Genomic DNA, 72089 nt, shown 5'->3' on the forward strand with positions numbered 1-72089 from the left:
CTTCTTGATTTTGGACCCATTTAGGGCGGCAGTCCGTGGAACACATTGGCGCTTCCAATTGGGTAGTTTTTAGAAAAGTCTTAGAAACTTTTCAGTATACTCATGCAAGTAGTTCCGAGAAGGTTGTCTTTTCGGTTGTTTTTTCTTGACTCGGAAGAGGAGGGGAGAGGGGGTCAGAAAAATATTGAATGTGTCCACCGTTTATTTACAACTCATTAGTTGCGCGGGTCGCAATGCTGATTCCTAAGAATATGAAATAGCCACGCCTCCCGCGAGAAAAGGAAAATTAAGAAATGACAAGTTATTCATAACGTATATACATTGTATAACGAAAGCCATGTCGCCTCGTAATGACCGCCGTTATCAAAACAGTCATGCTCCACCTTGATAAATAATAAATTTTATACCGGCATTGAAAGGGAATCTAAGCGCTCTCGTCGGAGTTTCATGACACGAGAAATGCAGCAGTTGGAACTCATACACAGTGAAACTTGGTGCAAGTGCATAAAAAGGAGCAACTATACTTTGAGTTCATTGAATGTCCACACAAAGTTTCACGGAAGGCTTTGCTCAGGCATTGTAGAGAAGCTAAAGCAATGCCCCTGACGTTGCCCAGGATGAGCGCAGCCGAGCTTTCTGGTTGTTGCTTTTTCTTACTTCCCCCGTACGGCCGCGCATCCACCGCTTCGATTGTTGATGATGATGACCTGTATGATGCTGCTTTGTTCTTTTTTTGGGGGGGAGGAGGGGGTACAGAAATTTTTCACCTTAACGGTTTAACAGCAAAAAAAATTACCGACGATTACGTTACTTCCTAATGCGAAATTTGAGCGCAGCAAATAAGCTGTTTCACCTTTTCGATAGATTGAGGCAAAGAAATCGAGCAACACATGTATGCGCTATCACAGAATTTTTTTTTATTTTTCACACGTATTCCTTTAACAAAGACTCCACTAGGTAAGCTTCTGCTTCGGCGGCACGCACCTCTGGATTCTGACGGCGGCGGCGCTGGGCCTCTGCTCTGGCAGCTCGTTTAGCAGCAGCAGCAGCAGCAGCAGCAGCAGACGGAGGACTTCCATCGGTCGTCTCGCTCATGGCTCAGAAAGAACTGGCAGATAATTTCGCAGTGGCGAACGGCAGCGGCAATTTCGGCTCGGGCGGTGCACATATACAGATCCGCCGCCACCGATCTGGCTCTCTGATTGCCACCGCACAGGGCGAACGGCAGCGGCAATTTCGGCTCGGGCGGTGCACATATACAGATCCGCCGCCACCGATCTGGCTCTCTGATTGCCACCGCACAGGGGTTGCATTGGAGGAGGAGCGAAGAAAGGAATTAAGTTCGAGCCGGCGCTTTGACAACCGGAGACTCGCAGGAAGAGGGGGGAGGGGGGCGGCGTGTACACCCAGCGGCAAACGATGGGGGCAGAAGCGCGCGCAGCAAGCGGACAACACGATAAAGGGAGGAGGGAAGAGATAGCAGCGACTGACTGATGCCGCTGACGCCGATAGTGAGTCAACCCCAGCTGCGGAGTTGGTTTCAGGGACAACGCCGCCGATGCCGACACAAACAATATGATACCTTCGCTTCCGCAGCGCTAAGAACCAGGTCTAGCCGTGGGAAGGTGGTCACGTATTCGTCGACGTGCCGGGGCCTACGTGAAATAACCGGCGCGTCGGCAACTGAAGAGCACCCTATCCGCCACTCAAGAACAGGGGGGGGGGACCCTTTCCTCCTCTTTCTGCATGGCGGCGACGGTGTTCTATGCAGTCACGTTATCTTGACTCTCTAGCGGCGTCAGCGGCATCCAGCGGTATCAGTCGGTCGCTGCTAGCGCTGGGGGGATGAAAGGGGGGCGGAGCTGGTTACGAGGCCGACGACAACGCCGACGACGACGCGAAACCCAGAAACGGACGCCAAAGAGCTGCGCTCTAAAAAAAATAAAGTAAAGGAAAGAAACCCCACAGACTAACAAAGCAGTCCACTGGCTTGCAGGCGACATTCGCGTGACTAACCACCGTTTCACGCGCGGAGGCAAGCGCCATCTGATGTTGGCGCACAGAACCCAGCGGCTCGCTCGCGCGGCAGGCGTACGGTGCTGTGATTGGTTGGCCTATTCGGCCGCAGCCTGGCCACAGCACCCGCGATCATCAAACACGGGAAGGTTCGCAAAGAAAATCGTCGGTCTTAAAATGAGTCTACTTATATCCGGCAATCCTGTGAGTGCTGTGTGGTCATTTCGAATCCCGCGACATGCATTACTATAACATATAGTGAAGAGGGACACAATAGAACGAATGTCCGGTTACGAAATATTTATTTACGTGTTTTTAATTTTATCAATATTACAGAATATAGAATTGTCTGTTGTAATAGTGTTTTCAAATAATGATGCTTTAGATAGTACATGCTTATTTTCATTCATTACATTATTGCCTCGTATATTTAGCCGTAGTCATGGACGCCTGCGTGCGCGACATTCCAGAACGACGATGTTAGAACCATTGAGCAATGATAATACGGAGTGCTACCTATTGCTACCCATCGTGAAACGCGCCCCTCGCGGATTAACCAAGGGAGCTTTTAGGCATGTAAGATTCTCTGGGCTGCACTTCTGCGCGATAAGGTAGCTTCGCCGCCTACGGCATTATCTGACTGAGCTGTCTCGGTTGCCCAGTTGCCGTGGTCTGGAATTCGAATCCTCTTATGTCAAATAAGGCTTCCTTTGGCCACGTAATATTTTCTATATCAACAACGTGACTTTCAAACAGAAGTAACTGGCTGTAGCTTAATAAGCTACAGGCACGGGGATGTGCCACATGCAATACTAGATGAGACGCACAAAGTAAAACATCTCATGTGGCAGAGAAATTTTCTGGAGTATAGAACTCGCCTCAAAGCTCCTTTTACATCATTGAAGCCCGTTAATACGGCTTTCGGAAAAAACCCACCTCCTCATAAACATTGCCTTCAGCATTATCGATGCTGTTATCAGCACATCTCAAACTTCATCACTCCACTGGGGCGCGCAACTGGCCCGAAATAACGCACCTCCATAGAATACTGCGGCCAGTCCGCAAGAGCCCAGGAGAAAAAGCGTGCCGTGCGCAGCACGCGCTGTCGGCGGACGAGGACAATCAAGGAGGAAAGCTCTGCGGGAAAGAGAGTGTCGCTACTTTCAAATTATCAAGGGGTTTTAAGGGAGGGATCCGTGTAGCGCCCTCGCTCGGGCGGCGCCTAGAACCCGGGTAGCGCGCGCCCGTATGAGAAGTAAGGACGGCGCCTGACGGTGCCACGTGAAGCCACGACTCGCAGTTCTATTCTGGCGTCGATTCGGGTGAGCTGTCTCTTTCTTTCGCTGCTGAGACAAAAGCCTACACTTTAATTCACATTAGTTCACTTTATTCCACCAGAAGTAACCCTACTGTAACTTGTTCTTAATTTATTTCACTTTACTGAACGGTTATCACCCTAATTAACCTTTTTTCACACTAAGTCGCATGAATTACCCATAAGCACGATTTATTGAAGTTGTAATATTTACTATCTCCTGTGTTACTACTGACTTCGTACAAGACGGTGATCACGTCGCATTCTCCCCACTGGCTGCACCGTCACGTGCCCAACGACGCACGCACTGGGCCACACGTTTACATAGCCAGATGGTAGCGACCTGACGTCTGCAATGACGCATGCACTAGGCACATCTTTACTCAACCAGAACCGTGGAACCGCAGTGGGGTCGGGAAAGCGTGCTCGTATCGCACCGTGGAGGCCCGGTTTCGATTCACACCACGACGAATGTTTGCCGGATTTTGATTTGAAATGCATTAGTTTACTTCGTTCACACGAGCCTCCTTGAGAAATCTGGCGTCAATTCGAGCATTTCATGACGTGTTGTTACTGTTTGCGCCATCGGCCATTTTTGGTACCAATAATCGGTCACCCCCGTCCATTACAATGGATTTTCGCATAATGGCGTACACGCATAACGCGCTCGCACTGAAAGATAAATTTTTCAGACTGGTTTTTCAAGCACCCATTTGCATTTCGAGCATCAAATTTTGTACTATTGCTTGTTGACGCCAGATTTTCTGCCACATGGGAGGGACGTATAAACCTTTCGCAAGAATAAGTTAGAAAACAACTATTTAATAGAAACAGTAGAGTAAGGAGCACTATAAAGAATGTGGTGGCGAAGCTGAAGAGGCGATGCCGAAGGACTGCTGCGGCATAACAACGGTGGTGTAACAATGAATAAATGACGAATGTATGAAAACGTGGCGTCACAACGTGGCGTCACAACGATTGGAGAATGACAGTCGAATGACAAAGCTGAAATTAGGATAATGGAACAACCACGACGGCATCACGGCCATTAGCGGTTTAGTCATGTTAAGTAACAAAACGCAATGCGAAGAGGAATGTGCGCGTGTGGTCATGGATCGGTGGCTGGGGGTGCCCTATATTAGGAGTGAAGGAACGTGGCTGTGGATTTGAAATTTCAGCTGCTTTCAGGGCACGCAGCGTCTAATATTTTACAGGCATGAGTGCTGGCGCGTCATGAATAAGGCACGCTTGTTTGTTAAAAATGGCTGAACATGGTGAAGGGCCCTATATGTTGAAAGTACCTCCTTACTTTTCCACGACGCTGCCTTGGCCGACCCTGTCGTTTTCATAGCTAGGGTGCTTCTACCTTTGAAATACAACATCGTCTCAAAATAATGAATACTAATAATTGTACCGCAGCTTGAACGATATAAAACGTTCGTGCAAAAGACATTCTAGTTGTTCGAGAAAACAGCTGCTCGTTTTAATGCCTTTAATTATTCCTTTAATATGAGACTTCTGGAATGAAAAATCCATGCTTATAGTTATGCCTGTTCGCCTATAGACGATATTTCCCAGCCTTTAACTTGACGTTTAAATTGGGAATGTCATATGACTTGCATCTTAATTCTAACGTTACTTGTAATTTATCGATACCTATTTGGCAGACTTGAAATTGCCAAACATGATGAAAGTTATAGTGCGTAAACTTCAAATACTGTCGACTTTCCAATGGGAGGTCTTAAAGGCGGCCTAGACCATCTTTATCGAAATCGAGAAGTGCATTTGAAGTTTGAATATATCATTTCAGAAATATTATGCCTCAAGAAGCACTTCCATGCGTTCAGAAAAACCGGATTTAGTGGCAGTTAAAGGCCGCGTGTGATGCCATTCTCTGTGCTCCCGTTGCTTATTTAATACCTTCCACGGCGAAGGCTACAACAGAGCGAGGCTCGCCCACAACGCTCCGCCTACTGAGCGTCCGCGTGGCACGCAGTTGAAGTTTCATTTTCTATGTTGACATAGACGCCATTACTTCGTATTCTGACGTCTACGACGCGCCAAACTCGGTTGTCCTCAGCGAGCCACGCTGCTCTCAGCCAGCGAACTCGTCGCGGCAGCCCGCGGCTGCCGCTCTATATACGCTTCGTAGGAGACCGCAGCTACATGTAACTGTTGTGCATATGCACATCGTTTGCTGTTTGTATGACAGAGCTTGAGTGTGAGCTCGCGGTCGCGTGCTCCAGTCTGGCCTTGCTACGTGGTGCGGATCGGCTTTGGTCCTGCACCAGCTTGACCGACGGATAGTAGCCACGTCCGAATTGCACATTTTGAAGCGCTATCAACAGGTGAATAAGAAGCAAAGTCTGCGAAGGCGTCTAACCAGGAGCAGCTAGGAGTGAGCACTCGCTCGAAAGCACGCTTGTGGTCTGATCTTAAGTATCGCGTGATTCGTGGATAGTTAAGTGTTCAAGACAAGTCGAAATTAGTGAGGCCAGACGTTTATGACACCGATAAGCAGGGTGGCCAAAGTTTAATTGCTACGCAAGTGGCCGAGCTCAATTGAGCACATGACAGTCGACTTCTTCTGGAGGTACGTAATTCTTATTGAAATTGGAAAAAAGAATTGCGCTTACTTCAGCCTGCTTATGAAAATTAAACTGCCTTAATAAATATACGCAGTAACAGTAGGCAGAAGCGCACTGATCCAAGCACCCTTCTTGGTTGGCGTCAGGTATTCGCCAGTAGCAGTCGCGTATGGGAATTTATTATACTATTACGAAATAAAGCGGCCTCAAATCTGTTGAAAAAAGAGCCTTTAGAAAGAGGTGAATTCGAGGTGCGCTTTCGAGCTCCACGCACCGCGTACAACTTCAAAATGTTGCTGCGCTGTTCACAACAGCGTACGCCATCCTGGCAGGGTGTTTTTTCACCAAGCCCTACGGATGGCCAGGACCCCTTTCAGAGAAGTAACTTTTGCATAGCTACACTGGTTTAGCCACAGCGTAGACTTATGCAGCGGGCTTATCTTACCGACTGATCGCATTGCCGCAATCAGCGAGACAGCTGCCGTCTGCCCGGTTGTCCTCGATAACTTACAACGTTTTTTATTCGTACTTCATTTCATGTTCGCTATGGCATAGTCCTACAGCGAAGCTGTTAAGCTTTTGCATAAGTCCGTTTTCTACAGACGTAAAACTTGGCCCAGCTGTTCGTCGCCGAGCCATGCGACCTCCTCGCAGCACACACGTGCATAGGACCGCGGCATGCGTGCTCTTCACCTTCCCTCTCCCCAGCCGAGGAGAAACAAGTCATCGCGCAGCCATGACGTCACTGATATGCTAGAAAGCTCCTAGCAGTCGGCGCGCAGATCGACGTGTCGCCTCTCCCGTTTAGTGAACACGCGTGCTTAGCTGTCATGGGGCGACTGAAGAAAGGCAAGACTTCCGAGGAAGAAGCCGCCTACAAGAAAGCGCGGCGCGTCTAGCTAGTTTGGGATGGCCTGACTAGCGCAAAAGCGTGGCTGCTACCCCGCGACAATTCGCGGGACTTCCTTAGACTTGATCCTTGCTAGCTTTGATACGCAGTGCCTGGCCGAGCTCTGTAGGCGACTTGCGCTTTACCACAGTGATCTCAAGGCCGTGTTGGTCATGTTGAGTAAGAAGCCGGCTTGGGACGAGACTGTCGTGCGGCGGGGTCACTCGCTAAATGCAATCATGTAGAATTGGGTGCATGGCTACAAGTGCGCCACGTTTTGCCTCGTTAATCTACAGGCGCAGGCCGGGTGGCCGGTTGAGCAGCGGGACTACGAGATTGTGGAAGCCTACAATGGCGAAGATGCGCTTGCCGAAGACCTGCCGTTTGCTTATACCCGGTAGGACGTCGATGTTGAGGACCGTATCGACAATGACGACTGGTACTGAAGCACTGTACATAATAAATTTTGCTGCACGTACTGTAGCTTGTATGCATGTGACTTGCTGGGGATTGTGTGGCTTGCCGGCCTGGCCGTGTATGACCTCGTCAGAACATGGCGAAACTCAGCAATTCTTGGCGACACTTAGTATAACCATAGTTAAATCATGCATAGCCGCGTAAGACTTAGCAAAACCTAGCAACGCTTGGTATGAGCCTAGCCAAGCCATGCATAACATCGCAAAACTTAGCAATACCTAGAAATAGTATGAGCCAAGCCAAGCCAAGAATAAGATCGCAAACTTAGCAAAACCTAGCAACACTTAGTATGAACCTACCCGAGCCATGTATATCCTCGCTAAAGTTAGCGAAACGTAGCAACACTTAGCAAAAGCCTGATCTACCTCCTCTGTGACCCAGCCTTGCACCACTAGTGCAAACTCCCCACGTTTTTTTCTTTTCATGTCAGTGCCAAATTACAACCGATTTGGTTTATTGCAATATGTTTCTTGTCGCTTGCAATCCTCGTGAATCACGAGAATTAAAAGCTTTTTAAGCGTCCACTCGTGTTAGAATGTAGAATGTCTGACTTTGAGCAACATTGTTATAAAGAAACATAAAGAAACAAAGTTAATTAAATCTTGCATTCAGATTGATAAACTTAGGGAATCCATTTATATAAGTGCCATCATACCTATTAGCTTTCCACCTCTTCTAATTTGTGGCTACAGTGGAAATTTGAAGTATGGAGAGTTGCTGAAAGAAGCAATAAACACATTCATCACACCACACATTCAAACACCGAAAGCACTGATTAAGAAAGGACCAAACATGGGCGCTATAATGCAGAGTTACATCATTCTATTTCTATTCCAATTCTGTGAGTAGCCATCCATGATTGGTTGAAACTTTTTTGGGCCGCCCGCTTTCGCTTGTCTGTCAAACAACGTAACGAAAAGCTTGAGAACGTCTAATATAACGTCTAGGCCCTGATTATGCATGATTAAGCCTAAAAGAGGAAAGAAACATTCATGGCTCTACGCCTTTCTTTGCCATGAGCCCAAAGCTATTCGTAAATTTTTTCGGGCTGCTACCACTTAGCATGTTTGTCACTTGACGTCACAAAACATCGCACACTATACCCACGTGTAAGGGACATGTACGCATGAAAGATGCATTAATATACTGAACAATAATTTTTTTCTGAATAGCCATAGACAGCGCCCTTCCAAAAGGAATGAAAAATAATTATCCAGTGATTGCTTCGGCGCTGCCAAGCAAAATGGAGTTTTCTACGTCTAATAATTTTTTGTTGGCAGCATAACGCTTTCAAGCTCTGTGAGCAAGTATACATATAATATCGCTCAGCCAACTATTAGCTGAGGATGCGTTCACGTGGTATTTTTTACCTTATCCTGCACGCCGCCCTGATTTCAGACCAGCCACTGCAACCTCGGCAAGAGAAAGCGCATCAATTGCAGGCGACGGCACCACGCTCCGTCTTTGATTATCTGATTTGTGGTAGTCACTGATAGAAATCTTTCCTGGACCCCTCATGTGAATTATGCGAGAAAAGGCCTGAACAGAAATTGCCATATGTTTATGTTCCTAGCAGTAAAGACCTGAGGAGTGTCAATACACTATATGCTGCAACTCTACAGCGTCCACTTTATTGGATTCCAGCGTTACAGCCTACCGGTCATCTCCAGCACATAACTAACTAAGCTGAATACAATCAAAGGCATCCAAACTCAAGACATGAAGATATGCCTTCGTCAACAGCTGAGTGCGTCAACAACTGAAGTTATTGCAGTCGCTAAAGTTTAAGATATTAGATGCGCATTGCCACTGAAACAATTCGTGCGCACATAAGACATATTCCTGTACTCCTACCCACCACCTCGCAAGTATCTCAGTAGAAAGGCCCCACACGACATTGAGTGCAACTGTATTCGCGCACCATGCCTTTCTCAGGTCAGGTTACGCCCCTGCGTCAACCCTTTGATTCGGCCATGCTGTGTGAACAGCCTTCAAATAAATCTAACATTCCCAGGTCTTCAGAAAAAGTCTGATTTACCGCCATCTACACTCAAGCAACTTAGTTTACTCCTCGTGTTCGAGAAATACATCGACTACTCACACGTCTATACTGATGGCTCAACTACATCAAGCACTTCCGGTGACCCTGTAGTTATACTTTGAAAGGAAATAACCATGCGGTTCAATACTTCCAATATGACTACGTCTACAGCTGCGGAGCTCGTAGCTCTGCTTTGGCCAATTTTACTCTTTCTCTCTTCAGATCGAGGTGCATGCTAGCCTTCACTAACCTATGATCAACGCACTTTAGCCTACCGACCACTTCTACATCCTGCAGTTTGCTGGCATCGGCAAAAAGTATGAAATGAATTACATTTATCGTTTCACCATGAGGGCTTTTCCCGGTCCACTTTTGTTCCAATGGCTCCTGAAGAAAGTGTTCATTATTCGCACATTATTCCGTTCCGCGAATTCTACTAAGATCTCCAGAAGATGTCGGTAGAATTCGTCCATTACTACAGTGTACTGAGTTTGCAATTTTCGCATCGCTAATTCAACATCTTCATGAAACTGTTCTATTTCTTCCTCATCGTAAATGAGGTTAGACTGTATGTTTGTACTGCCTTTATTCTATACCTTCTATTCAGCTTTATTACGACTACTGCCACACTCTCATTAACGGTGTAAAATTCGTCAATGTTACCCACCATATCCTTATGGATTAGGAATCCTACTCCGAATTGCTTCTCATCTGGTAGTCCTTTACAGCAGAGGACGTGGCTATTTGTGAGCACTGCATTATGCTCACGAATTCTAACCTCAATAAGGCCAATGATATCCCCAACAATGCCTGATAGTTCCTCAAGGAGTCCAGCTAGGCTCGCTTCACTGGAGAGGGTTGGGCTGATAAACGTTGCAAGGGTCAGATTCCATTGGCGGTCTGTCCGGGTCCAGAGATTCTTAGCAACCTCTGCCGCGTAAATGGTGTGACTGCCGGATTGGCCAGGTGCTCTGTAACATCTCACTGGCCAGTGGGTAATTGAATGAGTCATTTGAGGACGGAGTGGCCAAATACTGCACCATGGAGGCCAATTGCTGTTCTTGTGAGGGAGATTCTTGTTGAAACTTCGCGGGTCTTCCTAATTTGGTTGTGCCTGGATTAGTTCAGCCCCACTTGCTCTCGGCGTTATTGCCGGTGTCAGGCGCCACTCCAAGCCTGGAGAAGTAGTAGACTTGGGATTCAAACTTCTTTCTGGGGCAACCGAGCATCCCAGCTTCCTCAGTCTGATAACCCTTTGGGTTGTCAGGCAGCTTATGTCACAGAATTCCAGCCCAGACGATCCTACGTGCCTGAAAACATGCTTGAATTAAGCGCGCCATACGTGTTTGCTGACCGCGGTAGGTGACACAACATAGCATTTCTCAATGATTCTAACATCGTCGTTACGGAGTCTTAGGTTCAAAAATGTGTCCATGTATTTAATTATGTCAAATGGGCGGCTCCGTTGTATCACTTGGTAACTACAGTGCATATCCGAGTCTTAAACATTATGATTAATGCATTACGTAACGAAAATGCGTAACAGAATTCAGAAATACCTTGATGAACCCGATGGCTTAACACAATGGACCGCTCATTGCACCCCTCCTTGATGGCGGTTATGATAACTCCAATGTGTGGCATCTCAAGTAAATGTTGCGATAAATCCAAGCTTAACATGTGCATAACCTCGTTAAGAAACACAAAGACGTGGTCAGTAATTAAGAAATAGTTTATTAACCATCTGGCCGCGCATTTCAGCTCCGCAGGTGTAACGTCTGTACGGGGTGCATGCGCGGTAATTATTTTTTCATTTATCCAAATTTTCACTTCTTACATTTTTTGCACTAACGAATTTACGTAGCCATAAGGAGCTCTCATTGATTTTTTAATTAAATATTGATCAAGAACAACAGAACGTAAGTCTACTGTACGTCAGACTACAGACGTCATACTACAACAGAAGTCAGACAACAGACGTCAGACAACTGAACTTCACAAAATGAGACTACTGCACGTCAGTCTACAGACGTCATACTACAACAGAAGTCAGAAAACAGACGTCATGCAACTGAACTTCCCAAAACAAGACAGACCAAAATTTTCTGCTGTGTTTTGCAACTGGGATGCAGCTGCACCTGGTTAACTCAAGCAGGCCAGGTCACTATTTGTCACGACCCCCTTTCAACTTGGATGCCAATGAATCGTGATCATCATTATCTTCATAAGCAACAACAGCATCAAATCGTGCCACGGGTCAAGAGATGTGACATGTACACCGCATAGTCTAAACACCTGTGTTAACTCTTAAGTAGAAGTTATGGCGCCTTCTTGCTAGGTACGAACTGCAGCTGAAGAAGCGACTCGTAGAGTTAGCAGTGCGGCTGCGACAAGGTTATGTCGGACTCAGCAGACCGCAGTACCGAGAGCAGCACAAGCCGCAGCTCACCGTCGACGTAGGACAGACAGTTGAGATGGGTGTTGTGAAAATGACGAGAAACGACTTCGTCGCGAAGGCCCTCTAGCGTGTGCTGCCGAAAATGAACCTGCTACGGAGCCCCTCTTCCAGCTTACGCTGCGACTGTTCTGCATGTGCCGGGCAGGCCTGTGATTTTGTTAAATTATTGGTATTAAATTATTGATATTATTGGTATAACGCGTATACTTAGAATATGCTGAGGTATTTCGTCCAACAATGCTTATGTACACTGTCCATCAGCCGGAGCGCACGAATGTTTCATTTGAACTGCCTGCCATAGTTTGCGAAATCATACACGAAGTTCAAGCTGGGACTCTTCGGCTCGTTTTCTCTTTCTGTCTTCCAGATTTTATGGCATTAGAAGCTGACCTTCCGCCGCGTCTTCCCTTATATTTTTTAATTATATTCAAACGTGGAAGTTAAAGGCTTCGGAACATTATTTACATGATCTCTAGAGTTCGCAGGTCACCCATGCCGAGGTAGAGATAATGTCATCGCTTTGGCGACAATTAGTGCTCAGCGCTCCAAAAGGTTTCGCGAGGCATGATCAGTACGTCTGGGGTAGAAATCCGGAGTAGAATCCTAAGACAACAAAAATATATTACAACTCTCATAATATTGTGGCAACCCCTTTCTCAGTAAATATTGCAAGTGTTGCGCATACGTTGTGTAAAGTTGTACAAACCATTATTTAAGTAATGCGTAATGTCGCAAATGATACGACATTCTCCAGAGGAGACAGCAAGTCGAGTCCTTTCTAATGTCAAGCAGGTGCACATATCGCCTACTGTGGCTGGTGCAAATTGCGTGTAAATTATGTGAGCATTACGTGTAACGACGCGTTCAGCACTATTCATTCAATGAGTTCTTCAAGCCGCAGTAAAGATTTGTGCTTTTAAACAACTATACATAGCAGTAAATTAAATGGCGTAAACGAATAAATTGCGCTAAGGTAAGTTTGCTTTTTCTGGAAAAACATTCCTTAAGCGATCGGTAGCGCCATTCTTTGACTAGTGTTGCTATAGTAAAGTATACTTGAAGCTCCCATGTCACATGAGTGGGAAAAAAAAGACTAGGAAATTGAAAACTTTGGACAGTATGTGTATGGCTCTTTTTACATCAAGCTTCGCACGAGAACATTGTTTGCTAAGAATGGTTAGAAGAAACAGGGATTCACGTGTCATAAAGAAGCAGGTTAATTCAGTGCAACAAAGCTGAATATATTGGACATGCTTTCATTGATTCGAACAATGTCATATTCATTTGGGATATATTACACACGACTTTCTAGATCAACCTGCCCCTCAATCCTCATGTCAATTGTTTTTTTACTACCTGGACACGATTTTAAACAGGTGAACGTTAATTTTTTACTCCGGCTGCGCGCATTGTGGCACAGTTTATTAGCATATACACATAGCGATGTTAAAGGTATGTCTGTGCATCAACATTTTATTGGAAATAGTTGTGAAAATACGCGATGAGTACAATATAATTGACGGAGATGGAGACGTGATGCCAGTGTTGGATATTTTCACACATATAAAACGAGTGGGATCTGTCATCACAAACTCCTACTTAGGCTTGTAGCTAAGCTGGAAATAAATAAAAAAGGCAGCGCTACGCAGTGCTCAAACACTGGGTTCAGAAGCGTTAGGTCGTAAGTACAAATTGCCGGTTGATAAACATATTAAAATTTTTCATTTACATTTAAATTTTCATTTTTTAAATTTTTTGCACTAACAAATTTACATAGTCTTAAAGAGCTCCTCTCGCCTTTTGAATTAAACATTCATAAATAACAACAGAACGTCAGATTAGAGTTTTTCAGATCACAGACGTTAGACAACTGAACATCCTGAAATACGACTGTATGTAATTTTCTGTTGTGGTTTTCAACTGGGATCAAGGAGGAGCCGATTTACTCAAACAGGCTGGGTGACTGTTTTTCACGATTCCGTTTCAAAAGGGACACAAATAAATCGCTATCATCATCATCACAATCAACAACAGCATGGTATCGTGCCCCTGTTGAAGGGATGTGACATGTGCGCCTCATAGTCTGTACACCTGTATTAACCCTTCCGTACATGTTAAGGTGCCTCCTCGAAAGGATCGAACCACTGTTGAAGAAGCGAATTGTATAGTTAAGAGCCCGACTGCGACCAGGTTATGTCGGGCTCAGTCGACCACTGTGCCGAGAGGAGCAGAACCCGCAGGTTGCCGTCGACGTCGGTCGGAAAGTTTTGATTGTTGTTGTGAAAATGAAGCAAAGCGACTTCGTCGCGAAGATCCTCTAGTCCATGCTGCCGAAAAGGGATCTCCTATGGAGTGGCTTCTCCAGTTAACGCTGTGATGGGGCGGCATGTGCCGAGCAGGCCTGCAATTTCGTTAAATTACAGTTTAGCGAACGCTCCAGGCTGATGTAGGTGCGGTTCAGGATTGCTTGCCAAGAACGGGCTTCGAATGCTCGACTACCAAGTCCGAACTCCTAATCTACCAGCACACAAGCAGAGATCGTAAAACCCTGCGCTTCGAGGAACGGGAATACTCCAAAATAGGCATTATATTGGCAGACGGTACTCCCATACAGCACGTAGACAAAATTAGGATCGTGGAGTTACACCTGCAGGCAAATGGCCATAAGGCAGAGATGGTGCGAATGCATCGTCTTTTGGTAGATGACACAATCCGACTCTTGCGTCGCATCATGAATGAACACAATGGTATGCCTGAACACTGGGCGATCCATGTCGTGCAGGCGTACGCGATAAGCTGAATTACGCATGTTGCCCACTACCTGAAGTGGATAGCGTAGAGAAAGAACAAGGTCGAGTGCACGATAGGAAAGGCTTTCCAGACGGCAGTCGGCGTTCCACTCAACGTGAGCACCGACAAGTTTATAGTGCTCGGACTTCAAAACTCACTTGACGAGTTAATCGAGGCGCACTATCGACGTGGCGAAATGAGAAACATTAGCAAAGTCCAATGCGTCGATGCATCCTCGAGTCCCTCGGCATCACGTACCACACTCGGCATAAAGAAAGAATGGCGGTTGCGGCCTCGGTCCACCACCGCCTGATCATTCCGCCGCTTTCCAAGAACGTGTACCCGATGCACCACATAGAGGGATGCAACAAAACAGAAGCGACCTTCAAAAGAAGTGGCCAACCGCAACGAGGCCGTGTACGTAGACGCTGCATGGTACGAAGAAAGGTGAAGCACACAAGCGATCACTGTTGTCGACCGCACGGGTAGGTGCCTCGCGAGCGCCACGGTGACTACGGGACACACGGAAGATGCCGAAGAAGCCACGATAGCCTAGAACTAGCCGTGGTACAGAACGCCGCGATCGAGATCAGCGACTCGCCGGCGGCAATCCGCGGCTTCACGTGCGGCCGCTCACGGACAACTAGGCGGCCCACGCCACGGCTCGAGGTTTCACACGCCGAGCTGCCGCAGATTATGTGGCCGCTGCCTGCGCCCCCGAAAGTGCGCCATGGGATCTGCCGACAGAAATCCAGCAACAAGAATCACAATGGGCGTGGGGCGTACGCGTGACCAGGTTTAGGGACCTCACCCAACGCTACAGACTTGAGAGACACACATTCCCGCCAACCCATTATAAATTAAACAGGAACGAGGCCGCAACCCTACGCTTCCTCCAAACACACACCTACATAAGCCCCGCCATCTGGCATCACTGCAACCAGGGTTTATACCAAACCGATGCGTGTGAAGCATGCGGACAGAAAGCAACACTGCGACACATGCTCTGGGAATGTAACGGCAACAACGGCACTGAAAACACCTCCGTTAGCGACACCTCCATAACCGCGGATGTTAACAGCGTACAGGAAGCTTGAAGCTCGCTTCTTCCCGACGCCGCCCCAGATGCAGGGACCACCGCGGACCTTATCCATAGGCGTGACAGCCACTGCGAGGCAGCAATCAAAGCTTCGGAGTTGGAAGACCAGCTCTGGGCCATTCGGCAAGCTGAAGATGCTGCTCGAGTCCAAGGACTTCAAGCCGCCATATCAGGCCACCGCAAGAAGACTGCCGGACCATTCGTTTTATTCAAGTTTCTCTTAGTCTCCGTAATCTCTCGAAGCCACCATAGTAGCAGCTGTGGCAATGACGCGGGGTTTATTTGTTTTGAGTAGACTCAAAATTACCAGTACATATTACGACAAATTCAGCGAATCAGCACCAGCAGCAGCCTGTTTTATGTCCACTGAAGGACGAAGGCCGCTCCCTGTAAACTCCAAACACCCCTGTCCTGCGCCAACCGATTCCAACTAGCGCCCGCTAATTTCCTAATTTCTAGTGTTCCACCTAGCCTTTGGCCGTCCTCTACTGCACTTCCCTTCTCTTGGTACCCATTCTGTGACCCTAATTGTCGAACGGCTATCTAATCTGCGCATTACATGACCTGCCCAGTGCCATTTTTTTCTCTTCATATGAATTAGAATATCGTATATACCCGTTTGCTCTCTGCTTCAAACCGCTCTCTTTCTGTCTGTTAAAGTTAAACCTTGCAATCTTCATTCGACCGCTGATTGCGCGGTCCTTCACTTTTTCTCAAGCTTCTTTGTCAGCGCCCAACTCTCTGCCCCATATGTCACCACCGGTAAAATGCACCGGTTGTATACCTTCCTTTTCAATGATAACGGTAAGCTTCCAGTCAGGAGCTCGCGATGTTCGTCGTATCCGATCCGACCCATTTTTATTCTTCTATGAATTTACTTCTCACAATCATGACCTAGGTAAGCTTACTCCTTCATCCACTCTAAAGCATGACTGGCGATCCTTAACTCTTGTTGCTTTGCCCGGTTATTCATCATTATCTTTTTCTTCTGCATACAAATCACTAACCCCACTCTTACACTCTTCCTGTTAAGGTCCTCAGTCATTTGCTTCAACTCATCTGCAGTGTTGCTAAATAGAACAATGTGATCAGAAAACCGAAGGTTGCTGAGGTACTCGCCGTCGATCTTTACTCCTAAGCCTTCCCAGTTTAATAGCTTGAATACTTCTGCCAAGCACGCAGTGAATAGCATTGGAGAGATTGTGTCTCCTTGTTTCCTTGTTTTTGTGACCTCTTCCTTTATAGTTATCCTCCTACTTTGCTTTTGGAGAATTAAGGTAGCTATGAAATTTATGTAGGTACTTTTCAAGATATTTAACTAAGTTTCCTGCACTCCTTGATTACGTGATCCTGCTAACTGTCGGTATCTCTACAGAATCGAATGCGTTTGCGTAATCTATGAAAGCGATATAGAGGGGCTGATTGCACTTCTGCGGATTTCTCGATTAGCTGATTGATAACATGGATGGGATCTATCGTAGGGTATCCCTTCCTGAATCCTGCCTGTTCCCTTGGTTGAAAAAAGCCCAATGTTGCCGTTATTCTATTCAGACAGTATCGTGGTGAATATTTTATATAGTCAGGGGAGTAAGCTAATGGGCCTATAATTTTTCAATTCTTTCATGTCGCCCTTGTTGTGGATTCATATAGCATTTGCATTCTACCAGTTTTCAGGTGCCGTTTCAGTCGATACGTACTTCGTATAGAGAACCGCCAGTATTTCAAGCATTATGTCTCCTCCATCTTTGATTAAATTGACGGTTATTCTATCTTCTCCTGTCGCTCTTCCTCGTTTCATGTCTTGCGAGACCCTTCTGATCTTATCGATAGATATAGTAGTTTGTGTGTCCTGTTCACTACTCTTTCTGATGGAGGTATCCTGACACCTCTTGGTATTGTACAGGTCAATATAGAATCCTTCCGCTGCTTCTACTGTACCTTCGAAATTGCTGATTGTATTACACTGCTTATCGCTTAGCGCATACATCTTGGTTTGTCCTATGCCAAGTTGCCTTCTCAACGATATTATGCTGCATCCATTTTTTTTGGCTTCTTCAGTCTGTCTCACGTTATAATTTTGAATAACACTTATTTTCGCCTTGTTGATCAGTTTTGACAGTTCCGCGAATTCTATCTTATCTCTTGAGTTGGACACTTTAATTCATTGTCGTTTCTCTATTAGGCCCTTTGTTACTTGAGGGAGCTTGCCTACTGGTTGCCTTGATGCCTTGCCTCCCACTTCCATAGCTGCGTCTGAAGCCAGTCTACTTACGGCCTCATTCATTATCTCTGTGTCACCATCATCATCTTTCTGTTCTAAGGCTGCATGTTTGTTTGCGAGTACCAGCCTAAATTTCTCGGTTTTTGCCCTTACTGCCTCTAAGTGGACCTGCTTATTCTTGACCAATTTTACTCTTCTTCTATTAAAATTCAGGTGAATATTAGCCTTCACTAACCTATGATAACTGCACATTAACCTACCTATGACTTCTAGATTGTGCACTTTGCTGGAATCGGCAGAAAGTATGAAGTCAGTTTCAGTTCTTGTTTCAGCATTACAACTTTTCCGGGTTCACTTTCTGCTTTTCGCTTCCTGAAGAAGGTGCTCGTTAATCGAAGCTTATTCCTTTCTGTGAATTCTACCAGCATCTCTCCTCTAGCGTTGCTATGACCGACGTCGTAGTTGCCAATTGCTTGTTCACCCGCCAGCTTTTTTCCCACTTTTGCATTGATGCCACCCACTACCACTTTGTACCAAGTCTGCATTTTTATCATCGCTAATTCGACATCTTCATAAAACTTATACACTTCCTCATCGTCGAGACTGGATGTTGGAGCGATGGCTTGTCCTACCTTTATTCTACACATCTTAATAATTATGATTACGACCACTGCTACCCTCTCATTAATGCTGTAGAATTCGTCAATGTTGCCCGCTATGTCCATAAGGATTAGAAATCCTACACCGTATAACTTCTTATAAGGGAGACCTCAATAGCAGAGGATGGCCGCTATTCAGCAATGTATAAACCTCACCAGTTCTTCTAATCTCACTAAGGCCGATAATATCCGAAATAACGTGTTATAGTTCCTCGAAGAGTCCTGCTAAGCTAGCCTCACTCGACAGAGCTCGGCTGTTAAAGGTTGACAGGGTCAGTTTCCATTCAGTTCCGACAAATTAACACACAAAAAAACTGTCTCAGCAGATGGGGAACTTTAGCCTTTCCAAGTCGCCGGAACGCAAGTAGAGTCGACGTCCTTTTGCCTCGTTTGTTAAGCTAAGCGCACCGGCTGAGTTTGAATCAGCATGAAGGGCAAAAATGGGCGTAGAGGTGAAAACTCACGAGTTTCTTCTCTGCGTTCTTTGCTCCGCACAAAACTAGAAGTGCTGCATCTGTACAGCGCATATACGTCAGCAGTGGCCTCTGAGCAACGCCATAGCTGTGTATTTTTCGTTAAGTACTGTGGACGCGCACATGTCTATCAAGAGGATGACCTGAGCGAACGTACATTGAGCGAAGGAATAGAATTTCCACGGAAAAAAAACCTGATTTGATTATTACTTGGATACACTGCCTTCCTAAGTGTTTTATGCCGATAACTATCAGACAGTTTATATAAACATTGCACGCGATTCCCGTTGCTGATGTAGAGTAGCACAGTACTTTTTTTCCAGAAACAAGTATTGATGGAAGGTACCCCGCGTACCTTGATTATGCTTACATATAACATCCAACGTAGCTTACATGTGGCGTCTGTCTTCAGCAGGAGCACGGTAACGTTGCATTTTAACTGTATGCCGTAGTTACCGAAGGCTTCTGTGCCTAGCCTCAAGTTTCTCTGCGAAGAAGGTCGAGCTAAGGCACTAAAGTTCTTTTTCTGTATCCCAAATATTATGGCACCAGAAGCTGACATTCTGGCAACGTGGCGCCGACATAAACGGTCCACCTTTACAGTAGCGGGTTCGTAGTTTTGCACCTCACTGTGCCACTAGCGCAAAATTCCGGCAATAATAACAGCAGTTATTTCATGCGATCACTTTCCATCGGGTGGCAATGCTATGGGTTCGTTGATGAGGCCGGTTCGCGGCTATGGACGAGGTAACGCAGCGGTACATGATACATACACTCCTTATACATGCGCTTCTTTAAGGGTGTCTGTGCAGCCTTCTCTTCTCATCGCGTGCTACCACCATCGCCAGCGCTGATCATCACGCGAGGCTCGTGTCATGAGCAAAGGGGAAGCACGCCCTCTTTTTCTCGGCCGTTCTGGCTGCTGCCCGCCCCAATAGCTCCAACCACCACATGGCCGTCAGCTTCTCGAATAAATATAGAGAGAACGATATACGGTTGCATGCTGCCGTCTCGCCGATCTACAGAGCACATTCGGCAAATTACTAGAGGGTCTCAGTCGACAATCCTCGCGGTAAAGAAAAGAACTCAGCGCCATTTAAGCGCGGCAAAAGAAGAGTACGTCAGCTGCTGTTTGTAAGCCCCCACCTCGCACACCCAAAGGAAGGGCTCGCGTAAATGTAGGCCATTTGTGTACATACAGGCCATGACATCTTTATAAGCGCTATAAAGTTCGCTACAAGGCGTGCAACTAGCCCAACGCACCAAAATAGACGACCTCGAGCAAACCCATGAAATCCGAGCTATGGAAATATAATCTCTGAACTGCAGACTGTTCACGCTCGAACCTGAAGCAGACAATCAGACCAAATATCCGGAAATTATCATTGAAGGCCATCGGTTAAGCAATGGAATAGCTGCACTAAAACAGAGAATATTGATCTAAGCACCCCAACCCCTCCATACAAATAAACTCCTGTAACCAGGCTCACACGATACCGAAAACAGATCATGACAACAATCCCCATAAAATGTTGCGGCATTTTGCAAGAAAACATTCTTGATTTCTTATGGAATCTTTTCAGCATCAAACTGACTCATCGCATAAAGACGCCCTTGAGCAAATAAAAGGCTGCCGAACCGCTTCAAGTTCACCAACTTGAAAGCCAACGGCAGCATAAAGTCACTTAGGCCTAATTTAAGCAAACACCGCCTACACACTTAGAAAGGACTTGGCTTCGACCATGCGCCAAGCCCCGCAAATGGGAAGTTAAACTAAGCTTAGCCAATTGGTGCTTTGGAAAGAAATGTTGCTCTTACAATCTCCTAACCGATGCGGTTAGCGAATGCACAAAGGCCTCATCTAGCTCTGTGGCAAACGCAGTACCACCCAGAAGTGCTATAGCAACCACTGATGTCGAAGAAACCGTTTCTCTTTTCTTCTGGTACAACCACGAGCCTTGTAATTTTTGCCGTTTACAATCGCATCCAATAATAGCTGAAGCTTGATACCAAAGCCTGTCGAACTTAACACAATTATTGATAATACGTATGCTGACATCGTAGTTCTAATAGAAACATGGCAGCAGACTGACATCACTTATGCTTTTTCTCCCACTAACCTAAACTTCAGTGTACGTTATCGGGATCGTAGTGGTCTTAGATGAGGCGGCGTCGTCGTTATAAGATTGACACACTAGCGCTATCATATTCCACGACGATAACCTTGCCTGGACTATAGTGCGTCCTTATGCACATTGACGAAACACGCATTACCAATCATAGTGAGAGGAATTTCTGTACATCATGATGAAGAACAGGTCCTGCACACCACTCTTTCTCTAAGGTCACACAATATTATTTACCTTTCAAATAATAAATGAATTTCACATTGGCATGTTTACCCTAAATTACATTTTTTTTAAAATATTGCACCCTTGCCGCCTTACCAACAACCCTAGAGCGGCTGGGTTGTTGCGCAACTTTCAGTGGTGGGTGAACGAACATATTTTCGGAAAGAGCAGGCATGCCAAAACAAGCAAAGATCTTCGTAACCACAGCCAGGAGATACTGCTAATGTTTTAAATGATTTCAGAGTTGAATGAATCGCTGACGTCTGCTCAATTTTCTATTTCTTTGTTTCGCTTTCTTGTTTAATGTGTTTAAGCTAATATTACCCCTGTTTTCTTTTTTACGCCTGTAGTGTACTATATTACACTGTATTATACCTGAATAACAATCGTAGACATATTTATAGTTTATTTTTGTATAACACACTACCTTCATTGAACATTGCTGTCTTGAAATATATCTCCAGCCTTCCGCCTCCGCCAACCACACCCCGAAGTCGGGCCCCAAAGGAACGAAAGAAATGAAGCATGAAACTCACCGTTACCATCAACAAGCAGTGATCATCTCAAAGAGCTGTTTGACGTTTACACAATACGTACCACCTACTTGAATGTGTCTTGATGTGTGCCGCATGGGCTGCTAAGCGTGAGGTCGCGAGATCAAATGCCGGCCATGGCGGCTGCACTTCGAAAGGGGCATAATGGTAAAACACCCGTGTAGATAGATTTGAGCACACGTTAAAGACTCCAGGTTGTCTAAACTATTCCAGAGACCCCTAGTGCCACTTGTTTCATAATCAAATCGTGGTTTTGGCACGTAAAACCCCATACTCTTGTCTCTATGCGTCGTACTTTTCTGTGCACACATTTGTCCTAGCCAAATTCTACACATTGCCGTTAGCCCTGTCAAGTATTTAATTAAAACCACTCTAGTTAGGCTACACTTCAGGCAAATTCCAATGCGTGCGTTGTATCTGCATGATTTTTTTTAAGTATGAACTCTTCGGCATGCCAACGCTAGCACTCAACAAGCAGCACCCATGGTCAGGAAAGTAGAGGCGGTTCACAAAGTAAAGTTTGCCTTGAAATCCGTGTTTTCGTTATAGAAGAATGTATTACGAGCCACGTTGAGAGAAGTATATCTTAGGCAAACGAGCCCACTGCTATGTTATTTGTAGCCATCTTGTCTTAAGTATAAACCCCGCGCAAGTGATCTTGCGCGTGACAGCGACAAGGGATGGGGATGGAGATGGCGGTCGCGTTCGCTCGCCGCCTACAAGTCGCACCCCATACGAGCGACGATATTGAGTGACGTCTCTGCTGTGTTGCTGGTGTGAGGGCAGCAATATATGCACCGAAACTTGCGCGACGCGTGCTTTATTCATTTAAGTTGACGTATTTTACTGTAGAAAGCAGTATGAAATATTTATTAGGGTTTTGCAGTTGGTTATTATTCGCTCAGATATGAAAATTGAATCGTTTGCTCATTCCGTGCGACCATCGGTAGTATTTGAGCGATGTACATCCAGTTCCGGCTTCGCGCTATTCGCTAGTCGCTTATAGTGCTTCCGCGCAGCAAGCGACAAATTCTAGATTTGCAGATCGACAATACAAAGCGATATGTTCAAGCAATATGTTCAATTTGGGTGTGGCCGAATTTAGATATTGGGGTGGCCCGGTATTCAATTGAACGCTGCTGAGCGTCCTTCGAGTGATGAACACCTCGCGGTTAAGCGGGAGGTATGAGACGTTTGGTGCGTTTTCATTTGGCCTTACAAAGATGACCAAGGCGCATTCATAACGCAGGCGAGAGCTTTTCTGGACAAGGGACGCGTGCATAAGACAGGCTTGTGAGAGCGACAGCGAGGATGACGTCGCATCGCGGCAATGCGCTTTCCCCTCACACAACGTCTCACGCGCTACTACGGCAGCTGGTGTTTCCGTTCGACCGCTCTGCTCCGTCGAAGTGCTGTCGTGCCCGGCGTTCCGGCTCAAATGGTACGGTTTCATTGAAGAGGCTGGATTCGGCAATAAAATGTGACAATTGTCCACTGGAGGCTAACAATTCTTTTTCACTGGAAAGGACATGAGTAGATGCACATAAGCCTAGAGAAGCCAGTAAGAAAACTTAGCGAAAACGAAATCGCATGTTTATGTATTGTATGCTTATGCTTACGCATAAGCATACAATCCTCACAATTTGTGTAGCTTTTTGAGTATGGCGTCATTCGGTAGTGCTGAGCTACTCATCCGTTTGCTGGTTTGGCAATTCTTCCTGTCGTGTGAATCCCGCTATAGTCACAAAACTTCGTTGCGGTTGTCAACGTAGTAGTGAGAACATCAAATTAGTGCAAGAGTGAGCGCCGGAGAGACTAACTGTAGCAGACGATGCGCCGCACGCTTCACCTTTCGCTGTTATTGCGCCAGCGCAGCAACACTTCACGAAGCGTTGGTGGTAGCGCCGTAGAATAACCAAACAAACGACTAGAGTTGATACTCGAGCTAGTTGGAGTTCCAATCAGTCGGCCGAAGTAAACGGACGTGTCGTCGGCGCTCTCCGCAACCACCGAGACCACGCGACCTTCACCGACCGCCCTTGACCGCCCTTGCCCGGGCCGCTTTCTCCGGGAGTCATATGGGAAACGGCTTTCTCGCCGTTTCCCAGCGACCGCCTTTTCTTCTCGGGACTTTTTTGCAGCTCCCCGCGCCCCTAAAGCTCTGAAGCAGTTCCAACGCGGCTGCCCCTGCCGGGGCCATAGCTGCCTGGGCGTGTTTTCTACACCATGAACCAAGAGCGCCAAGCGACCAGCTCTCCCGAGGCCCATGTTCTAAACGGGCGTGCAAAGGGCCTTCGGCCAATTCACCGCTCTGTTTCGATGGAGCATTTACCTACCGCAACGTCATTTTCCAATGAGCAGAAGACGCAATCGGCGACGGAGAACGCCGCCGCGCGTTCCTCGACAACAACGAAGACGCCCGAGGTGGATACCGCGGGAGTGGCCGCCGATCCGATCGTCGCCAATTTTCCCTCCCAACAACGAGAGGTAGACACTCCGACCGGGGATAGGATGGAGGAAGATGCTACCCCGAGCATTTACCACGACTAAACTGACGACGGCACAGGTGGCTGTTGGAAGACAACGATACATAAGCGACGTGTCCGTTAAAAGCACGCTAAGACGCAACCTTCCGAGAACATCTTGGGCATTCCGGACGCCTCCCAGCCTACCGTACGCAAGCGCAGTCGGAATCAGAACCTGCCTCAACTTCCTTTGCACGATGAAAAAATAATTCTGTGGCCTCACGGAGCACTTTGCTCGATAAGCGGACGCGCCCAGAACTCGCCAGTGCTCTATGGCGTGCAGCCGGCTTGACCACCGACGGTCGTCAGGACATCATATTCCGACTGCGACCTCAGCAGAACTTCGCAATCATCAGCACACCCAAGTCACACCTTGCCGGCGCATTGTACAAGGTGAGCGAGCTGAACCTTTCTCAGCTGGTCTATCCCATCACAACATGTTTTGCGGCACCAGACAACTCATGCAAGGAAATTGCTCCTCGTCTTTTGCCCGGTACACCGTCTTCTAGGCTAGTGGATGAGCTTTTGGCTCCTGGAACTCAAATACTTCAAGCACGAATGAAGGGTCAAGCCAATGTCGCGTTGGTAACATTTGAAGGACTTACTATGTGCGTTTCTATGGTGCAGAACTCCGCTGCTACCCCCAACGACCCCACCAACTGCTCTGCAAGATATGTCACAAGCTCGGCCATTGGGCTCATTACTGTCCTACGCCACACGTGGTCATTTGCGCGACGTGCGGGACTGACAACCTCACCCCGTCACATCCGTGCACACCACACGGCAGATCCTGTGACGGGACCCACCCTACAGCGGATCCAAACTGCCCGCGGCGTGCTAGGTAGACACTGAACAAAGCTTGGCTGCGGAAGGCTCTCGAGAAAGAGCAGCATTAAAAACCAATCCTCCAGCGACCCGACCACTACTACACATACGGCGGAGACCCGAACGTCGCGCGCCCCAACGAAAGAGACCAGACAAGTCCGGTCGGAGACCCGTTCGTGATCCCGTCGCAAGTTCCGGACCCACTCCAAGTCTCGGTCCCGATCCCGCGAGGCATCGGTGCACCTACCAGAGGGGCGCCCTCCTTCCCCGTCTTCCCAACAACCCTACAAGGAGGCCCTGCAGACCAACGCCCCTGCCAAGGTGACCCTGGTCCCTTCAGGGGTGCAGCGGACCACGGAGAGGAAAAAACAGCAATGGAGGTGCCTCGGGAGGTAGGTCGGGCGGAGGGTCCCCCACAGCTCACTCCGCCCCGTAAATCTCTCCCTACCCCTTCCCCTATCACGAATTCGTTATGAAATCGCGATCCTCCAATAGAAATAGCCCGCCTACGTCGTGACATGGAGGCGCGCTGTGAGCGCCTGCAAAAACAAATGGACGGGCTGGTGGCAGACATGAGCACTGGTATGCAGGCGGCTCTGGACAGGATAGAACGCCAAATGGAGGCCCTTCAAATAGGGATTACGGAGCAAGTGAAATCATGTATAGAGTGCACTTTCTCACGCATGCAAGTTCCTGAGCTTAGCGGTAACAACGAAAGCGCGCTTTCTGACCAAGGCTCTCGGCCGCAACCTTCAAATGTGGGCACCCGGCGCCCGCATCCCTATGCACGACTGCCTGCTGATGATGATGATGGCGCCGCGTAATGCGGAGCAACTAGTGGTGTGGCAGTGGGATTGTAGGGGATTCTGCCGAAAACGAGGTTCCCTACAGCAGTATATCGCCACATCCATGAACCCTCCCGATGTCATCCTCTTACAGGAAGTCAATTGCACCCCTTCTTTATGCGGCTAAAGCCCGCTCTCGGGTGTCTCTTCTCTTGTGGGAGCCTTAGTTACGAAACATGTTACATGTCGCATGCATACCACTAACACTGACATTACTCACCAAATATTGGAAATAATTACGCCAGGTAAACGCAGCGAGAGTCTGTTTATACTCAATGCATACAGTTCCCCCGGTTCGCGAACGCACTGTTTTCAGCACCTAATAACAGAATTTGGTAGGTTTGGATGGGTTTGTGTGATGGCCGGCGACTTTAACGCTCCGCATACTGCATGGGGTTACGTTAAATCGCAGGCTAAAGGGACCCGCTTATGGAATGTCATCTGTAACATGAGATACACACTGTTTACCGACCCAGAGCACCCCACTCGTATAGGCAACAGCGTATCTCGTGACACCTGCCCTGACCTTACCTTCGTGCGCAATACTGGCCACGTCGTTGCGCACGGGCCTTTAGAGGAGCACCTTGGTAGTGACCACTACATTGTGGCGACCGCCTTGTCATTACGGGGTTCGCGCAGGCCCGAGCGAAATATGCGTATAACGGATTCGGCGAAATTCAGGGAACGTCGCCAGGACTCACCTGAGCGCCAAGGGTACGAACATTGGCTTGACTCTCTCACACAAGACGTAGAGGCCACCACGAGCACACTGCGCACCACAACCGAGACACCAGACATAGACCCACATTTACTTCATCTTTGGAACGCCCGCAGACGGTTGACACGACGATGGAAAACGGCAAGGCCTCAACCGCAAACTTAGGAAACGTATAGATCAAATTACACGGGAATCCCAGGAGCATGCAGAGATCCTTACGAGGAACAACTGGCGAGGATTTTGCGATCGCCTCTCAGGCACATTGAGCACAGCAAAAACGTGGTCGATTCTTCGCTCACTCACAGATCCCACCACAACAAAGGGAAAAACATTTCAACAGCTGCACATCCTGATGCACAAGTACAGGGACGATGTCTCGACACTCCTCAGAGAGCTAGAGAAGCATTTCATACCCACAGGCCCGCCGCCGCAGTACCCTGACTATCCTTATGTAGGCGAGGCGAGCGGATTGCACGATGCAGACATCACATCTGACGAGGTGCGGTTGGTCCTACAGGACCTACGCCGCAACACGGCACCGGGAGCCGACCACATCCGATTCGCCACCCTTCGTAACCTCAGTGATGCGGATATTAACCACCTCACCCATATCTTCAATGATTGCTGGCGTAAGGGCATGCTTCCCCAAGCATGGCGACACGCCGACATCACACTGATCCCCAAACCGGGCAAACCTGTGAAGGTTGAAAACTTACGACCCATCTCCTTAACATCCTGCATTGGTAAGCTCATGGAGAATATACTCTTGCGGCGTCTGCAGCCCTTCCTCGAAGAAAAATCATTCTTTTCTAACTCTCAATTCGGATATCGGGCTCATCTGCCTGCCGAAGATGTGCTTTTACAATTGCGGGAGGAAGTCATAGGACCTCCATCGTCCGCCCAAACGAGACCACTCATCGCCTTAGACCTAAAAAGGGGCATTCGATAATGTTGATCATGACCTCATCCTTCGCAATGTTGCACATTCACACTGTGGAATTCGTATGTACAACTATATCCGCGCATTTCTTCGAGATCGCACAGCAACCGTAGGAATGGCACCGCATCGATCCGGTACGATTCGCCTTGTAGGACGTGGGACAGCCCAGGGCTCAGTTCTTTCCCCCTACTCTATTCAACATCGCGCTCGCACGGCTCCCCCGGCTACTCGACCAGATCCCTGATGTCGCCCACGCTATTTATGCGGACGACATTGCTATCAGGTCGACACGGGGTTCCGACGGAGCCATCCAGGACCGACTGCAGCAAGCAGCCGATACAGTTTCCGAGTACGCGAGAAGATGTGGCTTAAGATGTGCTCCGGAAAAGTCGGAGCTCATAATCATTCGTCCCTGGAGCCGTTGCTCTACTTCCCCTATCACTGTGCACATGGATGGCACACCGATACCAGATGTTAATCGTGGTCATATCCTCGGATTACACGTCCAAGTGGATGGCAGGTCAAACTACACTGTTTCCCTTCTATCAAGACAGATTGATCAAATTCTGGCCATGATCCGGAGGGTCTCTAACAGGCGCTCGGGCCTTCGAGCCTTCAAAAAAAGCACCGGCTCCGCTTGGTGGAGGCATGCGTGATCAGCCTCCTTACATACCATCTCCCATTTCAGCGCTTGACCTAAGCGCAACAACTTCGCATAGATGCAATGATTCGCAAAGCGACAAAGCTGGCCCATGGCCTCCCGAATTATACTTCCACACGCCGTCTTCTTAACTTAGGGACATATAACACACTAGGCGAGCTACTAGAGGCACATTGGGTCAGCCATGGCCAGCGCCTCCTACTCACTCCTACAGGGCGCCATCATCTCACACGGCTAGGATACTCTGTCCCACCCCTTGAGTCTGAAACCCGTCTAACGATCTTGTCGTCAGCGATACGCCAAGCACTAAGTATTCATCCATTGCCACGTAATATGCACCCCGAGCATGACAAAGGGCGGCGCAAAGCCCGTGTACGATACATTAGCCGCATGCTTGCAAACATCCCGGATACACATACTTTATACATGGAAACATCTCGCACTCAAGCGGTCTATACCTCGGTAGTTTTGGATGGCACCGAATCCCTGAGAGACTCTGCTGCAATGCGCGGAACAAATGCCGCTTACAGAGAAATTCTCGGTGTTGCTCTTGCAATTCGATACGCCATCCGTGTTCCTGAGGAAGTGTGTATATTGACGACTCGCAACAGGCATGCCGGGCGTTCCTATCAGGACATGGCATCCCGAAAGCGGCACACCAAATTCTCAAACAGATCCCGCAAAATACACCAACCACACTTCCCCGCATCCACTTACTCTGGACCCCTGGTCAAACCGCGCTGCCGGGTAACGCACGCGCACATGCGGTTGCCCGAGAAATTTCCCTCCGGGCGACTCTGCGCGGTGAGGCGACTAGATCAGAGTGGGGGGGGGGAATCCCTTGCTCCGTTACAAAGACATACTCCGTCATTATACACGCATTCGTCGCACCCACGCCGCACCACCGCCGTCCTTCTCGCGGGAGCAAGCAGTGACATTACGCCAGTCACAAAGCACAACTTTCCAAATCTTGTCTATCTCAATAAATTCTACCCACACTCTTATGCAGATCGTTGCTCTGGCTGTGGCAACTCGCCTACAATCTTCCACGTCACGATTGAGTGCACTGCAAACCTCTTTCTTCCCTTGCCACTCTCCTTTACCCCCTACGCAACAAAGAGCTGTGGGACGATACCCTGCGCGACGGACCTCCCGAGGTCCTCCGAGCTGTGATACAACGGGCTCGAAACATCGCCGGAATCATGTTAGGGACCCTAGAGTGAGTGTTCCTCCCACACTGCTCTCGCCATTCAAATATTATTAATAAAGATGTTTTTTCCCTCTCTCTCTCTCTCTCGAGCTATTTGGTGGCCGAGCTACGCAGATTCGCCGATGCCGCTACACTCTAAAAACAGTTGCGCCCTTTGGGGTGTATATTTGCCACGCAACAATAGTCGTCGTCTGTCTTGTCCGCATTTTCTTTCATTAAGCTGGTCTCCATATAAAAAAAAGTCAATTTTTTCGTATGAGATAATTTTTTCTTGCTTTTGGTGGTTTCTGTATGCCAGAGCATTGAAGAATATGTCGCAACAAAAACTATTCTCCTATCATCATTTGTTTTGGAGTTGCAGTAAGTTTCCATACCACGCCCTCGTATTCCAAAACAGAAACCGAAACCAAAAATAAAACCACATCGCAGGGGCTCAGAAAGTAAGTGTTTTTTTGTCTATATTATTATTATTATTATTCAAGGTACTTGCTAAATTTTGTTCTGATTGAAAGCTCAATTGATGTCGTAAAACTTAGATTTGCGTTTCTAATGATCTTTAACTCTAGAAACGGCCATAAGGGGGGAGGTGGGGTGAACGAATCTCGTCGCATAGCGTCCCTGTATACGCCGTTTTTTCGTGGGCGCCAATATTGCTGCGCAGTGGCGCCATCTATGAGCAGTCGGCATGCTCGCTTGGGCGAGCGCTCCGTTCTGCATGGCAGGTGTACGCTCTGCACTGGTTTCTGGTGTTCTCGCGCTCGCGCGGTCTATTTAGTTTGACGTGGCGTCTGCTACGTGGAAAACATGGAAAACAGTTTTGTGAAGCGTGCTGAAGTGGTTTAAGATGGTATGGCCGGTCTTTCTGCTGGCATTGAGGCGGACGAAGCACGCAGCGCGATGCGTGGGCGCGTGTTTGAGCCTACAATCAGCCTCGGAGATCCATTGTGTATTTCTGAAAGTTCAATTCACAAATGTGACCTTATTGCAGAATTATCCTCCAGTTCTAAACTGCAGTTTAGGAGCAATTAAACATACGCGACCATCGTAACAGCGCGGGTGCCCTTCTGCTACGGTAGAAGCTGTGCTGTTATACATTGAGAAGCGTTCAAACTGTTAGCTGCAGAATACATTGCGTGACTACTTGGTTCGGTGGATGAGGTTTCCACCCATGAATAAAATAGTTTTGGGCAGTAATAACAGTAAACCTTGAAGCGGTGTGAGCCTTCGAATAGAAGATCAAGAAGCGGAGGGAACCTGGGTTCAGGAGAAGAGAAAAAGAATGTTAGAATAAAATGGTAGACAAGATGGACGCCAGTTCCAAAGCAATACTTTTCGTCTATTGTGTTCTTTAACTAGGAACGCTACATTATTTTAGCGCCGCTGACAACGGATTTCAACATGTGGGTGACATTTTTCCTTGAGGAGACTTCCGCAGAGAAGACCATCTTATCCCGATACCAAGCTGAAGATGAACCAGCGGTGGAACTACCTCGCGAACTCAACTCGGCAGAACTCGTGAACCTGGTTTTAGAGAAGGCTTCCATAGACACTGCGGAACTGCGTGGGAAGGGTGCTGTGAAAGTGAACTTGCTTTTGGCGATCTTCGACGAATTAGTTCTTCAACCGATGCGTCGAAAGGACTCTGGATCACACTCGTCGACGGAAGAGGTGAGCCTCGTTTTTGAAAGCTCTTCGGCTACAACAAGAACAGATTTCTCAACAAAACCAACTGGTGACGTCGCTTATAAGCTCTTTAAACGCTGAGAAGCCGGTGACTAAACTTGTAGAACCCGATGCGTTCGACGGCATGTCTTCAAGTCCAGAAGGTTGGCTTGAATTCTATAAATATGCCACTGGGAAGAACAACTGGCACTCTAATGACGACAAGATTACTAACATGCAGTTACTTAAACGTTGTTGCGCGGAAGTAGTATGATTTGCACATTATTGAAGAGGCTGGCAACTCTTGGAATTAATGGAAAGAAAAATTCTTGACATTCCGAAGCAACCCAGTGCAAAGATGGGACGCCGCGCTTAATTTCAATTTCAGGCAGGGCTCTCTCGTCGACTATTTCTTTGACAAACGCCGCCTTTTAAAGCTTGCCGAGCCTATGCTCCTCCTTCTGCCGTAGTAGCACTAATAATGCACGGACTGCACGCGCAAGTCCTGAAGCAAGTGCAAATACGATCACCTAAAACTATGGATGGGCTCCTGGAGTGCCTTCACGAAATATCGTCTACTTCAGAAGAAAATATAAGCGCTAGCTCAAGCAGCCACTTCACACGGTACGGCGCGGATTGGTCAAGCCGTAATCAGCGACAACCGCGCCACCTTGCAGGCGGCACAGAGAACAGAGAGAGGTTGGCGCGCTCCCAGAGGTCGGGTGAATAACGTCAACAGCGACCCTGTCCCCCTACTTTCGGACGCTGAAGAGTCTCCGATGACAAAAAAACTAATAAACAAGGGTGATCAGTCCGACCCGATGACCACAACTGAGACTGTTTATTTAACTTGCTCTAGCCTACTTCACATTCCTGTCATAGTGGGAAACAGACATATGATGGCTTTGTTTGACAGCGGTTCTTCTCTGTGTATAATAAATGCCAAGCTGGTAGATGCAAGTCACCTGCATAGTGGAAGAGCACTACGTGTGCAAGGTTATGATGCAAAAGTGACAATGCATAATCAGTGGGCCTCAGTAAACATCGAGTTCCAAGGTCATGGAATAAAGAGTGAAGTACTGGTGATAGAGGGCGTGACGTACGGCTTTCTGCTATCCAGACCAGATATAAAGAAACTAAATATCAACGTATACTGGGACGATGCGGTTTTAGTGGAAGGAATATCAAGGCACGAGGCACAGCCGGATAGAAAAGATAACCTGCGAGTTGTCAAGTGCGCGGAGGATATTGCGACGACCTATCCTGAACTGGTATACATAGGAAGCTATCCATAAGTGATGACGTCACACAAGGTGCCTTTCGAACTAACTGACAAGACCGTCATCCGAAAACCACGTTATAACATGTCAAGAGAGCGCAAGATATGGTTGAAGAAGGAATTGCAGGAGATGCTTGACGCCGATATAATCCGGCCTTCGGTATCACCCTTCGCCTCTCCTATAACTATTGCGCCGAAAGAAGGTGGAACTTTCAGACTGTGCACTGATTACAGGGTTCTCAATCGACAGACAGAACTTATACCATTTCCCATGCCGAAGATAGAAACGATCATAGATGAGACAGGGGGTTGCCGAAGTTTTCCACGTATTGACTTGTGCAAAGTTGTCTGGCAGATCCCGCTAAGCGAAGAAACAAGAATGTACCCTGCTTTTATCACGCCCTTCGACATGTACGAGTATAACCGGCTTCCTTTCGGCTGGAAAAACTCGCCAGCATGGTTCCAGAAGATTATGAACGAAGTTCTGAAGCCTTTCTTAGGTGTCTTTTGTAACGTGTGCATAGACGATATTATCGTCTTCTCTAAAACAGAGGCGGAGCATCAGGAACACCTGTCCCAGGTATTAAATGCCTTGAGCTGGGCCCATCTCAAGGTTAATTTTAAGAAAAGTGCGTTCTTTCAAAGAAAAGTTGTGTTTGTTGGAAGAGTCTGATGGGACTACCAAAAGCACGAAACAAGAGCCCATCGAGAGGATATCCCAACTGGTAAAACCATATGACGTTCACTCATTGCGTGTGTTTTTGGGATTAGCAGGACATTTCAGACCCTTCATAAAAGACTTTGCCATAAAAACAAGATGCCTCACGCGCCTAACGCAGAAAGAAGTTCCATTTGAGTGGGATGAGGAATGTGAGAGAGTCTACCGTGATCTGGTGCACCGAATCTCTGTTGACCCTATTCTACGCATATCAGATTTCAATTTACCGTTTGAACTGGGTACCGACGCCTCACACTATGGGACAGGTGGAGTCTTGTACCAGAAATGTCCAGATGGATCCGGCCGAGAAAAGCAACACGTAGTAGTCTACTACAGCTAGACCCTCAAGCCACCTGAAGTCAACAACGCCACTACTGAAAAGGAAGCTCTTGCAGTCCTTAAAGCAATTCAGTGCTTCCGTACGTACCTAGAAGGTGCCAAGTTTACTTTGTTCACCGATCACCAGGCCCTCACTCATCTCTTGAATATGACCCAACCTAAGGGATGTATCGCCAGATGGGTGAACTACTTGCAGCAGTTCCATTTCACCATCTCCTACAGACCTGGCACCCTTATGACTGATGCAGATGCATTGTCTAGACTGATGATACAGGCCAATAACGAACAATTGGAAGAAATCAATAAAATTAAATTGTGGGAAGGCACTGAACAATTGATTTTTATGGAAAGTCGCTACCAAGTACCGCCAACGCTGGTTTCCAGGGTGCTTTATTTGTATCACAATAGCCCAGAATCTCCGTCAAATTCTGTGCGAATCTTGAGGACACGACGGATTTTGGCGCACCTATAACAAGCTAGTCAAGAGATTTACGCGGCCTTACATCAAAGAACACGTCATTCGATACGCTCGTTCATGCCACATTTCTCAAGTCAACAAAGTGAAATATACGCAGCCTACAGACGCCATGATAATACCTTGCCACTCTAACGTGCCTTTTGAAGTTATGCACCTGGATTTCGCGGAGCTGAATAAGAAACGAGAAGGAGTCCGAAAAACGCAAGCTTTTCTTCTGGCCATAGATGAATGCACAAGGATGGTCGCGGCACAGGCAAGAAAAGAAGATGCGGATAGTGTCATCGCCCTTCTCGAGCGGGATATGTTTAGACAACCAGGACGATTGTATGTGACAACAGTCCAGCGTTCAAGAGTGAAAAACTAGCAAAATGGGCTCGAGACCACAGTCATCATCATTATCATCATCATCATCAGCCTGGTTACGCCCACTGCAGGGCAAGGGCCTCTACCATACTTCTCCAACAACCCCGGTCATGTACTAATTGTGGCCATGCCATGCCTGCAAACTTCTTAATCTCATCCGCCCACCTAACTTTCTGCCGCCCCCTGCTACGCTTCCCTTCCCTTCGGATCCAGTCCGTAACCCTTAATGACCATCGGCTATCTTCCCTCCTCATTAGATGTCCTGCCCATGCCCATTTCTTTTTCTTGATTTCAACTAAGATGTCATTAACTCGCGTTTGTTCCCTCACCCAATCTGCTCTTTTTTTATCCCTTAACGTTACACCTATCATTCTTCTTCCCATAGCTCGTTGCGTCGTCCTCAATTTGAGTAGAACCCTTTTCGTAAGCCTCCATGTTTCTGCCCCGTAGGTGAGTACTGGTAAGACACAGCTATTATACACTTTTCTCTTGAGGGATAATGGCAACTTGCTGTTCATGATCTGAGAATGCCTGCCAAACGCACCCCAGCCCATTCTTATTCTTCTGATTATTTCCGTCTCATGATCCGGGTCCGCCGTCACTACCTGCCCTAAGTAGATGTATTCCCTTACGACTTCCAGTGCCTCGCTGCCTATTGCAAATTGCTGTTCTCATCCGAGACTGTTAAGCATTACTTTAGTTTTCTGCAGATTAATTTTCAGACCCACCCTTCTGCTTTGCCTCTCCAGGTCAGTGAGCATGCATTGCAACTGGTCCCCTGAGTTACTAAGCAAGGCAATATCGTCAGCGAATCGCAAGTTACTAAGGTATTCTCCATTAACTTTTATCGTCAATTCTTCCCAATCCAGGTCTCTGAATATCTCCTGTAAACACGCTGTGAATAGCATTGGAGATATCGTATCTCCCTGCCTGACGCCTTTCTTTATTGGGATTTTGTTGCTTGCTTTATGGAGGACTATGGTGGCTGTGGAGCCGCTATAGATATTTTTCAGTATTTTTACATACGGCTCGTCTACACCCTAATTCCGTAATACCTTCATGACTGCTGAGGTTTCGACAGAATCAAACGCTTTCTCGTAATCAATGAAAGCTATATATAAGGGTTGGTTATATTCCGCAATTTCTCTATCACCTAATTGATAGTGTGAATATGATCTATTGTTGAGTAGCCTTTACGGAATCCTGCCTGGTCCTTTGCTTGACAGAAGTCTAAGGTGTTCCTGATTCTATTTGCGATTACCTTAGTAAATAGTTTGTAGGCAACGGACAGTAAGCTGATCGGTCTATAATTTTTAGTCTTTCGCGTCCCCTTTCTTATGGGTGAGGATTATGTTAGCGTTCTTCCAAGATTCCGGTACGCTCGAGGTCATGAGGCATTGCGTGTACAGGGCGGCCAATTTCTCTAGAACAATCTGTCCACCATCCTTCAACAAATCTGTTCTTACCTGATCTTCCCCAGCTGACCACAGTATATCAATCAAATTCTGCGCGCCATGCCATCCCGCCATGAATGTGCTTGCTGAGTGTGCTATACGAGATGTGAACCAATACATCAGGATGTACGATAGTTTCCCTGGTGGATAGAAATGCTCTTTAGAAGCAGCTGTAAGACATCACAATCGCTCCTACACCAGTGGCTTGGGATGCAGCCCGCAGTTCGCTTCTTCAGGAAAAACCCCTATTCTTCAAGCGGACCGTGAACTGGGGCTCTTAGAAAATCTCAAGGTCGTCGAGGAGAGGAAACAGAAATCGCAGGCGGAGGGGTACCATAAACGAATGAAAAAAAATTTTGACAAGAGACATTGCTCAGATATCCCAGACATTCAAGTCACCGACCTCGTTCCAGTTATGAAAGGAGTAAGAGAATCCAGTGCCAAATTTTATGGTCCTTACTCTGTGGCAAAGACAGCCACTCAGAAAAGAATATTGAATACAGTGTGGTACATTGACGAATGTGGCTCATGTGATTGTGCTTCGATTGGAAACGTTTTCAAGTATTACCCCAGGAGGGGTTAGCAAAAGAAACCTGGAATGGTGAAGCGGTATGGGCCTTCGAATAGAAGATGAAGAAGCGGAGGAACCTGGGTTCAGGAGAAGATGGATGGATGCAAAACTTTAATAAGGTCCTGAGGTACGCGACTCAGCGCGCTGCGGGCCGCTCCCACGTTGGGACAGTCAGGCCTTGCCCGACCGCCGCATCGTGGGCCCTCTGGATAGCCCATAGTTGCGCCCCGGCATCGGGGCTCTTGATAGCGGAGAGCCACTTGTCCACATTGATTTGTTCCGTGCCTCGTAACGAGGGGCAACGCCAGAGCATATGGTCTAGGCTAGCGATGTCATTGCAGTGCCTGCAAGAACTAGTGGCATAGGTGTCGGGATAAATTTTGTGGAATAAAGCCGGGTTGGGATATGAACCTGTTTGCAATAATCTGAGGGTCAATGCCTGCGCTCTATTTAACTTCTTGTGGGGAAGGGGAAAGTCTCTCCTGCCGAGATAAAAGTGCTGCGCAATTTCGTTGTATGTGGTCGGTTGATCTCTGTTCTCCACCACTGCGGGCCGGCGTTGGAGTTCTCCATGGTCGCGGAAAGCGAGACCTCGCGCCTTGGAGTGGGCCAGCTCGTTGAGGTTTGTGGGGCCTCCCATGATGGATCCCATGTGAGCGGGGAACCACGTGAGAGTGTGGGTGGCGATGCTTTTGCCTTCGAGGATGCGACAGGCTTCCTTACACACGGCGCCAACGCTGAAGGCGCGGATGGCTGCCCTGGAGTCGCTAAAGATATTGGCATGTCCGTCGTCCAGGAGGGCCAAGGCAATGGCCACTTGCTCGGCTGCATGCGACGACGTGCTTCGTACCGAAGCGGCGTTAACGGTCGAACCTCTGTGGTTGATTGAAACTACCGTGAAATTGTTGCTGTTTGCATACTGGGCCGCGTCAACGAAGCAGCTGCCGCCAGGGAGTTCGGTTGCGCGGCGTAGGAGCGCTACCGCTCTGGCCTTCCTTCTTTCCACGTTGCGCTGGGGATGCATATTGCGCGGGGCGGGCGATATGATGATGTTATCTTTCTGCTCTTTCGGAAGGCCCTGGTAGGCATCTTCGACAGTGGTCGGGGGGACGCCCATCTCAGTTAGGGGTCGTCTGCCCGCCCTGGTGCCCGAGTGCCTAAGAATCTGTGCCCTTTCTTGTGCTTCTGCAATCTCTTCCAGGGTATTATGAATACCCAACTGCAGGAGTCGGTCGGTGCGTGTGTAGTTGGGTAGTCCGAGCGCGCTCTTGATCCCCCTCCTTATCATGGCATTTAGCTTGTCTCGCTCGGCCCTCTTCCAGACGTGCATGGCCGCTACGTACGTAAAATGGCACAACAAGAAAGCGTGGACTAGCCTTAACAGATTCTCTTCGCTCAGGCCTCTCCTTCTGTTAGCTACCCGCCTGATTAGACCGATGACGCTGTCCGTCTGTTTTGCTAGTTTTTGAATGGTGATGTTATTCGAGCCCGCCCCTTCGAGTGTCATTCCCAAGATTCGAATGGACGCGGCTTTGGGAATGGGATCTCCGCAATTGGTGTAGAGATTAATGTCAATTTCAGAGGGGGGTTTCCAGTTCTGTGGCTTGCGGCCCTTTCTACTTGGGCTGTAGAGAAGGAGCTCCGATTTCTTCGGGGAGCACCGGAGTCCCGTGTCGGTTAGAAAACGCTCTGTAGTGTCGACAGCTTCTTGGAGAGCGGCTTCGACTTGACCGTCACTGCCACCCGCGCACCAGACAGTGATGTCGTCCGCGTAGATCGTGTGACCGATGCCCTGGACCTTGCCTAGATACCTTGAGAGGTCGACCATTGCGATGTTGAAGAGGAGTGGTGAGATGACTGACCCCTGGGGGGGGCCCCTTCTGCTCAGCTCCATTTTCTCCGATTCCAAATCTCCAGCCTTGAGGATGGCGCATCGTTTGTTCAAGAAAGACCTGACGAAGGCATGGAAGGACGAGCCCAGGTCGAGTTTGGAGATGGCGTCGAGAACGAACTCGTGACGGATGTTATCAAAGGCCTTCTCCAGGTCCAAACCAAGGATGGCTCTCGTGTCCCGAGTGCAGCGTTCCAAGATTTGGATCTTGATAAGCGTCATGGCGTCCTGGGTGGAGAGGCCTGGCCTGAAACCTATCATGTTGTGAGGGAAAAGGTCGTTGGTCTCGATATACTCGGCAATTCTGTTATGGATTGCGTGCTCGGCCACCTTCCCTACACATGACGTCAGTGAGATTGGCCGGAGGTTGTCCAGGCTCGGCGGTTTACCGGGCTTTGGGATTAGTATGACAAAAAAGTTAGAATAAAATGGTAGACAAGATGAACGCCAGTTCCATAGCAATACTTTCCGTCTATTGTGTCCTTTAACTAGGAACGCTACATACCTTACAGTGTGAACTATGCTTGTCTAGCAAAGCGACTGTTTACGAACTGCGCAAGATCTTAAGGAGCGTTAGCTGCTGGATTAATAATATATTTGTTCTATATTGCGATTGCTACAATCATTCGGCATCAACGTTTACGGACCTATAAACGTTGTGCGGCGTGATTATGCCAAGTCGTACTGCGGCGTTAGCCAGTTTTTTTTTTTTTCGGGAAAGAGGATCATAATCGAATTTTTCTTTTCGGTTGTGTTCGCTTCGTTATCAACGACGTACTCACACGTATTACGGAAATTTTGTCCTGAAAAATAGCCATCTCATTCTTTTTATGCGATCCCTCTCGGATATGATGACTTTACAGGGCAAAAAGGTGATGCCGAAGCACACAGCTTATATATGTATCATGCTGTTTCACCAACCGCAGTGATGGATGGATGGACAGATGGAGGTTATGAGCGTCCCCTTTGGAGCGGGGTGGTGGGTTGCGCCATTAAGCTCTTGCTATTGTAGTGCCCTATGTCCTACCTAGGTTAAAAAAAGAAATAAAGACAAAAAAACAAGAACTCCCAGAAGCAAATTTTCTGGCCACCTATTGCAAACATTGCCTTTGCCCACCTCCGTTTTCTGTCGTTTCCCTACTTTTCTTACACCAATCTTCCGATCGCCTCTTACTATTCTCTATTGCGGACATGTTTACTTTTCCCCTGCTCTCGCTGAACCCAAGGGCTTCAAGGAGGCCAGTGGTGCCTAAATCGACCGCTAGGCAGATGTCTTCCCATTCTAATAAAACATGCTCCATCGTTTCCCGTGATCGATGTGTTGAACAGCGCCATCGGCTTCATGCAGGAGTCTTGCGTAGGCATATAGCCAATTCAAGCCTATACTTGACATGCGTGAGAACGATGCCGGTGCATCACAAGTATTTGATCGCGCCTGCCACTCAGATGTTTCATGGTTTCTTTAGGTTGACCGTAGAAGAGTATGCACACTTATGTTTTAGTCCCTACGCCAGGCGATCAGATAGGGAGCAGATGCACCATTTCATGCTGGCAATACAGAGACGCCGGTTCTCTTCGTTAAATTAAAACTGATATACGCTAAATAGTTCTCAACATATACACACACCACGGCTGATTATGCGCGTCACATGGTCGTGCCCCCAAGAGATATTTTCGCGTACTGTAGTTACCGATGCACCAAAAGGCCTCCCTGACGACCCTATATGAACAGGCACTGCGTGAATTTCATAGAGTACGATCTAAAACATCTCGAAATTGTTCCGCACCCGCGACAGCAATTTTCAAGCAGCGCCGCGCCGGATCGCACAAGCCAGAGAGGAGGAAAGGCTCGCGGCGCGCCCTTTCCTCCTCGCTTAATGAAAAGTTCATCGGGCGAGGAGGAACTGTAGCTATATTTGACTTCGTGTGTATAACTATTAACGGTGCTTTTAATTTGAATGTCACTTTCAAGGCGCTGGCAGGTTTTGCACCTGGGCCGACAACAGGCTATTATTACGGGGGAATGCGGTTGGCTGACTTTTGCGCGCACTAACAGGTCTTTAACGTTCCTGTTGCAGTAATAGGTAAACCTAGGTAAATCCGGGAACGCTTTTCTGAGACGCTCGTTACTTTATAATATTGGGTGGTATTTTCGTAGGATGTTTATGTTTGGGACTACATTAGAATGTTTCGTTATAAAGGCCGGTGGTCTGTAAAATTTTGGTGTGGGAAGTTTGTTCGCCAATTCCGACTGTCTCTCCGATCTTGACGCGACATCATAAGCTGTATCGAGAGCAACTTGGGGATAGTTCCTTTCTTCTAGCGTTTTTTAAGGTCATATGGGTGGTGGATATAGTCGTGGTCTTCGCTGCAGATTCTTCTTATTCGTTTCGCTTGTCCGACAAAAAATTTCCTGCTTGCAGTGTCGCGGGTGATGACTGTTGTAGTCTAAATATTGCTGGCTATCCGTAGGTTTCCCGTAAAGTGTCGTTCTCAGTTTTCTAGGTGGACCGTCGTGTCCAGGAAGTTGATTTGACTAGGAGAACAGTCAGCAGTAAATTTAATACTCGTGCGAAAGCGATTGAAATCGCTGATTAAGTCGGTTAACGCGCTTGTGCCGTGTTCTCATATTATAAGTATGTCGCCAATGTAACGAAGATAGGAGTGGGGTATTAAAGTTTAGGATTTCAACAGGTCCGCTTGCAGCTGTCCCATGTAAATGGTCGCATACGTCGGGGCAATTGGTGTTCCCATGCTAGTGCCGAAAGTTTTCAGGGAGCGAATAGAATCGAATTCGAAATTGTTGAGCGCAGGAATTAACCTAAGGAGGGACAGGTAAACTTCAAGAGCGTGCGTTTGGAGATTGATTGGGAGGGATTTAAAAAAGGCTTCAATTCATTCACTCATGGGTATGTTGGTGTAAAGGGCTGAAACATCCAAAGTGAGTAGAATAGCGCGGTCGGAAAAGATTTGGTTGGCGTTGATGCCGTCGATAACTCGAAGGAAATGCCGCGTGTCTTGAATAAAAGATGGGAGGGTAGTGGGGATGTTTGACTGGCGGTGATTGAAGAATTTAGATAGTGACTGAGTAGGTGTGTTGTTATTAGACACAAGAGGCCGATGTGGGATTTCTGCGGTCAATAGTTCTTCGACCGGAGCTTTATTTATTTAGGAAGAAGATAAAAGCGACCTGCTTTTTTGTTCTTGGGCATCATGAAGCGATATTGAGATTGCGTGATTAGTTTCCTGGACAGGAGCTCTGCTATTGTTTTTCCCGTTAGTGCTGTACTCTGAAGTGGTGTTAGAGTCGAGTTTTCTGTAATGAGTGTGGTTGCACCGTTGCTTGGAGGTCTCATTCTTTTACGTTTCTATAAGCTAGAGTACGATACTGCCACCTTTGTCTGCTGGTTTTATTACAGTATCATTCCTTTTCACATGTTCTTTAAGGATTTGGGGTTGAGCGGGGGACAAATGTTTGCGTATCCGGAAATGCCGCGCTGACTATAAAATTTCCTTTCATATCAGCTTTATGTATAATTACAGGTCTGGGCACTGTTCGGTTTCCGGTACCCACGTGCTAGGTGTTCTAGGAGAGTCTCCATCTTGTTTTGCTACGTCTGGTCTATAGAAAATGAAGTCCTTGACGCGCATGCGTCTTGAAAACTTTGTTATAAATTTGTGGAGTTCGTATTGGTTTACTGCGTTGTTTGTCGGACAAAACGTTAGACCACGCTTCCGGAGATCAACTTCCTCGGCGCTTAGACTCTGGTTTAAGTGTATTACATTGGTGCAGGACTCTGGATGCTCGCCGGTAGGAGTATCGGTGGAGGTACGTGCTGCAGGGGTTACATTAGTTTTCTTGCGTGGATCTACTACTCTAATATCTTTGTGGTGGTTTTTATCTAGTAACTTATGCTCCCTAGTTTGGACTAATTATTCAAGTTCTCTTCGCGGTTGAGATAAATTTATGCTGTCGAGTTGATCAACAATTATCATAAGTTGTTCCTTTTTATGTTCTTCGAGGGTATCACTAACAGAGAATGATACATTATCTAAGACAGTATTCCACTTTAGTAATACCCTGGAGGGTAAAGAACCGAGGGCGCATTTAACCTCAATTTTGAGATCTTTTGGGATTTTCCTGTGTTTATTGCAGCTAGTGCAAGTTTTCAGGTGAAATCTTTAATTTGTTTGTTTGGCGGCGAGTTTGCGAGATCGGAGGAAAGGGCGAGATTTGTTGTTGCGTGTGCTGTCCCTAGTACGTGGTAGTCATTTCTGTTTGGTTGAGGCAGACCTCCGGGTCGAAAGATCTACAGGTGGTCTCTTTTTACGCTTAATTTTCTTGTCGGGGCCTGCACCGATGCCTGACTGTGTATCTGTCTGTGTATCGGCCTGCTTATTAGTGTATGGGCCTGTTTGCGTGAAGGCTTCGCGGGTCGCTGTGGGCTTCCGTATGAGCGGGTGCTGTAAGGGTGGTGTTGCTTCCGCGTCCACCGTCTGTGTAGATGCTTCTTGGCCTCTAGCTTTGGTGAAACGTGCGTGCGAGCTGGTGTTGAAAATTTGAGGCGTGTGTCTCTGTGTTGAACCTAACTAGGACCCAGGATTTATTGGTGTTTTAGGTTGCGTCGATTTAATACAGTTCCTGAGCCTGTGCTTGATGTTGTTAGCCATTACCTTGGCGGCATAAAAATTGGGGTGTAGTCCGTCCCGGGCGAACAGAATGTCGAGGTCCTGGTGTATTTCAGCGCAGTGGATGACATCGATGTTTTCGTGTTGGTTTCCAATGTGCAGAAAGAAATCATTGAGCTTACGTGTCCCTTGTGCGTGAGTTAGGAGTGTCTTTGATTGTTGAGTACGTGGCCTGTGTTTGTTTGCAATCCTGGCAAGTACTATTGTCAGGGTGATTTCTCTATTTGGTCTGTTGGTGTGCAAATTCCTTATGAGCGTTTTCATTGCCTTAAGTGCGTTGTTACCAGTGTCGCGGTTAATGTAATTAGTTCCGCAGTGAATGACGAAATGTGTGATGTGCTGTGACACTGCGGCAATGAGGTCTCGGATGGCGTGTGTTGTGGCGACACTCTTAAAGTTAATGTGTGGTGAGTCTTGGCCTGGTGGGACATGTTCGTGCATGTATGTACTTGTAGTGACTGTCTCCAATTAGTTCTACGTGTGACAAGTAATACAGAAGGCGCTCACCTTGTACCTTCATCTTCAAAATTCAGGGAAAACACGGCGATCGAAGGCAGGAGATGGAAATTCAAGACAACGACCAAAGCGCGGACACAGCTAAAAAGCTTCCCAAAGCCACCGCTGAGCATTTCAACCAAACAGGTCATAGCTTTGATGAACTTAAACTCTACAACTTACGGTCAAATTTCCATTCTGAACTAGAAAAAAAATACAGATAATCATACCTTATCAATAAGTTAAAGACATTGCAACCAATGCGGTTTCAAGGGGCGCTTTAGAATCTATTTGCTGTGCTAAAATTCAAGCTATAGGAAACAACATTTACTTTGATTTTTTGGCCTTTTTGGTTCTTTCTTCCCTTCTTCTTTCCGTTTTACCCCCTTTATTTATTTATTTATTTAGACCATTTCAGTATTTTTCCTTTTTTTCTTTCTTTTTTTACGAGCGCCGGTTTCTGCTGCTCCTTCTGATATCTCTTTCAGAGACACGGTAGCCTGCGACCACGAGTGAAACAGGTAATAGAGGGCTGCTGTGCGCGCCGTTGACACGCCGGTTGACACACGGGCGTTTACACGTGAATGACAGATGACCGAGTCCCTGGCCTTGTGCGCAGCACTCCTGTTTTCTCAATTCGACACACTAACGCACCTTCGCTCGTTGCAGCACCCACCCGGGTTACGCTCTCTCCCCTTTAGAAGAACCCCACGTATATATACTGTGGCGAGGAAAGTATATGCCGCCTCAAAGAAGACAAGTCCACCTGTCGAAACGTTGGCTCGTGCTTTCGCCTTGTTGTCGTTTTGCTCATCGTCACATAAAAGCTGTGTGATTCGGTATTGCCTTTTTGTCCTGTAAAGCCATAATATATGGGAGGAATCGCATAAAAAGAATGCGATGGCTATTTTTGAGGACAAAATTTCCGTAATACGTGTGAGTGCTGAGTAGAGAACGGAACGAACAGAACCAACAAAAAAAAATTCGGTTATCATTGTCTTTCTCGAAAAAGGAAACGAAAACGGGCTAACGCCGCAATGTGAGCTCGCATACTCACGCCGCACAACGTTTATAGATCTATAAACGTTGATGCCGTATGCTTGGACCATGCGCTATACAGAACAAAGATATTTGTGATCCAGTGCCTACCACTGCTTAGTACGATCGCGCAGTTCGTAAACGGTCGCTTTGCGGGACAAGTGCCGTTCGCACTGTAAGGTATGCTGTTTTTACTAAACAAAACTGTTTTATTCACGGGTGGAAACCTTATCCACCGAACCAAGTAGTAACACAATGTGATGTGCCGCTAACAGTTTGAACGCATGTCAAAGTATAACAGCGCAGCTCCTATCCTAGCTGAACAGTACCCACGCTGTAACGATCGTCGGGTATGTTTCACTGCTCCTGAACCGCAGCTTAGAACTAGAGGATAATACTGCAATAAGGTCAAATTGGTGAATGGCACCTTCAGAAATTCAGAATTGATCTCCGAGGCTGATAGTAGGCTCAAGTAGTTGCACACACATCGCGCTACGTGCTCTGTCCGCCTCAACGCCAGGAAAAAGTTTGGCTGTATCAACTTAAACCGCTTGAGAATGTCTCACGGAACCATTTAGCACATAGAGGATGCAAGCCATACTAAATGGACCGCACGAGCGCGAAAAGAAAAGCCAGAAACTACCACCGAGCGCATACCTGCCACGCAAGACGGAGCGCTCGCCCAAGGCAGCACGCCGACTGCCCATAGATGGCGCCGCTGCGTAGCAATATAGCGGTGCCCATGAAAAACCAACTATATGCTCCCGTTGGGAGCAGGGTTAAGCATAGCCCCGCTTTTATGTTCCAGCTCTGCAGTGAAGCCACTGCTCGCGCGCGCAGGAAGCAAATGACGCGGGGTGTTCCGTTTGATTTTTTTTTTACACTGGTTGCGAGCTACATGCGTGAATTGTTCGCAAGCGCTCAGCAAGGTAACACTTTCTAATGCAGGCTACGCTCGAACGATTGGCGTAGCCGGAGGGGTGGCAATCCCCGAAGTTGTTGGTTTGTAGGTACCTATACACGCTCATATACAAACACACGCACGAGCGAACATATAATAAGTAGCGCCCCCTCGATCCCTAGAAATAATATCCTGTCTATGCCCGTGGCTCGAATAGCTCAAAAGTTCGCGTTCAAATGCGAATTACCTTGCAACAAAAAGCGGTGCAGTGCTTTTCAGCATGCATATGAAGTTTTGTTGATTCGGGCGGAAGGCAAGAAATTTTTAAAGTGTGTTTAAAGATAGTTTCACACACGAGTGGTGAACAATTATGTGAGCAGATTTTGGCTGCCGAAACCCGACGAATAATGATCGTGCCTGCAGTTATGTCAGAGATTGTTAACCGTGACCGTCATTCATCACTCACCGTCGTTCACAGTTGCTGCACGTCTTCGATATATGCGTGAAATTCAGCGGAATCTTTTACAGATAAGAGAACGTACAAATACTTGTAAATGCTAGTTGAAATAATTTTAATAACCAATTGTTGCGTCCACAATAGCCAAGAAACTTTCAGGAACAAAAATAGCAGCGTCCAAACAAGAAAAAAAAATGTCTTTTAGAGATCGAGAAACTGCATCATAGTGCATTGGCATTGGCTATAGTAAGCATATAGCATGCTCATTCCTAAAAGAGTAGTGGTTATTTCTCTTGCACTCCTTCTTTGGGTGTCATTTTTACGATTGTGGTAAGAATGGCAAAAACACAATAAAGGCGATATATAGTGAGCAAAATATACACATCTCATCGTCCTCATCTCCGCATATCATCGTCTACTCCTGTCATGATGATGATGATGATGAAGCAGCAAACAATGGCACAAACCCGCTATGGGGGATAGGCCATGAATGGGGTGGTGATATGATTGAATAAATAAAATAATTTGGTTAATAAATAACTAACACAAAAAGTAAAATAAATATATAATCCAATATGAAAAATAAACTTTGAATACGTGAGTAAAAGTAGTGATCAATACTATAGCAATCCTGGCGCTGATAGGAACACTAAAAAAGAAAGAGAATAATAATAATAAAAACATATACTTAAACGTGAGTAAGGCAAATTATTTGAATAATAATACTAGTAGGACTGAAACTGTGCATTTGTGCTTTTACTTTTTGAGTTTTTGAGTTTTCTAGACTGAAGTAGAAGTAAATCAATTGGGGAAACTAAGAACAATTAACGAGGCATTCCTTTTGTGCCACATAGAAAATTATAAATGGCTAGGCAAACGTTCCTGTGGCTGTATGTCAATACTGTTGCTCCAATGGAGAGAATAGCAGTGCTGTTTAAAGACAATCCTGAATTTTGAAGTGAGATTTCTAGAGATAGTTTTTAATGAGCAGAAAATCGCCGACAGGATAATAAAAAATGATCTATATATTCCGGTTCATTGCAGAGGTAGCATAGATGGGATACCGCCAGACCACACCTGTGCAAGTAAAAATTAAGTGTTGGAATACGGCAGCAAAGCCTAGTAATTGAAACTTCGTGTTTCCGGTTAGGAAACCATTTCCGGTTCCAAGAATAATTTAGGGGCAAAAATATGTACATTTTGCTAATGACAGGGCTTTTTTGTCTTCGCTCAAAGCACGCTTCCTTGAAACACTTTCAGATGGCGCTTGCTTCCGCCGCATCGTGGTCCATGTAAGTTGCGGCCTTTCCACCAGAAAGACCGCTTTCGTGCATAGCGTTCGCCGCAAGCGTTCCACAGTAAACATTACTGTTACATACGCTGAAGTTGGCGGGAAGCGTGAGAAGCAGTCAGGGATCATTGAATGTTATTGCGTTCTACTCTTAAAAAGAAAGCTTAAACGCCCTAAAGATTTTTTTTAGGAAAACACTGCAATACTGTCTTGCTTTCAAGGAAGGCGCTGTAACGACAAAAAGTCGAGCTTAATCTTGTGACAAACCACGAGAAACCCTGAATAAGTGTATGTTCCAGCAGTTTGTGTTCATGTATTCTATTATTTTGCCCTCATTACCTCCCGTATTCGGTATTTCGACCCCCCCCCCCCATTTCACCATTGCTCATAAAGCTTTCCTGTAGCCTTCGTGTATGTAATTTCCTTCAATATGTGTAATTAAGCTACACACGTAACTTTGCGCACTCGTCAACAATCACATGTAAATATTCTTTCAAAATGGGAAATTGCTGTCACTTTTTCTTACCATAGCGTCTAGAGTAAACCATTTAAGCAGGAAATGTGAATTTTTTCTTTTCGTTTGGCCCCTTGTAACTATCACGCTTCAAAGTTTTTCCGCGTCTCACTCCTTATTTCGTGCCCATTTTCGCTGAATAAAAGCTGTGTCATTTAGTTGGTGACACAGTGACCAAACAGTGACCCAGCCTGGTTGAGTAAATTGCGTCCTACTAGATCCCAGTTGAAAAGCACAACAGGAAATTTTAGTCAAGCGCATTTCGGGACGTTGTCTTGCGTCTTTTTGCCAACCTCCTGTAGCGTGATGTTCTGTAGTTGGTTATGCATACTTAATTGAAAAGGCAAAAATATCTATTTAGGACCATGTAAATTTGTTAGTGCAAAAAATTAGAAAAATGATAAGTAAATGAAAAATTAAGAAATTTTTATCAACGGGCCATTTGTTTTTACGACCTAACGCTTCTGAACCCAGTATTTGAGCATGGCGTGGCTCCGCCATTTTTTAAATTTATTTACAGCATACCTACAAGCCCAAATATTAGTTTGTGATGACAGATCACACTCATTTTATATTTTTTAAAAGATAGAACACTGGCATCACATATCCAATGACGTTAATCGTATTGCACGAATCATGTATTTTCACAGTTATTTCCAAAAATATTCATACACATAAGGAACCTTTAACATCGCTATGTGTATATGCGAACGAACTACACCACAGTGCTTGCAGCCGGAGAGAAAAAATCACGTTCACCTGTTTAAAATCGCGTCCAGGCGGTAAGCAAACAATTGCCGTGTCGATTGAGGGGCAGGTAGATCTTGAAAGTTTTCAGTAATATATCCAAAAGAATATCACATTGTTGCAATCAACGAAAGCATGTTTAATATATCCAGCTTTGTTGCACTGAATTCATCTGCTTTTCTATGACACATGAATGCCTCTTTTAACCATTCTTAACAGGCAATGTCCTCGTGCGAAGCTTGACGTAAAATGAGCCATACACATACTGTCCAAAGTTTTCTATTTCGTAGTCTTTTTTTTTTCGCACTCATGTGACATGGGAGCTTCAGGTATACTTTACTATAAACACTAGGAAATGACGGCGCTGCCGATCGCTTAACGGATGTTTTTCCAGAAAAAGCAAACTTACCCTAGCACAATTTCTTCGTTTACGCCACTTAATTTACTGCTATCTAGATTAGTTTAAAAGCTCGAATCTTTAATTCAGCTTCAAGAACTAATTGAATGAATAGTACTGAATCCGTCGTTACGCCTAATGCTCATGTAATTTACATGCAATTTTGTGGCTGCGAAAGAAAATTTCTTTTGAAAATGGTACCAAGGATTTTCTTTCGGAAATCATAAACCAGAAAACCAGCGGCTTAAAACCACATAACCAGTGATCTCTTAAAAACAAAAGTCGAAATGCGCCCTAATGGCATGCTTGATAATCAACTCCAGCTAGGGTAACCCGCTTCCAGGCGCTACGCTGGGCAGCTACAGGGTTCGACGTCCGTGTCTCCCGCTGAAGAAAGACAACGCACACCAGTCACAGCAGGCAGTATGTTCACGTGCTTAACATTAGAGAGGATTCGACTCGCTGTCTCCTCTGTGGAGACAGGCATCAAGGCATGAAGGCAACCTGTAGGCAAGCTCCCCGAGTAACAAAGGGCCTAATAAAGAAACTACAAAGAATGAAAGTGTCCAACTCAAGAGATAAGATAAAATTCGCAACACTTCCAAACTGATCAACACGGCGAAAATAAGTGTTATTCCAAATTACAACGTGAGAAAGTCTGAAGAAGCCAAAAAAAAAATGGACGCCGCATAACATCATTGCGAAGCAAACTTGGCATAGGACAAACCAAGATGTATGCGGTAAACGATAAGCAGGGTAACACAATCAGCCATCTCGAAGGTACAGTAAAAACAGCGGAAAAATTCTATACTGACCTGTACAATACCAAGAGGAGTCAGGATATCTCCTTCAGAAACAGTAACGTACAGGACACAGAAACACCTCCTATAACTATCGATGAGATCTGAAGGGTCTCGCAAGACATGAAACTAGGAAAATCTGAAGGAGAAGATAGAATAACCGCAAATTTAATCAAAGATGGAGGAGACATAATGTTTCAAATACTATCGGCTCTCCATACGAAGTGCGTATCGACTGAAAGGGTAGCTGAAAGCTGGAAAAATGCAAATGCTATACTAATCCACAAAAAGGGCGACATTAAAGAATTGAAAAATTATAGCCCCATCCCCCAGCTTACTCCCCCTACTATATAAAATATTCACCAGGATACTCTCCTAATAGAATAACGGCAACACTGAGCTTTAGTCAACCGAGGGAACAGGCAGGTTTCAGGAAGGGATACTCTACAATGTATCACATCCATGTCATCAGTCAGGTAATCGAGAAATCCGCAGAAGTGCAATCAGCCTCTCTATATCGCTTTCATGGATTACGAAAAGGCATTCGATTCTGTAAAGATGCCGGCAGTTAGTAGGCTTACGTAATCAATGAGTGCAGGAAACTTACTTAAATATCTTGGAAAGTATCTACAGAAATTCCATAGCTACCTTAATTCTCAGAAAGCAAAGTAGGAAGATACCTATAAAGAAAGGGGTCACAAAAACAAAGAAACAAGGAGACACAATCTCTCCAATAATATTCACTGAGTACTTGGAAGAAGTATTCAAGCTATTAAACTTGGAAGGCTTAGGAGTAAAGATCGACGGCGAATGCCTCAGCAACCTTCGGTTTTCTGATGACATTGCTCAATTCAGCAACACTGCAGATGAGTTACAGCAAATGACTGAGGACCTTAATAGGGAGAGTGTAAGAGTGGGGTTTAAGATTGATATGCAGACGATAACGATAATGATGAATAACTAAACAAAGGAACAAGAGTTCAGGATCACCAGTCACGCTTTAGAGTCGGTGAAGGAGTAAGCTTAGCTAGGTCATGATGATGAGAAGTAAATTCACAGAAGAATAAAAATGGGTCGGATCGGATACGACGAACATCGTGAGCTCCTGACTGGAAGCTTACCGTTATCATTGAAAAGGAAGGTATACAATCAGTGCATTTTACCGGTGGTGACATATGGGGCAGAGGGTTGGACGCTGACAAAGAAGCTTGAGAAAAAGTGAAGGACCGCGCAAAGAGCGATCGAATGATGAATGCAAGCCTTAACTTTAAGAGACAGAAAGAGAGTGGTTTGAATCAGAGAGCAAAAAGGTCAGAAACGATATTCTAATGGACATGAACAGAAAGAAATGGCACTGGGCAAGTCATGTAATGCGCAGATTAGATAGCCGTTGGAGGGTGACAGAATGGGTACCAAGAGAAAGGAAGCGCAGTAGAGGACGGCCAAAGTCTAGGTGGAACACTAGAAATTAGGAAATTAGCGGGTGCTAGTTGGAATCGGTTGGCGCAGGACAGGGGTATTTGGAGATTGCAGGGAGCGGCCTTCGTGTTGCAGTGGACATAAAACAGGCTGCTGGTGATGCTGATGCACTGAATTTGTCGTAATGTGCACTGGTCTCCCCATATTGAGTCTACTCAAGATAGATAGACCCTGGGTCATTGCCACAGCTGCTACTATGGTGGCTTCGAGGGATTACGGAGACTAGGAGATACTTGATTAAAAAGAATGGTCTGGCAGTCTTCTTGGGGTGGCCTGATGTGGCGGCTTGAAGTCCCTGGACTCGGGCAGCATCTACGGCTTGTCGAATTGCCCAGAGCTGGTCTTCCAAATACGAAGCTTTGATTGCTGCCTCCCAGTGGTGGCCACGTCGATGGATAAGGTCCCCGGCGGTCCCTGCATCTGGGGTGGCGTCGGGAAGAAGCGAGCTCGAGGATTCCTGTACGCTGTTAACATCCGCTGTTATGGAGGTGTCGCAAACGGAGGTGTTTTCAGTGCCGTTGTTGCCGCTACATTCCCAGAGCATCTGTCGCAGTGTTGCTTTCTGTCCGCATGCTTCACACGCATCGGTTTGGTATAAAGCCATTTAGCAGTGATGCCAGATGGCGGGGCCTATGGAGGTGTGTGTTTGGAGCAAATGTAAGGTTGCGTCCTCGTTCCTGTTTAACTTATCGTGGGGTGGCGGGAATATGCGTCTCTCAAGTCTGTAGTGTTGGATGAGTTCTCTAAACCTGGTCACGCGTTCGCCCCACGCCCATTGTGATTCTTGTTGCTGAATTTCTTTCGGGAGATCCCATGGCGCACTCTGGGGGGCGCAGGCAGCGGCCACTTAATCTGCGGCAGCTCGGCGTGTTAGACCTCGAGCCGTGGCGTGGGCCGCCTCGTTATCCGTGAGCGGCCGCACGTGAAGCCGTGGATTGCCGCCTGCGAGTCGCTGATCTCGATCGCGGCGTTTGGTACCACGGCTAGTCCTAGGCTATCGTGGCTTCTTCGGCATCCTCCGTGTGTCCCGTAGTCTCCGTGGCGCTCGCGAGGCACTTACTCGTGCGGTCGACTGCAGTGATCGCTTGTGTGCTTAACCTTTCTTCATACCATGCAGCGTCTACGTACATGGCCTCGTTGCGGTTGCCTACTTCTCTTGAAGGTCGCTTCCTGGTTTGTTGCATCCTCCTACGTGTGCGTCGGGTACATGTTCTTGGAAAGCGGCGGAATGATCAGGCGGTGCGAGGCCGCAACCGCCATTCTTTCTCCATGCTGAGTGTGTTACGTGATGCCGAGCGACTCAATGATGCATCGACGCATTGGACTTTGATAATCTTTCGTTTTTCGCCACGCCGATTGTGCGCCTCGATTAACTCGTCAAGTGAGTTGTGAAGTCCGATCACTATAAACTTCTCGGTGCTCGCGTTGACTGGAACACCGACTGCCGTCTGGAAAGCCATTCCTATCAGGCACTCGACCTTCTTCTTTCCCGACCCTATCCACTTCAGGTAGTGGGCAACATACGTAATTCGGCTTATCGCGTACGCCTGCACGAGACGGATCACCCAGTGTTCACGCATACCATTGCGTTCATTCGTGATGCCACGCAAGAGTCGGACTGTGTCATCTAGCGAAGGACGATGTCTTCGCACCATCTCTGCCTTATGGTCATTTGACTGCACGTGTAACTCCACGATCCTAATTTTGTCTACGTGTGGTATGGGAGTACCGTCTGCCAATATAATGCCTATTTTGGAGTATTCTCGTTCTTCGTAGCGCAAGATTTTACGATCTCTGCTTGTGGGTTTGTAGATTAGCAGTTCGGACTTGGTAGTCAAGCACTCGAAGCCCGTTCTTGGCAAGCAATTCTGAACCGCACCTACTTCCGCGTGGAGGGTTCGCTAAACAGTAATTATCGAAATGGCAGGCCTGCTCGGCACACACTGCACCATCACAGCGTTAACTGGAGGAGCCGTTCTGTAGGGGATCCACTTTCGGCAGCATGCACTAGAGGGTCTTCGCGACGAAGTCGCTTTGCTTCATTTTCACAACAACAATCTCAACTTTCCGACCAACGTCGACGGCGACCTGCGAGTTCTGCTCCTCTCGGCACAGTGGTTGACTGAGCCCGACATTATCTGGTCGTAGCCGGGCTCGTAACTATACAATTCGCTTCTTCAGCAGTGGTTTGTTCCTTTCGAGGAGGCACGATAACGTGTACGGAAGGGTTAACATAGGTGTCCAGACCAGATAATCGAGTGCACCTGTCACATCCATTGAGCAGGGTCACGATACGATGCTGTTGTTGATTGTGAAGATGATGGTGATAGCGATTTATTTGCTTCCCTTTTGAAACGGAGTCGTGAAAAACAGTCACCCAGCCTGCTTGAGTAAATTGGGTCCTACTAGATCCCAGTTGAACACCACAACAGGAAAGTTCATACAGTCGTATTTCCGGACGTTCAGTTGTCTGACGTCTGTGGTCCGACATCCTCTAGCCTGACTTTCTGTAGTTATTTATGAGAGGACCTCTTTAAGAACATGTAAATTTGTTACTGCAAAAAATTTTAAAAAATGAGAAGTAAATGAAAAATTTAAACTTGTTTATCAACCGGCGATTTGTACTTACGACCTAACGCTTCTGAACCCAGTATTTGAGCACGGCGTGGCGCTTCCTTTTTTTACTTGTTTCCATCTTAGCTACAAGCCTAAGTAGGAGCTTGTGATGACAGATCACACTCGTTTTATCTGTGTGAAAATATCCAACACTGGCATCACACATCCATCTCCGTCAATTATATTGTACTAATCACGTATTTTCGCAACTATTTCAAAAAAAGATGTTGATGCACAGACATACCTTTACTATCGCAATGCGTATATGCTAACGAACTATGCCACACTGCCCGCAGCCGGAGTAAAAAAATAACGTTCGCCTGTTTGAGATCGCGTCCGGGCGCTAAAAAAACAATTGACAAGTGGATTAACAGGCAGGTTGATCTTGAAAGTCCTGGGTAATATATCCCAAAAGAATATGACATTGTTCCAATCAATGAAAGCATGTCCAATATATTCAGCTTTGTTGCACTGAATTAACCTGCTTCTTTTTGACACGTGAATCCCTGTTTCTTCTAAACATTCTTAACAGGCAATGTTCTTGTGCGAAGCTTGATGAAAATTGACCCATACACATACTGTCCAAAGTTTTCTATTTCCTAGTCTTTTTTTTCTCACTCATGTGTCATGGGAACTTCAAGTATACTTTACTATAGCAACACTAGTGAAAGAATGGCGCTACCGATCGCTTAAGGCATGGTTTTCTAGAAAAAGCAAACTTACCTTATAGCACAATTTCTTCGTTTACGCCACTTAATTTACTGCTATCTAGAGTAGTTTAAAAGCTCCAATCTTTACTGCGGCTTCAAGAACTAATTGAATGAATAGTGCTGAAGGCGTCGTTACACATAATGCTCACGTAATTTACACGCAATTTACACCAGCCACAGTAGGCGATATGTGCACCTGTTTAACATTAGAAAGAACTCGACTCGCTGTCTCCTCTGGAGAATGTCGTGTCGTTTGCGACATGACGCATTTCCTAAATGATGGTTTGTACAACATTACACAACGTATGCGCAACACTTGCCATATTTACTGAGAAAGGGGTTGGCACAATATTATGAGTGTTGTAATATATTTTTCTAGTTTTAGAATTCCACTCTGGGATTTCTACCCCAGACGCACTGATCATGCTTAGCGAAACCTTTTGGAGCGCTGAGCACAAATTGTTGCCAAAGAGATGACATTATCTCTACCTCGGCATGGGTGACGTGCGCAGTCTAAAGATCATAAAGTTCAAATAAAGTTCGTCACTGTTAACTTTCACGTTTCAGTATAATTAAAATTAATATAAGGGAAGACGTTGCGGAATGTCAGCTTCTAATGCCATAAAATCTGGAGGACAGAAAGAGAAAATGAGCCGAAGTGTCCCAGCTTGAATTTCGTGTATTATTTCGCAAACTATGGCAGGCAGTTCAAATGAAACATTCGTGCGCTCCGGCTGAAGCAGTGTTGGACGCAATACCTCAGCATATCTGAAGTATACGCGTTATCATCGGGGAATGCATGTTTCTGAAAGTAGATGCTGTCCAACTCTGCATCAACGGCGTAAATCACGTGCGATGTATATTAAATGTGTCTGACAGATATCAGCATAAGGCATTAAGTAATGCAGGGCATCTAAATCTTAACTGAATCAGGTTACTCAAGTATTAATGTGCAGCAAAAAAAGATATGGTCGTAATAGAAGAACATGCAACAAGCGCAAACTAATAACTATATTTATTGTGCCACTTAATCGGTTTATATATGAGAAGCATTATGGGACTGCGCATGCTCTTACATGAAGAAAATGAAGTGCGCATTTGCGTAACGTGATTAACAGTCATGTGATGCCGCCTGCAAGGAACTTAGTTCTTTTTCTGTGAAAGCCGGTGAATGGAAACTAATACACTTATTATCCAATTTGGCAATCATCTGCGCTTCATCTCCCATCTTCAAGTGGGAAGCAAAATATCGGGCAAACTGGTCGTTGCCTCAGTGATCGGCTCCGCGAACACCGCAGCAACGTAAGAAATGGTAACGGTGGGTTCCTGGCGATTCATTGTCGCGATCATGGCTGCAAACCTATCGAGGACGATTGCACGATTGTGTCTCGTGGCAGGACACAGCTCATCCGTGAAATAACTGAAACGCAGATGCTTGATAAATCGGGTGATAGGGACGTTAGTGTCCCTTCACTTGCTCTCGCAGAAAAACAACTAAGTTTCGTGAAGGCGACATCACATGGCTCATAACTATGTTACACGAATGCACAATTCGTTTTCTTCATGTAAGCGCATGCGCAGTCTATAAAGCTTCACATATATAAGCCGATTCAGTGTCAGAATACATTTAATTGAATATTTGCGCTTGTTGTGTGTTGTTCTTCTCTTACGTCCGTGTCTTTTCTGTTGCGCAATAATACTTGAGTAATGGATTACCAACTTGGCCCGGAATGCTGATCTCATTAAATCAGGTTATTTTTCTTTTAAGTTCCATTGATTCACTCAATCTGCGCTCTCTCAGGTGATTCTATTGAGAGAAAAGGGCGCATCTGCAGTTCTTAACGAAAGATAGACAGCTATGTCATTGCTCAGAGGCCACCGCTCACATACATGCCCTATACAGATGGAGCCCTTCTACCTTTTGTAAAATGCATACGGAGCAAAGAATGCAGAGATGAAACTTTCTTCTTGTTATTGTCCTTTGCTCCCATGCGCTGCCTTCACGCCGATACAGACTAAGCCGGTGCGCTTGGTTTAACAGCCGTAGCATAAGGACGTCGACTTTACCTCAGTATTAGCGGCTTGGGAATGCTGAAGTTTCTGTGTTTTAATTTGTCATAATTTCGAGAATTCATTCTTACTGCACTCAAAACAAATAGACTCCACGTCATTGTGACAGCTGCTATTTTGGTGACTTCGAGAGATTCTGGAGCGTTTTTTATAAGGAAGTTATATGCGACTATACTGCGGTGAGCTTGTCTTGTCAGTGGACACAAATATGGGCCAATCCTGGAGGTAGTGCAATACCGGGCTAACCCGCAGGATGGGGGGGGGGGGTGAGAAGGCTGAAGCCGGCTTGAAGCGATTGGGCCCTGACAGCAAAAATAATAACAAATACCGACAATTTAACAAAATCACAGGCCTGCCTGGCATATGCAGAACAGTCACAGCGTAAGCTGGAGAAGGGGCTCCGTAGGAGATTCATTTTCGGCAGCACACACTAGAGGGTCTTCGCGACGAAGTCGTTTCTCGTCATTTTTACAACACCGATCTCAACTGTCTGGCCTACGTCAACGGCGAGCTGCGGCTTGTGCTGCTCTCTGCACAGCAGTCTGCTGAGTCCGATATAACCTCGTCGCAGCCGTACAGGTAGCTCTACAAGTCGCTTCTTCAGCTGCGGTTCGTACTTAGCACGAAGGCGCCACAACTTCTACCGAACAGTTAACACAGGTGTTTAGACTATGCGTTGCACATGTCACATTTCTTGACCCGTGGCGCGATATGATGCTGTTGTTGCTTATGAAGATAATGGTGTTGACGATTCATTGGCATCCCTGTTGAAAGGGGGTCGTGACCAATAGTGACCTAACCTGATTGAGTTAATCCGGTGCAGCTACATCCCAGTTGCAAAACACAACAGAAAATTTCAGTCTGTCTTATTTTGGGAAGTTCAGTTGTCTGAAGTCTGTTGTCTGACTTCTGTTGTAGTGTGACGTCTGACGTCCAGTAGTATTACGTTCTGTAGTTCTTGATCAACATTTAATTAAAATCAAAGACAGCTCCTTATGATTATGTAAATTCGTTAGTGCAAAAAATGTAAGTGAAAATTAGGATAAATGAAAAAAATAATAACCGCGCATGCACCCCGTACTGACGTTAAACCTGCGGATCTGAAATGTGCGGCCCCAATGGTTTATTAAACTCTTTCCTAGCTACTGACCACATCTTTGTGTTTCTTAACGAGGTTATGCACATGTTAAGCTTAGCTTTATCACAACTTTTACTTGAAATGCCGCACATTGGAGTTATCATAACCGCCATCAAGGAGGGGTGCAATGAGCGGTCCATTGTGTTAAGCCATCGGGTTCATCAAGGTATTTCTGAATTGTGTTAGGCATTTTCGTTTCGTAATGCATTAATCGTAATATTTAAGACTCGGTTATGCGCCGTAGTTACCAAGGGACACAACGGAGTCGCACATTTAACATAATTAAAGACAGGGACACATTTTTGAACCTAAGACTCCGTAACCACGATGTTAGAATCATTCTGAAATGCTATGTTGTATCACCTACCACGATCAACAAACAAGCACAGTGTGCGTAATTCAAGCATATCTTCAGGCACGTAGGATGGCCTGGGCTGGAATTATCCGACATAAGGTGCCTGACAACACGCAGGCTAATCTGACTGAGCAAGCTTGGATGCCCAGTTGCTACAGAAAGAAGTTCGAATCCCAAGTACACTACTTCTCCAGGCTTGGAGTAGTGCCTGACACCGGCAATAACGCCGAGACCAAGTGGGGCTATGCTAATCAAGGTACAACCAAATTAGGAAGACCCGCGGAGCTTCAACAAGAAACTCCCTCAAGAGAACTGCAATTGGCCGCCCTGGTGCAGTATTTGGCCACTCCCTCCGCAAATGACTCATTCAATTACCCACTGGCCCGTCAGCAGCTGCGGAGCACCTGACCAAGGCGGCGGTCCCACCTTTAACGCTGCAGAGGTTGCTAAGAATCTCTGGACTCGGACAGACCGCCAATGGAAACTGACCCTTGCAACGTTTAACATCCGAACCCTCTCCAGTGAAGCGAACATAGCAAAACTCTTTGAGGAACTATCAGGCATTGTTTCGGATATCATTGGACTTAGGTTAGAAGAATTAGAAGAAGTGCTGAAACTAATACAGTGCTCACAAATGGCCACTTCCTCTGCTATAGTTAACTACCAGATAAGAAGCAGTTCGGAGTATGATTCCTAATCCATAAAGCCATAGTGGGCAACAGTGACGAATTCTACAACATTGATGAGTGGGTGGCAGTAGTCGTAATAAATCTGAATAGGAGGTACAGAATAAAGGCAGTAGAAACACACGCTCCAACCTCCGCTCACGATGACAAAGAAATAGAACAGTTTTATGAAGATGTTGAATTAGCGATGCGAAAATTGCAAACTCTGTATACTCTAGTAATGGGCGAATTCTACCAACATCTCCTGGAGATGTTGGTAGAATTAGCGGAAAGGAACAATGTGCGAATATTGAACACCTTCTTCAGGAACCGTTGGAACAAAAAGTGGACCTGGAAAAGCCCTAAAGGTGAAGCGATAAATGCAATTGATTTCATACTTTCTGCGGATGCCAGCATATTGCAGGATGTGGAATTATTCGGTAGGCTAAAGTGCGTTGATCATAGGTTAGCGAAGGCTAGCGTTCACCTCAATCTGAAGAGAGAAAGTGTAAAATTGGTCAAGAAGAAACAGGCCAACCTAGATGCAGTGAGGGTAAGAGTTGACCAATTCAGGTTGGCACTTGAAAATAAATATTCAGCCTTAGGTGCATGTTTTATTGGTGCAAGGTGCCTTAGAAGTATGCAGCCTTAGAGAAATGAAGATGACACAGACGCAACAAAATGAAACTATAGCTAGGCTGGCTTCAGAAGCAGCAAATGAAGTGGGAGGTAAGGCACCAAGGCAAGTAGGTTAGCTTTAGCAAGTTACGAAGAACCTAATAAAGGATTGAGAAAGAATGAAAATGCACAACTCATGAGATTAGGTAGAATTTGCGGAACTGTCAAGACTAATTAACAAGAAGAATATAAGGGATATACGAAATTATAACGTGAGAACAACTGAGGAAGCAGTAAAAATGAACACAGCCAGAATACAGTGGGAACAAAACAAGGCATTGGTAAAATTCATACGTGTGCACTGAAGGAGAGACAGGTTAATATCATCCGCTGCTTTTACTATGCCGTAGAGGTTGCTGAAGAATTTTTTACTGATCTGTACAGTAGCCAAAGCAGCCACAATGCCTCCATTCGAAGTAGTAATGAACAGGTTAGAGAGGCTCCTTCTATAACTAGCGATGAAGTTAGAACGGGCTTGCAAGTCATGAAACGGGGAAAAGCGGCAGAAGATGGACTACCACTCCATTTAATCAAAGATGCTGCAGACATAATGCATGAAAACTAGCGGCTCTTTATACGAACTGTCTATCGACTAAAGGGTCCCAGATAACTGGAAGAGTGTCCACATTATACTAATCCTCAAAGAGGGAGACGTTAAAGAATGGTAAAATTATAGGCCCATTAGGTTAGTTCCAATATTATAAAGATATTCCCCAAGACAATCGCCAGTTGAATAAGGGAAGCGCTGGGCGTTTGTCGACCAAGAGAACAGGCAGGTTTCAGGAAAAAATACTTTACAATGGATGACATCCATGTCATCAAACATGTAATCGAGAAATCCGCAGAGTACAATCAGCGTCTCTCTGTATGGCTTTCATAGATTAAGAAAAGCATCTGATTGAGTCGGGATACCAGCAGTCAGAGGCATTACGTAATCAAGGAGTGCAAGCGCTTACCTTTATGTCTTGCAAAATATTTATGGAGATTCCACAGCTGGCTTAATTCTCCAAACGAAAAGTAGGAAGATCCCTATAAAGAAAGGGGTCAGAAAGCAGACACAATCTTTCTGATGCAATTCACTGCCCGTTAGGAAGAAGCTTTCAAGCTATTATTCTGGGAAGGCGTGGGAGTAAGGTTTGCCGGTGAATATCGCCACAACCATCGATTTGCAAATGACATTGTCCTGTTCAGTAATACTGGGGACGAGTTACCACAAATGACGGATGACCTAAAAAGATAGTGTATAGGACTGGGGTTGGAGATTAATACGCAGAAGACAAATATAATGAATAGCCGTGGAAGGGAACAAGAGTTCAGGCCCGCCAGTCAGCCTCTAGAGTCTGTGAAGGAGTGCGCTTACATAGGTCAATTACTCCCAGGGCACCCTGATATTGAGAAGCAAATTTGCTGGAGGATAAGACTGGATTTTAGCGCATTCGGAAGACATTGTCCGATCCTGACTGGAAGCTTACCATTATCATTAAAAATGTGTACAATCAATGCATTCTACCCGTGGTGATATACAGGGCAGAGACTTAGAGGCTGACAGAGAAGATCGAATACCGCGCAAAAAGCGATGTAACGAAGCATGTTCGACATAACAATTAGAGATAGGAAGAGAATAGTGTGGATCAGAGAGTAAACAGGGATTGCTAGCTATGCTAATTCGGAGAAATATGCTCCTGAATTTATTAATGCTCCAATACCGAAGGTGCACTTTAGCTGAATGAAGGCAATGTACTGAAAAAACTTTACGTTAGAATTTAATATGGTGCCCAAATATGATACAAAGTAAGAGAGGGGAACATGATGACCATCTAGATTTATCTCAGGCATACCAGCTATTATTCTTTCGATAGATCGGCAAATCATGAATTGAGTTTTGGTAGAAAGGCTAATTAAGTATACTGGAAGAACATGATGCAACAATATGTTGAGGCTCATTCATTTTAAGGATTATAGTTGTTAAGGATTTGTCCCACAAGGAGATAGTAGTATCGTAAGCCTATCGTACACAATGTGCAGATTTTAGACACGCGGGTAAATCAGTAATATAAATGAAGGATTCTAAGGACCTAGTCTGGAGCCTTGTGGTACACCTTGGTTAATAAATTTGGTGTCAGAATAAGTACCTGCAGAATAAAGCGTTCTCTGTCACGCTGGTGACTTCTAGAAGTTTTAATACTGTATCGGTAATTCCCACCGCTTCTAGCTAAGTAAAAACTATGCTGTGATTAATCGTATCAAAAGCTTTAGTGAAGTCCAGAAATACCGAACCAATAATCTTACCCGTACTAATTGAATGACGGATCTAGTCGGTTAGGGATAATAAAGCTGTTAGTCGAATTGGGAGCGCGCAACCCAGATGGAGAAGATTTCAGCAAGTCAATATTTTCAAGGAAATATTTGGGCGTTTAGAAAATAACTTCTGAACAGCTTCACTAATCGACGAGGGAATATAAACAGTTCGATTGTTAAACACCTCCGTTTGATCACTTTTCTTATGTACAGGAATAACCTTAGCCCTTTTAAGTGAAGTCGGAAAAATAACACATTTCAAAATATTAATAATTATAATACAGAGTGCATCCGACATAGGTGATGCAACAGTTTTTAAATCAAATGCAGAAATGTTATCTAAGCCAGGGCTAGTATTCTTTATAGTTCATACCACGGAGCATACCTTATCTGCATAAATGGGATATGTAGCGGTCATATGAAGACTGCTGTATATGGTATAGAAATAGTCATTGAAACTGTTTGCTATGCTAGATGGTTCAGTAAGAGTTTTACTTTTGCAGTTTATTTTGTCAGCAGTATTACCCGGACTTGGGTAAATTCATGAAAGCATTAAGAAGTTGCTATTGTTTTTGGGAATTGTTCTCGTGTTTTGCAAATTCATTTTCGTAATACTCTCGTTTAACGCCTTTAGCAAGTGATTGAAAATGTTGCAATACCTTTTATAGAGGGCAACTAAGCGTGCAATAAAAGATTTTTTTTCTCATTCTAGTCAGTAAAGCTTTCGTTACCCAAGGATTACCGGGAAACTTAAAAAGTTTCCTGCATCTGATGGTAGTTGTGTTAGCTCGAATGGCTTCTAAAAAGATGGAAGAACAATTTGCAAGAGCTGTCTCGGCGTCATGCATGGAGTTAATTACACACCAATATGCATTTTTTAAAGTCTTAACAATACCATCTCGGTCAAAATTTCAGGAAAAGTAGCAAGGCTCGGACTGATGTATTTCGGTCTGAAAGAAGACGAATATTGTAAAATCGTCTGTGATCTGAGTATCTATGACACCAGAGATTGGAGTTGTGGCGATGTTAGTTAGAACACGCCAGCGTTATCGATGATGTAAAAAAAGAAAATTGTTAGAAAAATACATCTCATTTGTCATATTTTCCCTAATATACTGTATTTTCTTGTTTTACTCATTTCATCTATTTCAGTCTTATGGTATTTTACAGTATAAAAACAGCTACCATAGAAGCCTTCTTACTAATAACATAATATTATGTAGGGATCCATTAACAAATACGCTGGGTTCCAAAAGTGGGCACTTTGCAATTGTATAGGTTAGTTACGTTAAAGAAGCTTTCAACTTTGAACTTTCAACATGGTCACGGATCGTGTTGGCACCATAAGTAGAACACATAGGAGGAAAGATAGTAAATGCTTCCAGTTCAAAATCAGCAAAACAGTCTGTATAAGCTTTTGCACTTCCGTTATCGAGGTCAAGTAAGTTGATGCTAATAGCATTGAAAATTAGGACTTGCTTAACTATAAGAGAAATTTTTCGCAGAACCATGGAAAGTTCACCCAAAAAATTCGGCATGGATAAAGAAAGACAGCGGTAGACAGACCAAGAATAAAACTATTACGATTATCAGAATTAAGGTGTACGTCAGTTTCAATCCATACCGATTCACAGTGATTTACACTACAAAAAAAGACCAAGCCAACACTGATACCTAATATGAGGTGAAGCAAATGCAGCGGAACCACCGCACCGATCCGAAATACGGTGACAGTGTTCTGCTTGGTATGAACAAAAAACCGTATCAATTACTATCCGCACTATTAAGTCATGTTTTCGAAACACATATGAATGAAACCCAATGAATAAGTGTGTCAGTGAATGCTGAAATGATATCATGGTTCTTGCGCAATCTTCGCGCATTGACATGAAGAACAGATCTATTAGAAGACATCAACAATGGTTTGACTACAGCTTGTCATAGCAAAGACATGATGAAAGTATTCGGGGACGAGTGTGGGGCAGTCAATACCGAGGAAAATAATTATAGCAGTAAGATACGCCCACTGAAGGATGCGAAAATCAGCCTCCAAATTTATTGGGAAGACGCTACAATCGGTTGATTTACGAGCTATAATCTGGCAGTTTTCACTCCGTAGAAACTGCCATTCGTTCTGTTTATTTAGTGGAAGAGCTTTGCTGAATAAGCGATTCTTGTTGACTGTCAGGGGATCGTTGATGTAAATGGGATTATGTGTAGTACCAGAAAACCTAATCTAGCAGCATCGCAGACGATCTTTACGACCTTTGCGAAGAAATTCATTCTTCTTATGATCTGAACAAACACGAACAATGACGTTCCTTTCCGACGTCCTGCTGACCACCCAATGAAATATGTCAATGTCCCCAGAAGAAATTGAGCAATGAATTGCATCGGCAAACTTCAATATCGCAGAGCATTCCTTGCCCTGTAATGATGGAATGACTTTAATTTCGATGTTATTCTTCCTGCTGTACTGTTCCATGTCGGTGATTCTCTTTGGTAACGCTTGATTCTGAGTAGTTAACCCCTTTGTAGTAGATGCCGCTTCAAGAAACGTTGCCTTGAAGGTGTTATACTGCTCACACATGTCACCCACGCTTTCAGCTAGAGAATCAAGGTGTCCGAATCCCTGATCATTGAACTTCTGCCCAATTTTGGCCCCGAGACTGTAAAAAAGTGAATCACGATCACTGTTAAGCAGTAATTCAATGTATTAAAATAATTTAGCGAGTTCAGTGTTGGTGGGAATAGCAGAAGGCAGACCAAAAACGAGAGACACACTTGTGAGCTTGACACACTCGACACATGGGCCATGAAAGACAGCGTTTATTACACTTGATGGCCTGTATCAGTTTAAAGTGATGCCATTGGGGTTAGGTCACGGCCCCGCTACATTTTAACGTATGATGGACGCTCTCCCTCACAGGTTTAAGTGGCCAATCTGCCTTTGCTATTTCAATGACGTTTAGTGAAGCAATGAAGGGGGCTAGTTGGTGAACCTTCATGGTTATATTGCGCTCAGTTTTACAAACACGATATTAAGGAAGGACAGGACGTGGACGGACGCAATGACGTTAATAACGTTCAATGACGTTATTGTCTTTTCGCCAGCTTTTACACCGCACCTTCATCGAATTTTTAGGGGGCGAACAGAGGCTCAAAATATATTTGCAGGGTATTTACCACGCGCCCACTGGTATACAAGGCACACAATATAGAAGAGGGGCCGCGCGATATCAGCGAGCGTCGTCGTCTTCTCTACTGTCCTCAGTTTCGTCTCTGGCAGTGCTTGGTGACAATATGGAAAACTCTTATTAGTAATAAGAGTGCATTTCACGACGCGTGTTAAGAATGTCTTTCTTGAAATGGGTTATTACTTGTATCCAGTGTAAGTGCTTTTTCTGGAAACGGGTAACGCAAAAGTATTCTAGCAGATAGGCATGCTATGAGCACTAACTTTATTTATCTTTTGCAGTTGTGACATTCCACCTATCACAAGTAGCATATTCCTTAAACGATTAATATTGATTACACCAATACAGCGCAGCATCCACACCTCGCTATCTTGTGTGAATAATATAAATATTTCTGTTAACATAAATGCATTGTCTATAACAGAATAAACATTATCCGCCGCCTATTGCTGTCTTTAGTCCCTCTGACTGTTATTGGCGATTTCGCCATGTGTATGTATCTTGTAGTTTAAGACGCAGGTTGGTTATTATAATGCACTGAAATTAGATACCGATCCACTTTTTCCAGAATATGGCATGATACAGATACAAGATGTCCAAACAGCATATTAAGATACTATCTAATATGCATATATATTCCATACGACGCAGTTCTCCTATCGGTTGAGTTCGTACATGTTCATTATTAGGAAAACACAATCACGTGGTGTGTTAAACACAAGCAAAGCGGCAGGTTCACTACTCACTCGCAACTATTGTTCTATTCTGAAAGGCAGCACAAATTTTACATATAAAGCATGCTGTTCGTGCATACATGAAGGCATTGTTGTCAGTACAGGCGTCCCTCAAACTTTCGCGTAATTAAATCATAATCACCTTTTATAATCAACGGATGTGCCCCACCTACCTTCTGAACTACTTCGTTGATGACATGAGCGTAAACAGCTCAAAAATACAGGACGGGAGAAAGGGCCAGACAGCACCATTTCACTTCGTCCAATCTGAGAAGCCTCAAGCCATCGAACAGGCTGGTAAGCGCACGATGACTCATTACTCATTAAGGCATTACTCGTGACTAAGTAAAAAAAAAATTAAAAGCTACACCTCATCACTTTGCACTATCTGTTTAGATTTTTTTTTTCCTTTTCCACTCTGGGAAGCGACGTTATTTGAAATTAATAATCTCTTTGATAACGATATCGTCATGCGCTTGATGTCAAACATTGACTGAAGGACCTGATATCATCAAATTTTTTCTTGTGTAAAAGGAAGCCGTGTAAACACAGTTTAGGTGGCTACTCTAGCTGGAAGGCCTTCGGCAGGATATTGATTGCACACTAGGCCTTACCTCCCACTCCTAGGCCATTGCCTCCCACCTTTGGAACAAGCAGTATAAAAGCGCGAAATTTTAATTTCTTTCTTACCAGGACTGAAAGACCACTTGATTCGAAATGGCTCTTGTGGTGTAAATCAAATCAGCAATCCTCGTGGCCCTAATGCTACAGGCCGTGTAAGTACCACTCATAACCGATTTCACATGTATAATACAGATAACCTGGCACTGATCAGATATCGGTTTATTTGTGGTCGATATGGTCTCTTATTGTTGTCCCAATTTTGTTTCTCAATGCATTGGTTGTTTTTTTCTAATATGTTAAGGGGATATAGCAGTAATATAACGAAAATTCTTATTGTCAGAAATAACTAATACGTATCTTTATTATTTCCGTAGCAGCGGATTAAAGTAAAGTGGCAATATAGTCTTTTTCTGTAGATAATTACTCGAGCCAAAAAAATTAACTTTGTTCTAATCGTATAAATGGAAAACAGAAGCTATAAGTTTGCATCTCATAAGTTGCATAAGTTTGAGTTCCGTCTGCAGACTGTCTTCCCTCTCAGACTTGTTAAATAATGTACGCAGTTGTTCTTCCTTCCTTGTCACGCGTTCGTCATTGTAGTTGTTGAATTGTTGTGCCTCTGATGTAGACGACATTTGCCAACATGAGATTAAATTACCTTTCCCTTGGGTTACTCGTGCACTCGCAATCTAGTGCCCAGGTTAAGCGTCTACGCTATGGAAACGACAGGATATGCTACAATTCCCCTGAAGTGAAGACAGGATTGTTGAAGCAAAGGGTGCTGATACAGCTGACGACCTGGGCGTCATTGATGATGACCTGTTTGGAATTACCTTCGGAGGTGCCGTTACTTGGCACCATCACTAACGGGATATGCAGAATTGAACTGAATTGAATTCTGGGTTTTACGTGCCAAGACACCAGTTTGATTCTGAGGAATGCCATAGTGGGGTTCTCTGGAGTAATTTTGACCACCAGGGGATCCTTAACGTGCCCCCATTCCACGGTACTTAGTATTTCGTCCCCATCGAAATGCGGCAGCCGCGGGCATGTATGATCCCGCGACCTCGTCCTTAGAAGTATTAAGCAGGCGGGAGATACAATTCACGTGTTATTTATAGAAGTAAAGGCAAAGCAAGATCGTTCAGGTAAGATGGCTGAACGAAAACCCGTGCAAGCGTCCCTCCAAAGTCGTCAGCTTTATCTCTTTGTCGACCATCTTCCTCCTCGATTCATTAACTCCGTAGGAATAATACTACCTGAAGAATGCATTCTATCGAGTATACGAAAGGACTGTATGGCTACTAAAGAACGCTTGGTGGCACTGACGCATGAACACCGATGGAAGAATGCTGAGTAAGAAAATAAGGAGAAAGAAGATTGCTGCGCCGAAAGCCCTGAAATCAACTTCAAGGATTAACATTGCGCTCGAGCTCTTCGGATGATGTTGTAATAAGCATGGATTACATGTGGCCGATACGTAGCATGCGAGGCCGCTGGAGCGGAACAGAAACAACATCCCAGCGGCTACCAAGGCATCTTACAACGCTGTAATGCGGATCTACGGTTTAAGCGATTTTGGAGGCGCTGCACTTCGCTGGTACATGAGATAGAACTGGCGGCCAAACGGTGTTTTTAGTAAGCAGGAGTGCTAATCTCAGTGCTGATATTATTATTGTCAATAGCGGAACGAGGACGCTGACCTGGCGATTAAGCAAAGGGTGTGTCAAGATGATTGCGGAAAACGTTCAAGCAGTACGTGGCGATTCTTCGGGTTGGCCTTGGCGTCATTGCAGCTAAACGGATTGGGCGTCTCTCGCATTTTTGGAGAGTACCTGAACCTCAGCGCTCCACGATACCACTACAGCACAGCAGCACGGTGGCGCCAACAGGTTTAACACATCTCATGTATGTGTATGTTTAACACCGTGGCGACATTAGTTTCGATGCGCTGCATTCCTTGCCTCATTCGAGTCGCATTGCAGCAAGCGTTGGTTTCTGTCCGGCCCCCGTTTTCGGCCACGTCGCCAAAATTCGACAAGAACGCATATCACAACGATTGTCAGCGTTATTGACATTGGTATTCAAGCACTGTAGTGATACCCCATAACGCTAAAGAACCATAAACAGTCGGTGGTGGGTGAAGTGGACTGATAATTCTAATCGCAATATTATATCCGCGCACCACAACGCCTAATTATCCAAAGGTCATAAAGAAATATTCGCTACAGGCAGCTACCCAGCCACAGCCACCTTGCACCCGCTGGTCCTAAAGAACTGGGTTCAGCATGACTGACCCCAAATCAAATAAGGCGCGATTGAATAGGCGTGCTCTTCAGGAGTAAAACATTATTTTCATTCCCAGCTAGAGGAGTGGGTCTCCTAACTGTAACCAGTCTGAGATGAAACTTCCGTTTCTTTTTTTAAGTAAGCCGGACACGTAAGTTCCGTTTTTTTTTCCCGAGCAGAAAACGATGTTTCAGGGGTTAGATAGCAGGCGGCAGCAGCAATACACCAAATAGGTCCCATTAAGTTCATAATGCTAATCGTTGTAAAAAAATGCCTAACTGGCAAAAGCCTAACTTGTCTTTGCCAGCAGGTAGCCTGGTGCTCTAACATTTAAGCTAATCGCATGCATAAAGTACTTCACCCTTGCCAAAGCCAGCTAGCCATTTAACATGTCTGACGTGAAAAAAACTGGCCAATTCTTAACATTTTCCTCTCCAGACAGCTACCGCTTTAAGGAACGGTGTTAGAATGCACTCGCCTTCGGAATCCACGCATACCCCTCAGTCCATCCCTTACAGCAGCTAACATTATATTGAAGCTACGCCACATCCTGTAGCATTCACGATTAGTCACGATTGAGCAGACTCGAATTTTTATTCGAGGGTATACAAATGTCATTCTAACTTTAAAATAGACGATGTGACAGAAACGAGGTACGAGGTGAATTGAAAATATGTGTTTGTCTCGCGAGCGCGCGTTCAGTGTCTTTGTCGAACTAAACAATCACCATGTTGTAAACTTGCGTCAAACGATCGAAGAAAAAACTATGCTATCGCCGTCACACTATTGTCGTCGTCCCCGTCGGTGAAGTTGTCAAACACCCGCTTGCATTACAAACATCACTGCTTGCCTTACTTACCCAGACACATTTTATTAAAGCATTGTCGAAGCTTAAAAGATGCTAGAAACCCAGCTACCATCAACATCTTTCATATAACAACGATTACCACAGTGCGTGTGTACTGTATATTTATCTTACCCTGTTCCTTCACCTGTGTATTCAACACTCCTTAACGTGCTTTGTTTTATATAACTAAAGAAAGATATACACCTTTGAAATCATTGCAGGTTTATTGGATTCAGCAGACCAGACTCCACGCCTAGCTCAATTGAATTCTTCGACTCAAACTTTACCGTGGAGAGCTGTAATCAAACGGTAAGTCAGCGAAGTGAATACCGAAATTATTGCTTTTTATTAGAACTTAGTGGCATTCATTCATTGCAATTAGAATTACAGCATTTGAACAATATGTGAATCCAAGTAAGCAAGATTTACCATCACACGCTATATACATATAGATGTATATGTATATACACACCCGAGAGAGAGTTTGAGAAGGCGAACAGAGGGGTTCCAATTTTTGTGAGTCAAAACGAGATCAAACCAACATATCACACTCACGAAAAAAAAGGTTAATTAGTAGCTTTATTTCACACATACAAATGATAAATAAAGGGCCGTGTAAAGTAGACGATAAAACAACTGACTGAAAGTAGGTTGCGAAACTACTTCGTACGTATTACAGGTGCGTTTACATCCCACCTGCGTCTAGTGGTTTTTCGCCTGTATTCGTTCGCCTCTATTCATCCCTTCCACGTTTCAAATAAAACAAATGACCCTACAGTTTCCTTGACGTCATTACATGTTGCTTTCATACGTTTGTGACTCCATTTATACATACATACATACATACATACATACATACATACATACATACATACATACATACATACATACATACATACATACATACATACATACATACATACATACATACATACATACATACATACATACATACATATATACATACATATATATATACATACATACATACATACATACATACATACATACATACATACATACATACATACATACATACATACATACATACATACATACATACATACATGCGACGGGTCGGGTGGGTCGCAGATAAGTCGCAGTGGTAAGATTACTTGTCGTTTAAGTGCGAAAACAGCCGTGTATCGCCGATTGGGTGCACCTTGAAGAACATCAGGTGGTCAAAATTAGTACGCAGTCCTGAATTACGGCATTCCTCGCAATCAGATCATTCTTCTGGCACGGAAAGCCGCAGAATTTCGGAAGCTTTATTTCTTATTTTCTCAGTCGGTGGCCGAAAGCAAACTCGAGCCTATACACGCGCCCTCGGTCCTGATGTGCTAGATGCCTCATACGGATGACGTCAGAAAGAGCTAGCTCGCGTTGGCAGGAGATGTCGTGCTTGGAACCGTGGCCCGAATGGAAAATAAGAAAAGAAAAAAAAATTAGACCGAATTGTTTCAGCACGGCGCTGGGCGCGCAAGTAGGCCGACGTATACCATCCCATCTCGAGGCACTTCTATTTTATGCGAAAATATTTTTTAAAACAAATCCCTGGTACACTGCGAAATATAGGTAGCTAAGTGAGTAGGTAGGTAAGTCCCGGTCTGGTCTCGTTGAGGGCCTCTTTCAGCAAAACAAAATTGGAGTGTCTAATGATGGAACGGAACCTACGTCGCCCAGCATGGCAGACCGATGCTCCAACCACCAGGCAGGGCTCGCACTGATATTTTTTTTTCAGCAGACGATCTTCTCAAATATGTCTGGCGCCTGCTACGCCTGCAATTTTCTCGAATTCATCACTCAAGATACAAGAGTTGAGAAGTGGAGTACCAAAATGGTAACAATTGATTGTACGGCTGAAATGTTACCCCAGCAAAGCCAGAGTGCAGTATCACTGCTAGTTGGCGTACCATCCACAGGTGAATGCCTTGTGGAAGGAGCGAACCTCCAGCGCCTGCTGACGCCTTTCATTAAAAAGAGAACACTAGGGAAGCAAGATGAGGCAAGGTTGAGAAACTTGAACAAACAACTTTTTGTATTAACATTGCAACTTCATATATCGTCAATACAGTGCTTTACAAGGTTTTTTATATACATATACGCTGCTGATGCAGATAAATTTTGCCTGCGTTATGGGCTACCCTTGTTAGGAGCAGATATACCAGGCAGTGGTGAATTAACGTCTGCTACGACCCGAAAAGAGGCCCATATAAGAAGCTTACCGGCGCACGTAGAAGAAAATAACCCTTGCCATAGTCTTCATTGACGTGCTCAACAATAAACACCGGTGTTGAGGCATGGGGACATAAGGCTACTATTCCAGTGCGAAAAGCGTTTCTCGCGAAATTTCAGACAATTCACTACCACTCAGAGCTCAGGCTCGTTACACTTCCCTTCAGAAAAACGGCTTGGATAGGAGCAAAAAAAGAAAAAAAGAAAAATAACCATCTTGCCATGCGCGTTTCATTCATCAAAGGCGGCCATGATGTTTGAAATGACATTTATCATGGTTTTCTTGACACATACTCAGCGTGGTCGCGTGAAAGGAGAGAATGAATACAGTAAAAAAAGCGGAATTATCAATAAACTTCATCGCGTTGTGTAATACAGGGCAAAAATATATTTTTTTTTGTGCGCCATATACATG

Source organism: Dermacentor variabilis, chromosome 3 (assembly GCF_050947875.1).
Source record: "Dermacentor variabilis isolate Ectoservices chromosome 3, ASM5094787v1, whole genome shotgun sequence".
In the NCBI taxonomy this organism is placed as follows: domain Eukaryota; kingdom Metazoa; phylum Arthropoda; class Arachnida; order Ixodida; family Ixodidae; genus Dermacentor; species Dermacentor variabilis.